The following is a 67,968-nucleotide window of genomic DNA, read 5'->3' as shown; positions in this document are numbered from 1 at the left end:
AAAGAAAAACTCCCTTTTAACAGGAAGAAACTTTCGGCAGAACCAGGCTCAGTGAGGGGCGGCCATCTGCCTCGACCGGTTGGGGGGGGCACAGCTGTTATAACCCCTGACGCAGCATAGCTTCTAATTCTGAAAGATACGTAAATACCTTAAACCTGCACTCTATGCAGGACACCAAGTGATGACACGACTTGCAGTACTATAGGAGTCTATGCAGAAACAGTTTTCTCTCTTGAATCTCTGTAATTTTTTTGCTACTGAGTGTCTGGGTGCAGTCACTCATTTTGGGCCAATTAAATCAAATGAATTGAACCTGCGTTAACCAGGTTTAATAGGGAGGGCCAAAGTCGTAGTTGTGCTAAATTTCCTCGAATTCTCCTCGGAGATTTTCGAGTAGCTTCCTTTGTTCTTGAAAGTTCTTTTCCATTTGTCTCATGGCTTCCCGTCCATTCCACATCTTTTTGGTAAGGTCACTAACCTTATTTTCTAAGGCCTTATTTTCTTGTTTGAGTATGTCAACTTGGACATCGTAGTTGTTTATCAGATTGTTATGTTCTTCCTGTGAAACTTTGGGAGTCTGAGCTTGGGTTTGCAACGCCATGTCTTCTGTTTTCAAGGCTTCCTGTACATCACACAGATTTTTCTTGACCTCTTCAAGCTCTCTTTTCAGTGCCTCAAATTCATGGCACAACAACTCCTTTTCTCTGTTGGTCACGTTAAAATCATGTTCGGAGTCTTTCTCAGTGGCTTTGAAGATCCGTGATTCTCCTTTCACACCCTCATCGTGTGGTTTCAGTTCTTTTTGAGAATCACCACTCCTTTTGGAAAGCTCCTGGAGGTCCTGTTCAAGAAGTTCGTTATGCCTCGATATGTCAATTTCACGTGCAACGCATTGGAGTTCCAGGGTCTGTCTGAGCTGTTCACTGTCCGTTGTTTTGTTGTCCTCATTCATGATCCTTTTTCTTTCTTCACTCTCTTGTAACTCTTTAAAGGCTGTGTTTGCCTGATGGAGTTTATTTTTAACAGCCTGTATTTCCTGTTGCATGTCATCTTTTTCCTTTTCAAAGTCCCTTTTCAGCTCACACATGCGTTTTATCGTCACATCATTTTCCTTTCTTAAAGACTGGTTGTCCTTTTCCATGTCTCCCACTTTTATAACCAAGCCTGTCTTGCTGCTTTGCAACTCTCTGATTTCTGCCTCCATTTCCTGCATCACCTCTTTCTGTTGCTGGATCTCTTTGGTTTTGGAGCTGTTTAAATCCTTTAGAATTTGGTTCCAATATTCCAGGTCTTGAATTTTGAAGTGAATTTTTTCATTCTCTAGTTGCAGGTCTCTTTTCCTCTTGTTTTTAGAGAACCCACTTCGTTTGAAGAGAACTTCAATGTTTTTTTGGAGAATTTTGTTCTCATTTATGAGCTCTCTTTTTTGCTCCTTAAGGTCGGCGTTCTCGACTTTAAGGTCACGTATGGTAGAGCTTTGTTGTTTGAGAGTTTTATTCTCATTTTTCAGCTCTTTGATTTGCTGGTTAAGTTTTTCGTTCTCGGCTCTCAGGTTGCACACAACAGGATTTGACAGACTCATATTTCAAATTGAAGTTGATGTTAAATCTCTGTACTAACTAAAAGATTTTTTAAAAATACGGTCAACTGTGTCAGAAACTGAAGTTTCGAGTAGTTTAACTGCCTAGTGAATTCTTCCACTATCTTTGAAAGACTGACAAGAATGAGAACCTTTCCCCTCTTTAAGGGTTTTAGTGTGCTGATGTCATAAAGAAGATCAGAGATCAAAGGGATTCTGGTGGAATGTCACTGTGTCTGGTCTGGGCAGTTCTGAATTGAATAATAACAAAATGCAGATTGATGGTAATTGTAACTGATAATGGTTACATGAATTATAAACACCCAATAAATATTATTTAGAAATCCAAACTGTGGTGGAGGTGTGGTCCCTGGCTCAGCCGCAGGGGAGGAGTGATGCAGTGAGCTCAAGGGGGCGGTGCCAGGGAGGCTGCAGGGACAGGTGGTGATGATCTTCCTAACGAGGTTTTCCTTTTTATATAGTCAAGCCGGAGACCAGAGTGAGCAGGAGCATGTGCAGAAGACCAACCGGAGAGTTGGTGAACAGGTTGGCAAACCATGAAAGCCATATGTGTGGTGCTTAAACAAACACTCGTCCAGAGTGATCAACATAACAGTGTGTCGGGTTGACTTTTATACAAACAAACCAAAAAGAACAAAAACATGTCATTGTGAAGCTTTGGCAAATACTAGATTGGTCAACTGATGTGCCGTAAGCATCTGTCAGGCTCTCTGACAGTTAGTTAGTGTTGCCTACAGTTAAAATATGTAATTGTGGTGAAGAGTTAGTATGATTTTACATAAATGGAATCCACATTTAGGAGCCCTTCAGTAAATCCAGGCCAAGCTAAGAAGATGAGCAATGGGAGAAAGACCAAGGACAGAACACATGGAGATGACTGACCAGCGAGCTTTTAATGCTTAAACCTCGTCAAAGTAACTTTTTGTTGTGACTAAATTGTAAAGAGGGATGTGTGTGTATAGAAAGATGGCTGTTAGAGTAGCAGATGTTTAATTTTGTCTAAATTCACTATTAATTCAACACGTTCTCACTCCCAACTCGTCAAACGTGTGACGCATGGTCAGGCTCCCTCTGCTTCGCTTATGGACGCGCAGGGTACCCCCCTCGCGTCGGGAATTGACGTGAAGGCTCCTCCGATTGAAGAGATTGCTGCGGAAGTGCCTGTTGTCGGTATATTTAGACATTTTCCAAATCACATTGTAGTGACGTATACGGAACACAATAAATTATATAATGTAAACAACTACCTGAAAAACAGGTAGAACGATACTTTTCTATCGTTTATTGCATTTATGGAGGGAGTGATGTATGCTGGGTAATGGCACAGCTAGCTACTGGGTGACTTTATTCACCCGCTTCGGCTGTTATCAGTCCATACAATGGGCGTTATTAGCACAAATCAGTCCCATAGATATGGGCCATCTCCTGCTAGATTGTTCAGAAGGTTGTTCTCATCCATCCAGATGGAGGATCACTAACAGGAGCGTGGGAAGACTCCAGAATCCACTCTGGCTGGAATCCGGTGGATATGCAGTGTGTACAGGTAAGACCATTTAAACGGACAGCATTTATAGAATGACTATTAAAAGTCAGCGAGTGTCAGTAATGTTAATGTGGTTATCTTAGTAATACACCGAGTGCTAATATAACAGCTTTAAGATGCATTTGTAGATATTATTACGTGTTTTACCGTCTTTGTGGTGCTAGCTTAAAGTTACGGTGTAAACGTTAGCTTATATTGGAGGAAAGCTGTTACTGGTTAAACGATGTTAGCACAGAAATATTAGCTTCTGTCATGACTGATGAAGGTACTAGTTAATAAAGTTTCCAGTAAAGTGTTTAATCGCAGCCACAGACTGACAGCAAATATCTCGATTAGCTTCAGTGCATCTGTAATAAATATGTGCAAGTTTCAGTGCTTCGTTTAAACTGTATGATACTTATACTGACCCAGGGTCAGTGTAAAATACAATCCTAGCTGTGTGAACAAAGCCTGGCTCCTTTAATCCTGCATGACAAACCTCAGGATGCAGGTTATTATTACTCTTTCCTGCTGGCACACCTGTCACACCTGAGAGTCAGCTAGAAACGTACAGTGACGTGGACATCATGCAAAGACTGCCAGACTCTGTAATACTGCAAATGATCAGTGACTCAGGTTAACACTAAAGTTTAAACGGCACCTCTGTGTCTCTGTGTGCTGAACATCTAGGATTGAGTCAGGCTGCATTGACTGTGGGACTTTAATGTGTTAAAAGCAGGTTGAAGACGGCTCAGAAACATTTGAAGATTAAAATTTAGCATTGTGGCTGCTGGTGGCTTGTAAAGCCTCTACTCAGCTGTATTTTTGTTACTAATTTATGTTTGTTGTTGTTTAACACAGATTTCAGAAGAGCAAATATGCTTAATAGTTTAACTAGATTTCATTTGTCAGTGTGGGACTGCTGAGTCACCTGAAGAACTCATTTCATTCATTCTCCACATGATGTTCATTTACAGAAATGTTTCACAGGAACTGATTCCTCCCAAAGGTTGAACTAGTGTGTTTCCATAGATTACCTCTGTATGAATGTACTTCTTAAATGAAGGCAAGTGTTTGTCCTTTTTTGTTCCTCAGGTACAGTACGTGATATCAAGGGCAGGCGGTCAACACTGGGGGTAGACAAGAAGCAGACGTACTTCCAAGAGGGAGCTGCAGTGAGGACACAGCCAGGTCACTGAGGTCAGAGGTCAGAATCTGAAACAGCTCAGGTTTATATTTTAGAGGTTATAAAAAATCAAAATGTATTTATAAAGAAACCTTTAAATAATAGTCATAATTATGATTATTATAAGAAATATCAAACATTTAAGTGGATTTTCTGTTACACATATTGTGTTAGCCCTGCAATAAACTGGCAGCCTGTCTTTGTCCTGTATCAGCTGGGATAGGCTTCATCCTCCCGCAACCCTGAATTGGATACATTGTATTCCAATTATGTAATCTGATCATTTACAAACTCAAGGTATCTAATCAAAATGTAAGTAATAATTATAAAATGGGAAAGCAGAAATAAGTGTGACATGAATGTAAATGTGTGAGCTGACATAGAGGACAGCTACATGCAGTCTGAAAAACCTTTGTTGTCAAGTTTGCAGGTATATCAGCACGAGACATTCTTACATAGAAGAGACTGTTAAAGTCTCTAACTCAGTGAAGCATTATTGGTCCCGTCTGTTTGGATAAATATAGTAAGTTGATGTATGTCCATTTATTGACACATTTTCTTAAGTGCTTATCCAGTTCAGGATCACAGTGGAGCTGCAGCTGGATATGTTCACTAAATAAACCTTACAAAAGTTAACAATAAACCTGCATCCATGTACGTTGTTGTCCACAGGATGAGAAAATCAAACTGGAAGACTGTGGAACATGTTAATAAATGTTTGTGTGTTTATGCCTGTGTCTTTCACAGGAGGCGCTGGAAGGTTTCCCTAATAGTTCCTGGTGAATCAAAGCAGAACCATAAAGGTTGCTGGACTGCATGATGGCCTTACCCCTGAGCAGTCATCCTGTTAAAGGAGGAACCACTTAGAAGCTGTTTTCAAAGTAGCTGAGCAGATTTCATCTCAAGTAAGCAATTAACTGTTTGTTCGTTTGTTCTGCCACTTAAAGAGCATTTAAGGACGTCTTTTGAGTGTCCAGTTGAATTAATTCTACTGGCTCTCATGGTCATTTGTTATTATAGACATATTTTTCATGTTCATCCAGCTATTTAGTAAATTCTATCTATTTAGTAATATCCGTCAGCTATAAAATGTAATATAAATATAAAAATATCTAAATATCTCCTGTCCTTTATGTTTTAATGATGTAAGACCAGACGTCTGTTATCGTGTTACATTAGCATTCCTCACATATCAATGAGATGCTGCACAGTACAATCCTACTGACACAGCAGAGGGATAACGACGGCTATTCAACATCGTTACACGACACATTCGAGCTGCATGACGCAGACAAAGTGACTAAATCATCTTTTTGTGGTTTATTGTCTTCAAACCAGCAGACAAAGCCGATGGCAGAAGATGTCAGAGAAGAACTTCAGGCCGTGGACTGAAAAGGTATTTTTTTCTTGTTATCAAAAGACGTTTGGAGTGGCAGCTTCTACAACTGGTTGTGCTAAAGTAAAGCTTACAGTCTAAGAAATCACAGTGTTGATATTCAGCACAAAGAGAAAAGCTCACTTGTTTGAATTCATTTACAATCATAGTTTTATAAATTCTGACTGTAAACAGCTTTTACAGCTTTGATATTGTTTGACACTCGATATCAGGTGATAGGGTTTAATTTAAAGGTTTCTGTGTCCCAATGAGCCATTTACACTGATCAGTGTCAGTTTAACTGTAACACATTCATTATTTAGATTCAACAAAGAAATAACTGAATGTAAAAAATGGCAGCCCTCAGGCCAGGTTTATAGAGATATATGCATGCATTATGAAATTTATGTATCCCAGATCATTGTTATTCATCTAGTCATGGCAGACCTACCTCTTCCTCCCAAGTTAACTGCAACCCAAAAGAACTAGTGGGGCTATTTACACACTCACAACCAGTGTGGGGTAAAAAGAGCCACCAAAAAGCTGTCAGCCACAGATGTGCTAGAAGAGTTAGAAACTCTACTTATGGAGAAACTTTCTAAGTCTAACAGAGGACAGGTACTCCTGCCCAAATAACATGATATAACCCCACATACAGCCCAGCCATAAAATGAACCAAGTCATTTAGTTAAAGACAGCATGGGACCAAATGCATGTAGCCAGCCTGCATCAACCTGACATTTCTTCCTCCTGAATTAAATGAATGAATGGATGAAAGTTAAATGACTACAAACCTAAAGCCACTAGTTCCCACACTGGAGCTCCCTGACACTGTGTGTTAACCGTATTTAGCTTGTATCAACAGTTGTAACAGGCTAAGCCACCTGAGACACTGCATTGAATGATTGTTCCTGTCTTAATGATTTCAGCTGACTGGTTTCAGCTCAGATGTTCTGCTTTTTCCTTTCAGTAGATCAAAGCAGCTCGTGCTCCTTCTGCTTCCAATTTAGAAGAAGAAGAAGAAGAAGGCGAAGGCTTCAGCGAAGTGGCGTTCATGGTCTCAGTGAACAGTCACGGTCACACACTGCATGTGGTTTTAAAAGCAACATGTCTGTTCACCACAACAATGGAGATGTGTAATATTAGTGCAGCTACGGTTTGTTTTTGAACATCAGTTCTGTTTTCTACTTTGATCACTTAGACCAAAAAAGTGTTGTTTTCAGATTCTTTCTTTTACATCTATAAACCACCTGTTCATTTTTTTATTACAATTAGTTTCACATAAATGTTAGTGTTTCCTTTATGATCTTTTAATGCTTACACTACACTGTACATGTCTACATTAGAGACATTTCTGTTACCTGTTTCTGTTGACTCAGAGTTGTGAAATGTTCTTTTATTTGATGCACAATATGAAGTTCATAATTTTCTTACAAATAAAACTCTAATGACAAACATGAACAGCTGTGCTTATTTCTGAGACATGAGTTTTGAATGTGTTCATATTTAGACAGTGTGCATCTGTATGCTGAAACTGTAATGGTGAACCTGAGGTGATGGTCAACAGAAGGCAAATATATATCAATATAAAACAATATTGAAGTAATGTCTTTACCCTCTGCAGCGTGTGGACGCTGTGCACACAGTCACCTTATTCACTGTAGTAAACATGCACCGCTAGCTCACGTGACTGACTGTCTCCATGGTTACATCGTATATTATTAGCTATGGAAACAGCTTCCAAAGATACCGCCATAGCTCTCTGCAGCTGTAACACTTAAACACTTTGCAAATCATTTCACGTGTTTGATAGTTATGAAGACAGAATATGTTTTTAAGGTCATGCTAGGCGGTTGCTATGGTGGTTGCTGTGCAGTTGGGTGGACCGCGTCCGATTCCTGTTATTAGCTGTCCGCCGTAGGAAGGCTGCGTTCCATTTACAAGTAGTGACAGTCTGCCGCAACTCGAACTCAAACCCCGCTTTGTTCTTTAATTATAGGCCTTTTATAGCCGTTCATGACACGCACACACACACATAAAGCACTTTGCCTCACCATGAGAATGCAAGTTTACCTAACCTAACCTTAAAGTATCTGATATAGGATAGAAAAATGAAGCAACCAGAGATTTAATGATGAAGACTCTGGGTTCTGTAGTTCACGTTTTACAGTCCTGAATGACTCTTTGCATATGATTTATTGAAGAGGAGTTTAGAATGCACTTTACATTTAGACTGTTGCTGTTTCATTTTTTACATTGTTGCCGTGTTATGTCATGAATAAGGTTCACCTGCTGGGGGTTTGATGGATCAGCTGGACAATACAGTCAAAGACAGACTTCATTCATCATATGCAAGAATCCTAGTTGGATTTTTGTTGTCACTCATGTTTTTGAACCAAATATTGAAAACAATTCTGACAGACTGGATACCTGGTCAGGGTGTACATTACCTTGTACTCAAGCATCCCAGGACAGAGCCCTGCCCCACCATGAGCCTGGGTGGATACGTGGTTATTAATATAAGGACCAATACTGAATATGAATATTTCATGAAAATTGAATTATAATACAAATTAGTAATAAGGGTTTCTCTGCGCCCTTATCTACCCCATACTCAAAGAGCTGCGGGCAGAGAGGGTGACAGGAGAGGATGGCACTGAAGAGAAGATGCTCGGTTTCTGGAGTCTCCTGGTCCTGTCAGTATTAGTAGGATGCATCTGCTGTGTCTTCTCGTGGATGCTTACCTACCTTGACTCGTCCCAGCCTGGTATGGATTTCCCAACACTGCGGACAGTGGCCCACGTCAGAGACGTTTAATATTGATTACATATGTCTGAATTGCTAACCCTAACCCTAGCCCTAGCTCAACAGACCACAATGCCCTGGACTGTCAGTATTATTACACGCTGTGAACATAAGTACCTTTGATCACTGTTGTAGAGACCCACCTTTTAGCACATCCCAGCACACCCACTCACTTCACCAGATGCACCTTGTTTAGTTCTCTCACCTTTGATTGGGTGTGGTGCTTGTCCTTAATTGCACTCACCTGTCACACATTATATAAGGACTGCATTCACTTTAGGCTCACTCCTTCTTCACTCCCACACGGGGCGGCAGCAGAGGTGAGGTTCTGTTCTGGTTTTTCTTATTTTATGTATTGTTTAAGGTAATGAGTAACTTCTCTGTTTTCTTTCAGCATTGGCAGTCCATGTGTGTCTTTCTTTCCTTCCTTCTTTGCTTTATTGATTTGAGAATAAAAGGAGAACCCTGTGAATGATTAGATGACTGCTTATTCTTATCCTAATCGGATGAGCCCATGATGCTGATTACTCAACCCTGAGCCTTCCTTTCCTTCATAACATGGTCCTCCGAGCCGGAGCAGTGTTAGCGTCATGGATTCAAAGCAGCCATTGACTGAAGGTTTGAGAAGATCCAGTCGTGATAGTCGACCTCCTGCCCACCTGCAGCAGTATGACGTTCAGTATCATGGAAGTAGAAGAGCTACATGTGAGACAGAGTCAAACCGAATGCCAGCATAGTGACAAAGACACACATGGGCTGCAGGATCCTGTCGGAGAGTCAGAAAGTCAACCAGAGACCCGCCCTGCTCCTTTACCTACCAACCAAGATGAGGTCATGAGGGAACTCCTGACGACGATGAGGGAGATTAGGCAATTTATGATTCAATCATCTCCTTCCCATTCTCGTAGCTCCAGATCTTCAATTCGCACTGTCTCATCTGATGGAATCAGATCTTCTGTATGCAGTTTACGAGCCAGTCCTCAAACACATCAACAACATGAGCAGCTCCCAGTGATTGATACAGCAACCTGTCAATCACCCTTCCAGCCCCCACAGATTAGCCGTCAGTCTGGCTTAGTTACAGCTGCCAGCCCTCCTTTACCTAATTCAACAATATTAGATGCTGCAGTCCCTTCAATTCAATTCAATTCAATTTTATTTATATAGCGCCAAATCACAACAAAAGTCGCCTCAAGGCGCTTCATAGATACAGAGAAAAACCCAACAATCATATGACCCCCTATGAGCAAGCACTTTGGCGACAGTGGGAAGGAAAAACTCCCTTTTAACAGGAAGAAACCTCCGGCAGAACCAGGCTCAGGGAGGGGCGGCCATCTGCTGCGACCGGTTGGGGTGAGAGAAGGAAGACAGGATAAAAGACATGCTGTGGAAGAGAGACAGAGGTTAATAACAGATATGATTCAATGCAGAGAGGTCTATTAATACATAGTGAGTGAGAAAGGTGACTGGAAAGGAAAAACTCAATGCATCATGGGAATCCCCCGGCAGCCTACGTCTATTGCAGCATAACTAAGGGAGGATTCAGGGTCACCTGGTCCAGCCCTAACTATATGCTTTAGCAAAAAGGAAAGTTTTAAGCCTAATCTTAAAAGTAGAGATAGTTTCTGTCTCCCGAATCCAAACTGGAAGCTGGTTCCACAGAAGAGGGGCCTGAAAACTGAAGGCTCTGCCTCCCATTCTACTTTTAAATACTCTAGGAACAACAAGTAGGCCTGCAGAGCGAGAGCGAAGTGCTCTAATAGGGTGATATGGTACTACAAGGTCATTAAGATAAGATGGGGCCTGATTATTTAAGACCTTGTATGTGAGGAGCAGGATTTTGAATTCAATTCTGGATTTAACAGGAAGCCAATGAAGGGAAGCCAAAACAGGAGAAATATGCTCTCTCCTTCTAGTCCCTGTCAGGACTCTTGCTGCAGCATTTTGGATTAGCTGAAGGCTTTTCAGTGAGTTTTTTGGACATCCTAATAATAATGAATTACAGTAGTCCAGCCTGGAAGTAATAAATGCATGAACTAGTTTTTCAGCGTCACTCTGAGACAGGATATTTCTAACTTTAGAGATGTTGCGCAAATGGAAGAAAGCAGTCTTACATATTTGTTTAATATGTGCGTTGAAGGACATGTCCTGGTCAAAAATGACTCCAAGGTTCCTCACAGCGTTACTGGAGGCCAAGGTAATGCCATCCAGAGTATGAATCTGGTTAGATACCATATTTCTAAGATTTTCAGGGCCGAGTACAATAACCTCAGTTTTATCTGAATTAAGAAGCAGAAAGTTAGCGGCCATCCAGGTCTTTATGTCTTTAAGACATTCCTGCAGTTTAACTAATTGGTGTGTGTTATCTGGCTTCATGGACAGATAGAGCTGGGTGTCATCTGCATAGCAGTGAAAATGTATGCTATGTCTTCTAATGATGCTGCCTAAGGGAAGCATGTATAATGTAAACAGAATTGGTCCTAGCACTGAACCCTGTGGAACTCCATAATTAACCTCAGTGGGTGAAGAGGACTCTCCATTTACATGCACAAATTGGAGTCTATTAGATAGATATGATACAAACCACTGCAGTGCAGTACCTGTAATACCTACAGCATGTTCTAATCGCTCTAATAGGATATTATGGTCGACAGTATCGAACGCTGCACTGAGGTCTAGCAGGACAAGCACAGAGATGAGTCCACTGTCAGAGGCCATAAGAAGATCATTTGTAACCTTCACTAAAGCTGTTTCTGTGCTGTGATGAGCTCTGAAACCTGACTGAAACTCTTCAAATAAACCATTCCTCTGCAGATGATCTGTTAGCTGTTTGACAACTACTCTTTCAAGGATTTTTGATATGAAAGGAAGGTTGGAGATTGGCCTATAATTAGCTAAGACTGCTGGGTCTAGAGATGGCTTTTTGAGTAAAGGTTTAACCACAGCCAGCTTGAAGGCCTGTGGTACATAGCCGACCATTAGAGATAGGTTGATCATATTTAAGATCGAAGAATTAATCAATGGCAGGACTTCTTTGAGCAGTTTTGTAGGAATGGGGTCTAAAAGACACGTTGATGGTTTGGAGGAAGTAATTATTGAAGTTAACTCAGAAAGATCAATTGGAGAAAAAGAGTCTAACTTAACATCAATGGTACTAAGAGTAGCTGTAGATAATATTACATCTGTGGGATGATTACTGGTAATTTTTTCTCTAATGATAAAAATTTTATTTGTGAAGAAGTTCATGAAGTCATTACTAGTTAACGTTAAAGGGATGGTTGGCTCAACAGAGCTCTGACTCTTTGTCAGCCTGGCTACAGTGCTGAAGAGAAACCTGGGGTTGTTCTTATTTTCTTCAATCAGTGATGAATAGTAAGATGTTCTGGCTTTGCGGAGGGCTTTCTTATAAAGCAGCAAACTATTTCTCCAGGCTAAATGATGATCCTCTAAATTTGTGACACGCCATTTCCTCTCCAGATTACGAGTCATCTGCTTTAGGGTACGTGTTTGAGAATTATACCACGGAGTCAGGTACTTCTGATTAGAGACCTTAGTTTTCACTGGAGCTACAGTATCCAGAGTCGTACGTAGTGAGGAGGTGAAATTATTAACAAGATAATCAACCTCTGTTGGGGTAGCGTTCAGATAGCTGCTCTGCTCTGTGTTGGTACAGGGCATTGAAGATGATAACAGTGGGTGGATTATATTCTTAAACTTAGTTACAGCGCTTTCAGAAAGACATCTACTTTGATAAAATCTACTCTCCACCGCTGTGTAATCAATTATTGTAAATGTAAATGTTATCAGGAAATGATCAGACAGGAGAGGGTTTTCAGGAAACACTGTTAAATGTTCAGTTTCTATGCCATATGTTAAAACAAGATCTAGAGTGTGATTAAAGTGGTGGGTGGGTTCTTTTACATTTTGAGAGAAGCCAATTGAGTCTAATAACAGACTAAATGCCATGTTGAGGCTGTCATTTTTAGCATCTACATGGATGTTAAAATCACCCACAATAATTATTTTATTTGAGCTCAGAACTAGATTAGATATAAAGTCTGAGAAATCAGACAGAAACTCTGTGTAAGGCCCAGGTGGACGATAGATGATAACAAGTAAGACTGGTTTCTGAGTTTCACAGCTGGGGTGGACAATGTTAAGCATCAGGCTTTCAAATGAATTAAAAGTCTGTCTTGGTCTTTCATTAATTAATAGGCTGGTGTGAAAAATTGCTGCCACACCGCCCCCTCGGCCTGTGCTTCGAGGTTTCTGGTAGTTAGAATGACTCGGGGGTGTTGATTCATTTAAACTAACATAATCATCCTGCTGCAACCAGGTTTCTGTAAGGCAGAGTAAATCAATTTGTTGATCAATTATTAAGTCATGTACTAACAGAGACTTGGAGGAGAGAGACCTAATATTTAATAATCCACATTTCACTGTTTTACTCTTTGGTTCAGATGTGGATACTGTATTGTTCTTTCTTTTTGATTGTTTATGTTTAAGTTGTTTGTTGCTGGTTTTTAGTTTGTTTTTTGTCTTTTTGGAAGCTGACACAGTCTCTATGGAGATGGGTTTTTGGGGGGGTAGCAGGAGGAGAGAAGCTGCAGAGAGGCGTGTAAGACTGCAACTCTGCTTCCTGGTCCCAACTCTGGATAGTCATATTTTGGGGGGTTTAATAAATTTGTCCATATTTCTAGAAATGAGAGCTGCTCCATCCAAAGTGGGATGGATGCCGTCTCTCCTAACAAGACCAGGTTTCCTCCAGAAGGTTTGCCAATTATCTATGAAGCCCACATCGTTTCTGGGACACCACTCAGACAGCCAGCAATTTAAGGAGAACATGCGGCTAAACATGTCACTCCTGGTTTACCTAGACCAGTCCTTGCTACAGAAGATGAGACTCCCTTTGATTTCCTGGCCTTATCACGGCAGGATCCCCACCAGGTCTCATGTGTTCAACCTGCTGTTCCTTTAGCTGAAGACCCTGTTCAACCTCTCATTTGCATATCTGACCACAAGTATTGCCCTCCTCTAGAGCAGCAACCAGCTACATCCAATGCCTCACATGAACAGAAACCTTTGATACCTGTTACTGCTAGCTCGGGTCACTCCTCTAGCACGAGAACACATGTATATAAGCTTGAAGGTCCTTCGTTTCCAGACCTTAGTAGAGAAGACGAAATGCAATACAGGATGTTACGGATGGCCCTTACAAACCTTCTTGATCCTCATGAGACAGAGCAGTTCAAATATCATGTCCTTCTTGATCACCTCAAAGTAGACCAAGCTAAACGATTAGCTCTTGCCTTTTCCTACGCTCCTGACCCATACACTCAAGCCATCAAAGCCCTTGATGAGCGTTATGGGCAACCAAGACAGCTGGCATTGAAAGAGCTAAAGAATATACTGGAACTGCCTCCTATCAGAGCAGGTGATGGTCAGAGTCTTGATAATTTTGCTCTTCGTGTACAGGCTTTAGTTGGGTTGCTTAGCACTATGGGAGAACAAGGACGTGCAGAACTAGATTGTGGCTCCCATGTTGATCGCTTGTTAGCGAAGTTGCCTGCAGAGCATTTCAGTCGCTTCAAACGGCACGTTTACAGGGAACAGGGAGAAATAACGTATACCTTGCCTTTGTTCTCATCCTGGTTGCAAATGGAATGCAAGTGTCAACCCAGAAAGGCCAGTCCTGTTTCATCCTTCAACCAGCCACAACCTGCCCGTAAGTACACCTCTCCACTTACAACAATATTACATGGGGCAAATACATCTGATGATCCTGTACAGGCAGCACAACCGATCATAACAACTAAGGCAACATGTGCATATTGCCGCTCACCTGAACACCACATTAGTAAGTGTCCCGAGTTCATTCAGAAGACAAAGGATGAGAAAATAAACTGGATAAAAGCAAACAAACGGTGTTGGCGTTGTGCTAGGACTCATCAGGCCGCAAAGTGTGACCTGAGGAAAGCATGTGCCACCTGTATGGGACGACATCTACAGATCCTATGTGATGTAAATAAGAGATCTACAACTGAATCTAATCCTGTAGTGAGGACACTGTACTTTGATAGACCTAGTGATTGTCCTAGTGTCCTTTTAAAGGTTGTGAAAGTGCTCCTGCGAAATGGCAAAAGAACTCTTGAAACATATGCAGTACTTGATGATGGCTCCCAGCGTACCATTCTTCTACCATCAGCGGCGCAGCATCTCAACCTAACTGGGGAAGCAGAGAGATTATCACTTAGAACTGTCTGTCAAGAAGTTGAAACTATTCAAGGTTCTTCCGTAAGTTTCAAAATCTCACCCATCGCACACCCAGAGAAAACCTACACAATTAATAATGCCTTCACTGCAAGTCACCTAGCACTTTCAGACCACACCTACCCTGTATCATCTCTCCAACGGAGATACAAGCATCTTCAAGGTATCCCATTACCCATTATTAATAAAGCAGCGCCACTCCTGCTCATAGGCTCAGATCATACTCACCTCATCACGCCTACTGCTCCATTGAGACAGGGACCATATGGGTCTCCTGCAGGAGTTAAAACCCAATTAGGATGGACACTTCAAGGTCCGATCACAGATTTTCAGCCCCAGAGCAGTACAGAGCATGTGCAGTGTTTGTTCACATCTCTCAGTTCATCTGCAGACGTACTGCGTTATCATGTTGAGAAGCTATGGCAACTAGACACTTTACCTGAATACAGTGAGAAATCTGTGATCCGATCAAAGCAAGATCAACTGGCACTGGAACTCCTTGAACAGGCCACAAAAAGGGTTGAGATCAATGGTGTTAATCGCTACGCCACTCCTCTTCTTCGGATGGCAAACTTTCCTCCTTTGAATGTCCCTCCAACTGTAGTCATGTCTAGACTCCGCAACACTGAGGCTCGGTTAGCTAAAGATCCTGACAAAGCCATGTCTTACAAGGATCAGATTTTGAAATTGGAGCAAGCAGGCTATGTAGTTAAACTTAGCCCGGAGGAGATGCACAATAGCAAAGAAGCCTGGTATATTCCTCATCATATGACAAGTCACAACAATAAAGATCGCATAGTCTTTGACTGCTCTTTCACATTTCAAGGTCAGTGTCTCAATAAGTACCTATTGCCAGGACCAATCCTTGGGCCAACACTTCTCGGTGTTTTGTTGCGTTTTAGGCAACATTCAGTGGCAATAAGTGGCGACATCAAATTTATTTTTTTATTTATTAATCCTTTATTTATCCAGGTAAAAAATCTCATTGAGATTAAAAATCTCATTTCCAAGAGAGACCTGGCATCATGGCAACAAAAGTCACATACCACATAGGTATATAACAGTTAAAACAAATACAATATCCCATACAAACATGTGTAAAATATACAATAACAGATCAAATTAAGAGTACATTAAAAACAATCACACTGAGTAAAAGAGCTGTTCTCTCGTTCCTTTAAGACAGACTTAAACTCTCCCAAGGTAACCAATTCTGATAATTTCAGTTCCTTCTGCAGATTATTCCAGGAAGCAGGGGCAGCGTATTTAAAAGCCCTTTTCCCCAATTCTGTTCTGATTTTTGGGACAATCAATTGTATGATTTTGTTCAAACGAAGGTTGTATTGGTTGTGGTTTTTACACATATAAACACATAAATAAGATGGAACCAGCCCAAGGAGAGATTTATAGATAAAGATCAACCAATGGGAGAGTCTGCAAATATGCAAAGATGGACATTTAGCAGCAGCATACAAAGAACAATGATGTACATAATTTCCATAGCCAGTAATAAAACGTAAAGCACAATGGTACACAGTATCCAACCTCTTTAGGCAGTGGGCAGGTGCATTCATAAAAAGCAGGTCACCATAATCCAATAAAGGTAAAAAGGTTGCACGAATCAAATGTTTTCTCACTTGGAGGGAGAAACAGGATTGGTTTCTAAAAAAGTAACCTAGTTTTAGTTTTAACTTCGACACAAGCCTTTGAATGTGAGTCTTAAATGACAAATTCTGATCTATAATGATCCCTAGATACTTGTAAGATGTGACCATTTCAATTTCAGATCCTTGAATTGTTTTAATCTTAGGAGATGTAGCTAACAACTCTTTGCCATTTGAGAATAACATGAGCTTGGATTTCTCTGGATTTAACACCAACTTAAGTTGAGTTAAATGGGACTGAACGACATCAAAGGCAGACTGCAGAAATTGCAGGGTTTGTGCTATTGAAGGGGATGAACAATAAATAATTGTATCATCTGCATAAAGATGAAATGCTGCATTTGACAAATTATCACAAAGGTTGTTTATGTAAAGAGAAAATAGCAATGGCCCTAATATGGAGCCCTGCGGAACTCCTTTGGATACTGGGAGAAAAGAGGAAGAAGACCCAGCAGCATGGACACACTGTTTTCTTGCTGACAAGTAATTTGAAAACCAACTTACAGCATTTACAGATAGACCAATATTGTTTAGTCTATTTAATAAAATAGCATGGTCAACTGTATCAAAAGCCTTTGACAAGTCAAGAAAAAGAGCAGCACAGTATTTTTTGCAGTCCATCGAATCAACAATGTCATTAACCACTTTAATAGCAGCAGTTATTGTGCTGTGTTGTTTTCTGAATCCTGACTGATGTTGGGAAAGAACTGAATTTTTGTCCAAAAAGTCTTTCAGTTGTTCACTAATGAACTTTTCTAGAACTTTTGCTAGAACACACAATTTAGATATGGGCCTGTAATTATTAACATCTGAAGGATCACCTCCTTTCAGCAAAGGGAGAACATAGGCAGATTTCCATATTACAGGGATCTCACTGTTCGAGAGGCTAAGATTAAAAATGTAAGTTATTGGTTCTGCTATAAAATCTGCAGCCAACTTAAGAAAATAGGGATCAAGTTGATCTGGTCCTGCAGATTTATTTAGATCCAACAGATTTAAAGCCCTGTGGACCTCAAAAACATTTAGCGGAGAAAAACTGAAGGGTTGGACCACAGATTCAGTTTGAGCGGTTGCAGAGAGAGCCTCTTGTTGATTAAGCTGTTTTAAATCTGGATATAAAGATTCAAATAGAGATCCTGAAGAAACAAAATGCTCATTAAAGCAGTTTAGAATGTCGCATTTCTCTGTTAAAGTGCAGGAGTCTTTTACAACAAAAGTTGGCATCTCATTTGTAGTTATGTCCCCATAAGAAGATTTTATTATTTTCCAGAATTTTTTAGGATCGTTCAAATGTTTAGTAGTATTTGAAAGATAGAATTCTGATTTGGCCTTTTTAATTAAGGAAGTTGAACAGTTTCTGAGCTGTCTAAAAATCAGCCAATCCGCTTCGGATTTAGTTTTTCTGGCCTTAGCCCAGGCAGCATCCCTTTTTTTGAGTAGACTGGAGAGCTGAGGAGAAAACCAAGGGTTGTTTCTGCATTTTACTCTAAATTTGCGGAAAGGGGCATGTTTATTTATAATTTTGATAAAAGTATCATAAAAATAATTCCATGCCAGCTCAAGATCAGTTATCAGGTAGATTCTACTCCAGTTATAGTCCCATAAATCATGAAAGAAAGCTTGCTCACAGAAATGCTTAAAATCTCGTTTAAAAGCTATCTGTGGCCTTGATTTTGGGAGCTTCGATTGTCTGACTACAGCTACCACACAGTGGTCACTGATATCATTTGCGAAAACCCCAGTGTGAGAATATTTATACGGCATATTAGTTAAAAATAAATCAATAAGTGATGACTTTTCTGGGCATTTAAGATTTGGACGAGTTGTGCTGTAAATTAGTTGTGTGAGATTATATGAATCACACATGGATTTAAAACTGTCTGAGGCAGAGGACAACCAGTCCCAGTTGAAATCTCCGGCCAGCACAATTTCATTAAAATCTAAAGTAGATAGTTTTTCACTAAGTGAAACTAAAGCCTCACTACTAGCTGAGGGGGGTCTATAACAGCCCACAATGGTAATAAAATAGCCCTTGAAAAGTTGGAGCTTGAGGGCAAGAAGTTCAAACTGTTTACAAACAGATACCGATGAATCGACAGTAACATGGAATTTGCTTTTTACATAAATTGCAACACCGCCACCCTTTCTGGGGCGGTCGCAACGGAAAAGATTATAGCCCGTTATTGCAACGTCTTTGTCAGTAATTGATTTAGTAAGCCAGGTTTCTGATAATATAAGAATATCAGTATCTAACTCTTTCATCCAAATTTTCACAAAATCAAGTTTGGGAAGAAGACTTCTGACATTTAAATGAGTGATACCAAGACCTGTTCGAGTTTTGAAATCACAAGGAGTACTTAAGCATTTGCAATCTGGACCGGGATTAGGTTGCACATTTCCAGATAAAAGAAGCAGAAGAACAATAAAACATTTTCTTTTCACAGATTTTTTCTGTAGGATTACAGACTGATTTCTCTTAGTGCCCGATCTCTTTGGGGGGTGAGAGGATTGGGAAATAAACCAGTAATATGGAATGAATAAATCAGTTAAATCAGTTGAAATGAGATCTCTGCTGATGATCACATTTGAGAAACTTCTAAAAGATGTAAAATCCCACCTTGTTCCCTTTGAGAGGAGTAAGAAGTATGGTGTCTCTTGCTCCACAGACTGTTCCTGCACCTCATGTAGACAAAAAGCGGTCTTCATTACAGGGTGGTTCTGGGAATGTACCAGGGCCAGGTGGCGAAGCAGACCATCGTCCGCCGACGGGCTGTCGTGACCTTCTTGCTCGTGGGAGGCTGAGTCATCAAAAGGGTAACTGGCGACCACAGTGCCACCATGCAGGCCCCCTGACAGCACAAATCCCCTCTCCTGGATCCATCTCATCACCTCCATCACCTCGGGGATATCAGCTGGATCCACGGTGGCCAGATTATAGCCAAGGGCTAATTTCCATCTGTTGTCCGGAGACTGTAGTTTGGGTACAGCAGGTGGAGGCCCAGGCAGCCGAGGTGGAGGCCCAGGCAGCCGCGTTGGTGGCCAAGGCCGCCGAGGTGGAGGCCCAGGCAGCCGAGGTGGAGGTCCGAGCAGCTGGGGTGGAAGCCCAGGCAGCTGAGGTGTAGGCCCAGGTAGCCAAGATTGAAAACCAGGCAGCAGAGGTGGAGACCCAGGCAGCCGAGGTGGAGGACTGAGCAGTTGAGGTGGAAGCCCAGCTAGCTGAAATGAAGGCCCAGGCAGCCAAGATTGAAACCCAGGCAGCCGAGGTGGAGGCCCAGGCAGCTGAGGTGGAGGCCCAGGCAGCTGAGGTGGAGGCCCAGGCAGCTGAGGTGGAAGCCCAGGCAGCTGAAATGGAGGCCCAGGCAGCTGAGGCAGAAACCCAGGCAACTGAGGTGGTAACCCAAACAGCAGAAGTGGAGGCCCGGACAACAGGGGCGTAAACACTATTAGCTGAAGATGTAGCCTTACTAACTGGGACGGTGGTTGTAGCACAGTTAGTTGAGGTGGAAAGCAATGCAGAGATAGCTGTGCCCATAGGCTAACTAGGTTAATTAGTTCTAGCCAGTCCAAATCACTGATGTTTAAATTAGGTCCAGGATTTAGTTCTATATCACCTGGGGGTGGTCTAGCATGACCAAAATCCAAGAATCTTGTGAACAAAAGATGTTGACTCCATTTGGCTGGGAAAGTGGTATAATTATCCAGCTTTCTTGGACATGTCGAACTCCACAGAATATAAAAATGTATAAAACAAAAAGACAAGTTGATGTCAAGATCCAGGGGTTTTTAGATGGTTTTTTAGGTGGGTTTTTTGGCAAAAGCACAGGACCTGCCAAGCTGTGTGTCTGCACCCTAGCAGCCATCTTGAAAAAGTGTCCTCCTAGAAAGAAACTTTTCCTCTGAGCCCCACACCCTTTTTTTTTTTTTTTTTTTTCTACCACAGTTCGAGACATTCATATCTTCTGTGACGCTTCGGAGCGAGCATATGGTGCTGTCGCATATTTGAGATCAGATGATCTTGAAGGTCATGTGGAACTGAGTTTCTTGTTAGCTCGCTCACGTGTTGCTCCTAAACGGAATTTAACAATACCCAGACTGGAGCTATGCGCAGCCCTACTAGGCGCACGCCTCTGTGAGCTCATACAAACAGAACTCACCTTACCAGTCAGAACTACCACCCTTTGGACTGACTCAACAACTGTACTTCACTGGCTTCAGTCAGATTCCTGCCATTTCAAGGTATTCGTAGGAGCCAGAGTCTCAGAAATTCAAAACCTCACAAACAGTCAAGACTGGAGATACATCAATTCAGCCACAAATCCTGCTGATGATGTTACGAGAGGTAAATCCCTGAAAGAGTTCCTTAGCCCAAACAGGTGGACCGAGGGTCCCTCGTTTCTGCATGAACCTCCGAATAACTGGCCCACAGTTACAGATCTCCATCCTGATGATGATCAGACTGAGTTAAAGAAATCCTACTTTTTTGGTATTGTCAGTATACCCTCCCATACATACACACCCAGCTTCAGAATCTATCAAGAGCTATTGGATTTCACGGCTCGTTCACTCTCCAACCAAAAGGGTAACATTCCTTCTGCAGCTGATTATCTAACAGCAGAACAAGAAATCCTTCGTCAGGCACAACTGGACAGTTTCGGTGAAGATTTAGCCCGTTTACAGTCAGACAAACCCCTCTCATCCGACAGCCGTCTATTGTGTTTGTCACCAGTGTTGTGCAGGAATTCTGGACTTATCCATGTAGGAGGCCGACTACGGCAAAGCCCAGACTTGGAATTGAATGTCATTCACCCAATAGTACTTGATCCTGCTCATCCAGTGACCAAACTGATCATACAAGATTATGATGACAAACTGCATCATGCTGGTTCAGAAAGACTTTTTGCTGAACTACGTCGGAAATTTTGGATTCTCAGAGGAAGGGAAGCCGTACGCAGGCATCAGTATAGCTGCGTTGCATGTCAGAAATGGAGAGCACAGCCCATCATTCCAAAAATGTCAGACTTGCCTGCTGCTCGTCTTAGGTTATTCAAACCACCTTTCTACTCCACAGGAATAGACTGCTTTGGACCATACATGGTCAAGACCGGCCGCAGATCGGAGAAAAGGTGGGGAATAATATTCAAATGTCTCACGACTCAGTGTATACATCTTGACCTCCTAAACAGCATGGATACCGACTCCTTCCTCATGGCCCTCCAACGATTCATTTCTCGACGAGGAACACCCCTGGAAATTATATGTGATCAAGGAACTAATTTCAAAGGAGGAGATAAGGAACTACGGGCTGCTTTTGACAACCTTGCTCCGACTACAGCCGGTCCTGATGACTAAAAGAATCCATTTCAAATTCAATCCCCCGCATGCACCCCATTTCGGTGGAGCCTGGGAGAGGGAGATACGTTCTGTGAAGAATGCTCTGAAGAGAACCATTGGTGCACAAATGGTCACTGAAGAGGTCTTAAGAACGGTCCTAATTGAGATTGAAGGCATTCTTAACTCAAAACCCCTAGGCTATGTATCCTCAGACATTGCGGATATTGATCCCATAACCCCAAACCTTCTCATTATGAGCCGACATGATTCGTCACTTCCCTTAGTATCCTATTCTGATTCTGACCTCCTAGGTCGACGACGATGGCGACATGCACAAATATTGGCAGATCACTTCTGGCGGCACTTCATAAAGGACTATCTACCATCCCTCCAAAGAAGACACAAATGGCAGAAGGAGAACCCAGATCTCACACTGAACTCTGTCGTAATGATCATGGATTCACGCCTTCCACGTGCCCTCTGGCCCATAGGCAGAGTGACACGCCTCCTGAAAAGCCCAAATGAACGCATCAGAACCGTGGAAGTCTTAGCACAGGATAAAACCTACATCCGCCCTGTCTCCTGTCTTATCCCCCTGCCCCCGCTTCCTGATGAAGACTGATCCTGATCATATCAACATATTTCTCACTAGAAATATGGGGGCGGCTGTTGTAGAGACCCACCTTTTAGCACATCCCAGCACACCCACTCACTTCACCAGATGCACCTTGTTTAGTTCTCTCACCTTTGATTGGGTGTGGTGCTTGTCCTTAATTGCACTCACCTGTCACACATTATATAAGGACTGCATTCACTTTAGGCTCACTCCTTCTTCACTCCCACACGGGGCGGCAGCAGAGGTGAGGTTCTGTTCTGGTTTTTCTTATTTTATGTATTGTTTAAGGTAATGAGTAACTTCTCTGTTTTCTTTCAGCATTGGCAGTCCATGTGTGTCTTTCTTTCCTTCCTTCTTTGCTTTATTGATTTGAGAATAAAAGGAGAACCCTGTGAATGATTAGATGACTGCTTATTCTTATCCTAATCGGATGAGCCCATGATGCTGATTACTCAACCCTGAGCCTTCTTTTCCTTCATAACAATCAGTTTATGTTGTAAAAGAGAAGGAATATTGGAAAGAAAGATCAACATTGTGATATTATTTCTTCCAAACTGACCAGAAACATGCTTGTCAGACTCTCACAGCAAAGGATCAGACTCACTGTGCATGACGGCTCAGGCCAATGATGTCTGTTAGATTGTCAGTTGTTTAGTGCTTCTGTACAGTTAGGGTCACCGACTCTATTTCAGAATAATTAATATGCGGAAAACACTAAAAGTTGATTGTCTTCCAATATTCTAGCATAATTAAAAAACTTTGACTTTGTAAGTACATATTATTAGTCCTAATGCCAATATGATTCTTCATAACTCCTGCTTTGAAATACTGAACTTTAAAATTTACCTGATGAAAGATGATTTACAGTGGCACTCTGTCAGGATCATTCTGACTGTAAGATCACTGTATTAATCTGAATCCTTCTGAAATGTGCTGTGAATGAATGCTGATGCAACTCACTGTGGGAAAGCTGTTAATAAAATGAATCTGTGACACATGCAACACATTCACAGAGGAAGAGGACACAAAGGGAGGACACGCAGAGGCTGTGTTGAAGTCACAAATCCAAATCTTTATTAAAAAACAGGCGGCGGTAACAAACAGGAAGACAAGCAGTCCATCAAACAGTCTACAGGGTCAAACATACAGAGAATTCAAACAGCAGTAAAAAATAACTGGACACTGAAAAGCTTAAAGCAATGTGTGACGCAATAAAAGGAAGCAGCGCAGTATATTCACTGAATTATCATCAATTATTTCTAAGGATTATTTTCTTAAATGCAGTTAGAGTGTGGCTGGTAAAGATGGAAACATACAGAATGTAAACTGTGTGAGTTTGGTGAACTTTGTTAGTAACAAATGAGGTAAAAAACAACAACCCCAAAACAGACAAAACACAGAAAGAGGCTCTCAGTATTCATTAATAATTAGAAAGAAAAATTCTGGTCGTGGATTTTTACAGTCTTAGTTCCGCTCGCTGTCATCATTATAATCATCACGATCAATGGCGAGGTCCTGAGGTGGGTGGGGCTGTCTCTGGTGATGTCACCATGAAGGAACAGCATCTGGCACGTGTTGGTGAAACATCTCAGTACACTGGTGTAGTTTCCTCTCCAGCTGTTTGACATGTGACACTTGAACATTAAGGGGAAGAAGAAGAAACAGTGTTAGGTCAGGTGACCACATGGTTTCTAAAGTAACTGACAGGAAGTAACCAGGCCGTTAGAAATGGATGGCATGTGTTTAGAGTTACTGGAGTTGGGTAACTCTACTTACCAAAAGCAGAAGCACACAGATGAAGGATCAGATGCTGAATGTTGCAGGAACATGCTCATGTGTGGTGGTCAGTCAGTGCTGCTCCGGCAGGTTAGACAGTCCAAGACTGATATGCTGCCCATCTGAGAGTTTGAAAACACACATGCAAAGATTTATTTTGTATTACAGTCAAAGTTGGATGTTCATTTTTGTCCTTTAAAAATGTTTGTGTATTTGAAAGCACTAACATTTAAGGATGACTTGGATTGTCTCCTTTAAAGGGGAGACAAGTGTATCCACTGTTACGGATTCAAATATTGGGGATGGATACAAGAGGAAAAGTCACAATAACAACACTGGTCCGGCCGGGTTGAGTCAAACGATGATTTTAATGATCACACGCGTGGGAGATGGACACCGTACGCAGACAGCATCAGATCTCACCCCAAAAATCACATCACAATAGTTTTATGAAATCGGGGTATTAGAACGCCCCTTCATGCGTATGACAGGTGCAATACAATCAATGTTGACCATTTTATTTAACACAGCAAAAAGAACATTCTCTCCTTCCCGAGGACAGGCACTGACTCCCGCCTATCTCCTGGAGCCAACTGTCCCCTGCGGAGACACAATATTGCAGCTACAAGGATTTCCAGATTGGTTAAGGTGATCAGTGTGTAATGCTCTAAATCAAGTATGTAATATTAAATGAATATTGTTTAATCAATTGCCACTACTAAAACATAACAAAAGATATAACTGAATACAGAATGGCAAAGAATAACATGATATCAGTGTTGTGTAAGCGCGTGCGGCCTTCTATGCTCAAAGCCTTTCCCTTCCATAGATCAGCCAGACATTCGCGCTGACTGTAGCTTTTAACCCTTATTAATTTGAGCACAACTCTATAATGAGCAACAAACAGCAATATGTATGAGATGATCATGGTAACACCTGCAATGAAAGAGCATATGATTATTCTGGCACTTGTAAATGGAAAATCAACCTGAGGTTATAACCATCACTGTAATACAAATGTCAATGTAATGTCAAAAGCTTTAATCAAAGGTTAATTAAAGGCTGCTTATATGATTCTTATATGATTATGATTATATGATTCTGAGGTTTCAATAATGCCGATGATAAAATAACAAAATAATAAAAGAAAAGAAAAAGAACACCCCTTTTATCCCACAATTCCCTCTGTTGACCTCTGGAGAATCCAGAGGTCACAACACTGACAGTTGTGTCATGTCACTCCTTGGCCTACACAGCAGGTCCTACGTACATCATTGGCATCATGGACATTGGGGTGATAACTCTAGGCTCCACTGCCCTCCTAAACATCATCACTAACACTCTTCTGGCACAAGGAATGAGACGACAACAACAGGTAACCATAATACATACCAAAACAGATAAAGCCAGCATGACCGACACAATAAGCCCCTTCCATCGTCCGAACACTGAGGTCAGCCAGCCCTCCAGCGGATTGTCAATACCTGAGTGATCATGCATAGTTTCAGAAAGGCTCTTTAGGCCCTCCAGAGCCCGAGTCACTGAGCCATCTGGAGCAGTGTTGTTGGGAATGAAGGTGCAGCACTGATCGCCAAAGATGGAACAGACGCCCCCTTTTTCTGCCAATACCATATCAAGGGCCATCCTATTCTGCACGCCCATTAACGAGGTCGGACCCACCTGCTCCGCCAACCCCTCCATGCCATCTTTGGTGAGGTTAGAGAGTCTCAGCACATTATAATGAACATAATTTATCCTATCTACGTTCTTGTTTGGGGTCACTGGAAAGAAAGCAGAGATTATTGGAATATTCTCAAAACCGGCTGCTATTTGATCAGCGAGTTTAAATTCATTTGGAACTCCCCTGGGCACTCCAATGGAGTCAATCCAGGTGGGGGAATTCAACCTAGGGTCGTATGCATGTGTGCCATCAAAGCCTGTCTTCATTAAAATGTGTCTTTTGCGTTTAGCTGCCAATGTGCGCGTGTTGTGTTGTGGAATCGCTTTTACCTGGTTTCCAATTAGCATAAGTGGCGCCCCTAGTCTCACCATTGCGCATGTACCCACGCTCCCCACAGGAACACGAACCACAAGAGTCCTATGCCCGCAATAGTAATACAGCCCGCTTCTAGCCCATGTTCCAATTACGGTGGCTGCATCACTCACATTGTTGGTGGTCCTACCCGTCCGGGTGACCGAACACCAATTTGGATCGATTTCCCCTAGTCGATATTTAACTTTATCTGTGGAAAAAGTAAAACACGTATAGTTATCTTTTCTGGGCATAAACGGTCCTGCTCGCGTGAGTTTGTCAATAGGGGGAAATAGACTGGACAACACAGTGCAGTTCCCCGTATTAACAACTTCTCTAGTCATTCGCAACATACAGTTATAGCCCCACTGATCCTCTGGATGCAGCGGTGCTGGCTCAGTAAATAAACGCGGCCTTGCGGAAGCACAAGCTACACAGTTAGACACTTTCTGTTCTTTAGCGTTTTGGGCCATCCAGTCCAGCCAGATGTTGCTGTCACTGAACCCGGTGGCGCGTTCAATCAGATCTTGAGGTTTTAACGTGCTGTAGTCCACCGAAACGACTTGTCTAACTTTTGGTTCCTGTTCCTCTGGTCCAGCCTCCGACGACCCGCTCCCCTCTTGCCCTGTAAAAGATGCAACAGAGTTCATTGGATTGGGAATCACGTGTGTTGTCATTTCTTCTCTACCTGGCGACCTGGGATTAGTCTTTTCTAGAAAATTAACTTTAATTAACACTTTTGGATCAACCCCAGCTGTTTCCACCCCCAAGATTAGATATACAGGTTTTTCCCGATGCCAATTACCTAATGATAAGGTTAACAGATTTTTAGATGGGCTGTAGTCCCTTTGAAGTTTAAGCTCATTTTCTGGTCCTAATTCTGGCGGTTCCCAATTTTCCCCAGTGTAACCCCTTACCTGATCCCAATTACGGCACCAGCTGTCATAAGGCCGATTTCCCCTTTCGCAGTGTGTACTCACTGAATAGTCCCAACAGACCCACACATTATATCCCCTCCAGCTACTGCTTACATCCTGACAATTAAAAACATCACACAGATCAAACGTGAAAGAAGTTGTGGAACCCTTAACATAATCTAATTCTACTCCACCGTATGTGCTGAGACACTCATCCTTTTTACCAGAGACCTCGCGCTTCGTTCTCGCCCACGGCCTGAAGTCACTAAGGATCACGAGTGGTGTAAGTGGCGTATCAAACAGCGCCGGGCCGGCCTGACCTCCGTGCTCAGACAGTTTTCCCTTGTCGGCCTGCAAAAAATAAACCAAAAAACATATAGCTGTGATTAAAAACATCATCGACATTAAACCTATGGTATTATTGAACATTGTGATAGCCTTTTGAACTCTTTTCTCGTCACGAGTATCTGATTGTTGTGATGGCATGGTGTTGTGTGTAAGTTATGTTGTAGCAAAAAGTTCAAAGCCCTTTTTAGATGCTCAGTTTGGTGCCGCTCCCTTTCGCTGGCGCGGCGACTTCCTCCTAGGCTGCTCTTCTTTCTTCGACCTCCCGGGTAGACCACCGGTTGGCCCGTTGCACAGGTGTGAGGGTTTATTCTGCCTCTGAGTTTCACCTGTGTTGGGTGGAGATTGATTTCTCCCCACCAAGTCCTCGTGCGCCGCTGCGCACTGCGTCCAGTGATACCAGGCGTCGCCTTTCCCTCTCAGTTGAACCGCTGTAGCTGTCCGAGCCGACACCTCGTATGGACCAGTCCAACGGGGTTCCTTCCACTTGCGTTTGATGACCTTCAGCCACACTGCCTTTGCGTCCGGGACCTCTCCTCCTCCTGTGGGCTTTTCACAAGCCACCTGTTTGGTGAAACTGGACACCAGCGCCTTTAACTCGTTCCAATAGTCTGCGTGAGACCTGTTCCCTCTGGTGTCCTGTCCCACCGAGCCCACCGTCCAAGGGGCCGGAAACTGTCTCCCAGTTTGCAGCTCGTACGGTGTGAAGCCCACTTCCGGTTTGACCGCTGGCTTGGGATTGTGTGCGCCACAGATTAAACACATCCTGGCCTTTTCCCTTATCATTTCTTTCAACTCAGGATGCCACCAATGACACAAGTTTCTCTCCATCTGTGCTACCCCCACGTGGGCAAGTCCGTGGGCCTCCTCCACCTTCTGTTTTGCCATTTTGGCTGTCAACACGGGGCGCCCGTCTGGCCCCCTCCACAAGTGTCCATCCTGCCAGGCTCCTTTGTTTTTCCACACCCCCTTTTCCTCTGGGGATGCCTCCTCCTGAGCCTGTTTGACTTCCTCCGTCATGTTAGTGGATACTTCCTCTTCTGCAGTTACCTGTATCATTTGTTTCCGTCCTTTGTAGTCTGCCGCCTCTTTTGCGGCTTCATCTGCTTTCTGGTTTCCTTTTGCCACCATGCTGGTTCCTTGTGAGTGCGCTTTGCATTTTATGATACTCACTTCATCTGGGTCAGCCAAGGCCTTTTGCAGTTCCTCCATTTCACTTTTGTGGCAGATAGGTGCATTGGTTGCTGTTCTGAATCCTGCTCTTTTCCATTGAGCCAGCTCCACATGAGCTGCTCCGAATGCATACGCTGAGTCAGTGTAGATGTTCACTCTCCTATTCTTAGCTAATCTCAAGGCTCGAGCTAGGGCTATCACTTCAGCTCTCTGTGCCGACTGCTGTCCCCCAATTCTTCCTGCTTCTTTGACCTGATACTCCTCTCCTACTCTGCAGACTACCGCATATCCTGCTTTCAGTCCTTCTTCGTCTCTGTGGCAACATCCATCAGTGAACCAGTCCTCAGCTCCAGGTATAGGTTCTGCCTTCAGGTCCTCTCTAATTTTTTCTTCAACCTGTGCTCTTCTGACGCAGTCATGGGGTTCCCCTGCTCCCATTAAATCTGCCATGTTTGCTCCTTCATGTGTGAATGTTAGATTTGGGGCCTCTAAGACTTTGCTCAATCTCTGTTGTGCCCGTGGTGACATACTAAATGCTTGTGAGTTCACGTATGCCACTATGCTGTGTGTAGCTCTACGTCACTTTACCTGGATGATGACTCCTCTCCCCCTCACTCAGAAACACTCCTAATATAACCAAGCAAATAAATAATATTGAAGATTTACTTACATCATTACAAAAACAGCAAAAACATCTCCCTTTGATTCTATTTCTCCATTCCTGCTGAACATCAGGCAACAAATATCTCAATAAATCACAGTAAAATGTAAAGCACATGTTTTCTCTGCTTTGTCTAACCTCTGCAGAGCCTCTGTCAAGAAAAACATAACTGTAAGCATAAAACAAATATACATTTCATAACACGTCACTGGACAAACCTCGGTCAGTTGATTTCCTCTGTGCAGTGCAGACGAACATCAGTCAGCAAGTGACTCTGCTGGTTCTTCTGAGGAAACACCACCGTCTCTCCACACCGTCACCATCTGTGAGCACAAACTGCCGCTCTGCTCTGCCAGCATGTAGGAAATCACATATCACACACAGGGGTGAAGAAACATCAGAGCTCAACTTTGGATACTTTAGATCTTAACAGATCAAAGTAGCTCTTAGTTTCAGCAATCAGTGAGCAGACAAACAATGATACCATACTGATTCTGTATGAATACAATATGGTATTTTCAATACAGGTGTCAAATTAATTTATTAAAACTAATACAGATATATGTATATTTTTTTTGATAAATTAGTTTGCTAAATTATAAGAATATATTTTTATTTTTTTTCATTTAACAATTGCAACTGAAAGAAATTAAATATTGAACAAAAATATATTGTCACATTCTGAGCATGCTCAGCACGCTGACAGACTTGAAGTTGCTACAGATTTTAAGAAGTGATAATTATAGGGAAGAAACTTCTCTTTTTCATCCGTTTAATCAAACATTTGATGCCTCAGCTGTCTCAGTCCTATAGCGTTCTGCAACTACAACTAACCTGAAGCTTGGATTTGGCTGCAGGTGCCCCTGTACATCCTTCTCAGCAGCACACATGTGGGTACCATTTAATCACACTTCTTCCTGAGCTTTGCTTCATCACAAGACCAAAGGTGGCATCCCGTGTCACAGTCTTATCATCATCCAGAAGAAACATTTGAAGAAACATCATGGAGAAGAAACATTTACGCGCCTCCTGGTTTTGTTTTCTGATCCTGCGAAAAGACTGAGGACAACAAAGCCCAGAGAACACGAGATACACAACATCCAACATTCAGACTCAACAGCCTCCATAAATGAAGAGCACCAGGTTGGTTCAGTTATAGTAGATATAAGCATACTTCACATTACTGGGTATGAATAATAATGAGGAGGCAAACTTTGAAGATGCAGAGCATGATGTCCCATCATCAGACTGTAAACAAACATCCACCAGGCTTCTTTGTTGGCAAAATTGATGATTCTCCTATCAGGGATCAGTAGCGTGTATTAACCTGTGGTATAAGCAGCAGTCACTGAAATATTACTCTTTCAGATAAGAAATCTAGGACATAAAAGCCAGGGTGGGAGGGATCTCTGCAAACTGACTTACCTCTGCAAGTGTGAAGCTCAACAAAAATCTGACTCTCCAGTCACAGACAAACAAAAACCTCCAGCTGGGAGATAGAAAACGCTGTCTGGGTCTTGCTGGATGTTGCTGGTCAGAGTCCACACATTAGCAGAGTGCTTCTTGGTCCCACTGACCCATGCGGACAGCGACTGTGGAGAACTGTTCTGGAAAACAGAGAAGAGAATTAAAATAACAAAAAGCCAAACAGGATTTCCACAAAGACTCTCTTGGAATCAGCAATCAAAAAAACCACTGGTTCATATTTCAATTAAATATGAACAGGTTCCTCAAATGTAAGCAGTTCAGATCTGATTTAATTTAATTTCCTTCACACAGCACATTCGTCCAGGCTGACAGGTAAACATAGAATTAATCTCAGGTAACATGACTCAGAGTAGAGATTCAGTAAGAAAGATTGCAGGCTCAAATATTATTACCACACAATCCAAGGACACACCAACAGCTCAGATTTGTAGAACTATTTAAACAAATGTCTTCTGAATATTCAATTCAGGTTCACAGTGGGAGGGTGGGAGGTGTCGTGGAATTTTTTAAATAAAGTCTGCAACACAGAAAGAGCTGTGATCAAGCTATTTATTACTGCGCCAACACACATCAAACATCACAGTTCAGTCATGTCAGCGCTGCCGCAGAAGTGGTGCTCCTACTCCTTTATGCATTCCAAGGAAGAGGGAGGAAGTTACAAACTGATCCTACCACACTTCACGTGCCTCGCTATGAAACCTAACGGATCAATGGTTAAGCTGTTTTGTGCCCTTGGCCTTATCAGCACCTGTAAAGGGAGTTGTTTTCTCAAACTGCTGACGCTGAAGTAAGTTCATCTAGTTTTAGAAACTTTCACTGAACAGTCTATAACAGTGTCACAACTAAGCATATGCATAAGCACTTAAATACTTTAAATGAGAATAACAGAAAATTTCTATTAAAAAGGCTAGAGCCTGTCCCAGTAGTCATAGGTAGAGCACACCTGGACAGGTCACCAGTCTGTCAGAGGACTAACACAGAGACAGACATCAGAGTAACAAATCTATTTAAAATTAATGTAAGTTTGCTGCAGCTGTATGTATGAACATGTGTTTCTGTGCTCACAGTCCACCTCTCAGGAAGCTGCAGTTCACTTTTAGTCTACTTTAAACAGACCTCACAAAAGGCTGATGTGGCTGGATCAGTAGTCTGATTTAAGTACGATAGCTTTGGCCAGGGATTAATCTGGTGCATCGCTTCACTGCAGTCTTACGTATTTTCCCCACACCTGAATAAAAAATACTGATATATACAAATAACAGCTTCAGCTGATGCAGCCTGACTCAATCCTAGATGTTCAGCACACAGAGACACAGAGGTGCCGTTTAAAGTTTAGTGTTAACCTGAGTCACTGATCATTTGCAGTATTACAGAGTCTGGCAGTCTTTGCATGATGTCCACGTCACTGTACGTTTCTAGCTGACTCTCAGGTGTGACAGGTGTGCCAGCAGGAAAGAGTAATAATAACCTGCATCCTGAGGTTTGTCATGCAGGATTAAAGGAGCCAGGCTTTGTTCACACAGCTAGGATTGTATTTTACACTGACCCTGGGTCAGTATAAGTATCATACAGTTTAAACGAAGCACTGAAACTTGCACATATTTATTACAGATGCACTGAAGCTAATCGAGATATTTGCTGTCAGTCTGTGGCTGCGATTAAACACTTTACTGGAAACTTTATTAACTAGTACCTTCATCAGTCATGACAGAAGCTAATATTTCTGTGCTAACATCGTTTAACCAGTAACAGCTTTCCTCCAATATAAGCTAACGTTTACACCGTAACTTTAAGCTAGCACCACAAAGACGGTAAAACACGTAAAAATATCTACAAATGCATCTTAAAGCTGTTATATTAGCACTCTGTGTATTACTAAGATAACCACATTAACATTACTGACACTCGCTGACTTTTAATAGTCATTCTATAAATGCTGTCCGTTTAAATGGTCTTACCTGTACACACTGCATATCCACCGGATTCCAGCCAGAGTGGATTCTGGAGTCTTCCCACGCTCCTGTTAGTGATCCTCCATCTGGATGGATGAGAACAACCTTCTGAACAATCTAGCAGGAGATGGCCCATATCTATGGGACTGATTTGTGCTAATAACGCCCATTGTATGGACTGATAACAGCCGAAGCGGGTGAATAAAGTCACCCAGTAGCTAGCTGTGCCATTACCCAGCATACATCACTCCCTCCATAAATGCAATAAACGATAGAAAAGTATCGTTCTACCTGTTTTTCAGGTAGTTGTTTACATTATATAATTTATTGTGTTCCGTATACGTCACTACAATGTGATTTGGAAAATGTCTAAATATACCGACAACAGGCACTTCCGCAGCAATCTCTTCAATCGGAGGAGCCTTCACGTCAATTCCCGACGCGAGGGGGGTACCCTGCGCGTCCATAAGCGAAGCAGAGGGAGCCTGACCATGCGTCACACGTTTGACGAGTTGGGAGTGAGAACGTGTTGGACGATGACGTACACCTAAAAGAGCTCAAAATCAGAAAACGTTGCTCTAAAACATGTTGACATGGTAAATGAAAATGAACAATAATCAAAATTGATCATGCAAACTGAAAGACTACTTACTATGTTTCTCTTGTTACTTCATTAGCCTCAGTGTTCTCAGATCATTCTTTACATAAAAGCACCCAGTTGTCTTGCAAAGAATGTGTAGGATTAGTGAAATCACACACATTCAAAGATACTGGTAGTTATTGTTTCAAATGCCTATTTCATGACAACCAGGCTAAATTCATCGAAAGAGATGATGAAAGAGATTATCTGGATGCTGAAATGATTGTTAAAATACATTAGGCCAATAATAGTAGACCTGTGCTACATTTGTCCAGCTAGGCAACACATATTTCTGCATAAGAGATACATGAGACACCCTTTAAATAAGCAAATTTCATGTTTAAAACATGGAAATGCAGCCAAAATGGACCATACAATGGCCTCAGTGAACACATCAGCACATAAGTAGAGATGAGGAAACTCAATCACATTAGATATTAATATTACTATGAGTAAATTATATATATTATATATTCTGTTACATGGTTTAAAGAATACAATGTGATAATCAGACATGAGAACGCTGTTTCCAGTTATACAAATTTATTTTATTTCACTATTAAAGAAACCAATTATGTGAATAAAAGCTCACCACAAGAACATCTCCCAACCCAGTCTTACAAAGTTGCAGTTACAATAAAAACTGGGTATGGAACATGAACTGTTGGTGAGCTAAAAAACAATCCTGGTGCTGATGCTTGTCATTGAACGTTTTGGACAGAGCTCTTGATTGAAATGCCTACCGTTGTGTGTAGGCATTTCAGTCCAGATGTTATGGAGTTCAGTTCAGCTAAGATGTATTTCTAAAGCACCGGATCGCAAAAATAGCCGCTTCTCGGCTGTTTATATTGTAAGGTAAAGACCATACAATATAAGAGAGAAAACCCCCCAACAATCAGATGATCCCCTGTGAGCAAACCCTTGATGACAGTGTCTGTGAAGGTTATCAGTCATCAAGGCCATAGTAGTCTAAGGAGCTTGGAAAGAAAAGCGCCTGGACTTCTTTAAGTTAAAGAAGTCCAGGCGCTTTTCTCCAAGCTCCTTAGACTTGGTGACGGTGGGAAAGAAAAACTCCCTTTTAACAGGAAGAAACTTTCGGCAGAACCAGGCTCAGTGAGGGGCGGCCATCTGCCTCGACCGGTTGGGGGGGGCACAGCTGTTATAACCCCTGACGCAGCATAGCTTCTAATTCTGAAAGATACGTAAATACCTTAAACCTGCACTCTATGCAGGACACCAAGTGATGACACGACTTGCAGTACTATAGGAGTCTATGCAGAAACAGTTTTCTCTCTTGAATCTCTGTAATTTTTTTGCTACTGAGTGTCTGGGTGCAGTCACTCATTTTGGGCCAATTAAATCAAATGAATTGAACCTGCGTTAACCAGGTTTAATAGGGAGGGCCAAAGTCGTAGTTGTGCTAAATTTCCTCGAATTCTCCTCGGAGATTTTCGAGTAGCTTCCTTTGTTCTTGAAAGTTCTTTTCCATTTGTCTCATCGCTTCCCGTCCATTCCACATCTTTTTGGTAAGGTCACTAACCTTATTTTCTAAGGCCTTATTTTCTTGTTTGAGTATGTCAACTTGGACATCGTAGTTGTTTATCAGATTGTTATGTTCTTCCTGTGAAACTTTGGGAGTCTGAGCTTGGGTTTGCAACGCCATGTCTTCTGTTTTCAAGGCTTCCTGTACATCACACAGATTTTTCTTGACCTCTTCAAGCTCTCTTTTCAGTGCCTCAAATTCATGGCACAACAACTCCTTTTCTCTGTTGGTCACGTTAAAATCATGTTCGGAGTCTTTCTCAGTGGCTTTGAAGATCCGTGATTCTCCTTTCACACCCTCATCGTGTGGTTTCAGTTCTTTTTGAGAATCACCACTCCTTTTGGAAAGCTCCTGGAGGTCCTGTTCAAGAAGTTCGTTATGCCTCGATATGTCAATTTCACGTGCAACGCATTGGAGTTCCAGGGTCTGTCTGAGCTGTTCACTGTCCGTTGTTTTGTTGTCCTCATTCATGATCCTTTTTCTTTCTTCACTCTCTTGTAACTCTTTAAAGGCTGTGTTTGCCTGATGGAGTTTATTTTTAACAGCCCGTATTTCCTGTTGCATGTCATCTTTTTCCTTTTCAAAGTCCCTTTTCAGCTCACACATGCGTTTTATCGTCACATCATTTTCCTTTCTTAAAGACTGGTTGTCCTTTTCCATGTCTCCCACTTTTATAACCAAGCCTGTCTTGCTGCTTTGCAACTCTCTGATTTCTGCCTCCATTTCCTGCATCACCTCTTTCTGTTGCTGGATCTCTTTGGTTTTGGAGCTGTTTAAATCCTTTAGAATTTGGTTCCAATATTCCAGGTCTTGAATTTTGAAGTGAATTTTTTCATTCTCTAGTTGCAGGTCTCTTTTCCTCTTGTTTTTAGAGAACCCACTTCGTTTGAAGAGAACTTCAATGTTTTTTTGGAGAATTTTGTTCTCATTTATGAGCTCTCTTTTTTGCTCCTTAAGGTCGGCGTTCTCGACTTTAAGGTCACGTATGGTAGAGCTTTGTTCTTTGAGAGTTTTATTCTCATTTTTCAGCTCTTTGATTTGCTGGTTAAGTTTTTCGTTCTCGGCTCTCAGGTTGCACACAACAGGATTTGACAGACTCATATTTCAAATTGAAGTTGATGTTAAATCTCTGTACTAACTAAAAGATTTTTTAAAAATACGGTCAACTGTGTCAGAAACTGAAGTTTCGAGTAGTTTAACTGCCTAGTGAATTCTTCCACTATCTTTGAAAGACTGACAAGAATGAGAACCTTTCCCCTCTTTAAGGGTTTTAGTGTGCTGATGTCATAAAGAAGATCAGAGATCAAAGGGATTCTGGTGGAATGTCACTGTGTCTGGTCTGGGCAGTTCTGAATTGAATAATAACAAAATGCAGATTGATGGTAATTGTAACTGATAATGGTTACATGAATTATAAACACCCAATAAATATTATTTAGAAATCCAAACTGTGGTGGAGGTGTGGTCCCTGGCTCAGCCGCAGGGGAGGAGTGATGCAGTGAGCTCAAGGGGGCGGTGCCAGGGAGGCTGCAGGGACAGGTGGTGATGATCTTCCTAACGAGGTTTTCCTTTTTATATAGTCAAGCCGGAGACCAGAGTGAGCAGGAGCATGTGCAGAAGACCAACCGGAGAGTTGGTGAACAGGTTGGCAAACCATGAAAGCCATATGTGTGGTGCTTAAACAAACACTCGTCCAGAGTGATCAACATAACAGTGTGTCGGGTTGACTTTTATACAAACAAACCAAAAAGAACAAAAACATGTCATTGTGAAGCTTTGGCAAATACTAGATTGGTCAACTGATGTGCCGTAAGCATCTGTCAGGCTCTCTGACAGTTAGTTAGTGTTGCCTACAGTTAAAATATGTAATTGTGGTGAAGAGTTAGTATGATTTTACATAAATGGAATCCACATTTAGGAGCCCTTCAGTAAATCCAGGCCAAGCTAAGAAGATGAGCAATGGGAGAAAGACCAAGGACAGAACACATGGAGATGACTGACCAGCGAGCTTTTAATGCTTAAACCTCGTCAAAGTAACTTTTTGTTGTGACTAAATTGTAAAGAGGGATGTGTGTGTATAGAAAGATGGCTGTTAGAGTAGCAGATGTTTAATTTTGTCTAAATTCACTATTAATTCAACACGTTCTCACTCCCAACTCGTCAAACGTGTGACGCATGGTCAGGCTCCCTCTGCTTCGCTTATGGACGCGCAGGGTACCCCCCTCGCGTCGGGAATTGACGTGAAGGCTCCTCCGATTGAAGAGATTGCTGCGGAAGTGCCTGTTGTCGGTATATTTAGACATTTTCCAAATCACATTGTAGTGACGTATACGGAACACAATAAATTATATAATGTAAACAACTACCTGAAAAACAGGTAGAACGATACTTTTCTATCGTTTATTGCATTTATGGAGGGAGTGATGTATGCTGGGTAATGGCACAGCTAGCTACTGGGTGACTTTATTCACCCGCTTCGGCTGTTATCAGTCCATACAATGGGCGTTATTAGCACAAATCAGCTTGTAAAGCCTCTACTCAGCTGTATTTTTGTTACTAATTTATGTTTGTTGTTGTTTAACACAGATTTCAGAAGAGCAAATATGCTTAATAGTTTAACTAGATTTCATTTGTCAGTGTGGGACTGCTGAGTCACCTGAAGAACTCATTTCATTCATTCTCCACATGATGTTCATTTACAGAAATGTTTCACAGGAACTGATTCCTCCCAAAGGTTGAACTAGTGTGTTTCCATAGATTACCTCTGTATGAATGTACTTCTTAAATGAAGGCAAGTGTTTGTCCTTTTTTGTTCCTCAGGTACAGTACGTGATATCAAGGGCAGGCGGTCAACACTGGGGGTAGACAAGAAGCAGACGTACTTCCAAGAGGGAGCTGCAGTGAGGACACAGCCAGGTCACTGAGGTCAGAGGTCAGAATCTGAAACAGCTCAGGTTTATATTTTAGAGGTTATAAAAAATCAAAATGTATTTATAAAGAAACCTTTAAATAATAGTCATAATTATGATTATTATAAGAAATATCAAACATTTAAGTGGATTTTCTGTTACACATATTGTGTTAGCCCTGCAATAAACTGGCAGCCTGTCTTTGTCCTGTATCAGCTGGGATAGGCTTCATCCTCCCGCAACCCTGAATTGGATACATTGTATTCCAATTATGTAATCTGATCATTTACAAACTCAAGGTATCTAATCAAAATGTAAGTAAGAATTATAAAATGGGAAAGCAGAAATAAGTGTGACATGAATGTAAATGTGTGAGCTGACATAGAGGACAGCTACATGCAGTCAGAAAAACCTTTGTTGTCAAGTTTGCAGGTATATCAGCACGAGACATTCTTACATAGAAGAGACTGTTAAAGTCTCTAACTCAGTGAAGCATTATTGGTCCCGTCTGTTTGGATAAATATAGTAAGTTGATGTATGTCCATTTATTGACACATTTTCTTAAGTGCTTATCCAGTTCAGGATCACAGTGGAGCTGCAGCTGGATATGTTCACTAAATAAACCTTACAAAAGTTAACAATAAACCTGCATCCATGTACGTTGTTGTCCACAGGATGAGAAAATCAAACTGGAAGACTGTGGAACATGTTAATAAATGTTTGTGTGTTTATGCCTGTGTCTTTCACAGGAGGCGCTGGAAGGTTTCCCTAATAGTTCCTGGTGAATCAAAGCAGAACCATAAAGGTTGCTGGACTGCATGATGGCCTTACCCCTGAGCAGTCATCCTGTTAAAGGAGGAACCACTTAGAAGCTGTTTTCAAAGTAGCTGAGCAGATTTCATCTCAAGTAAGCAATTAACTGTTTGTTCGTTTGTTCTGCCACTTAAAGAGCATTTAAGGACGTCTTTTGAGTGTCCAGTTGAATTAATTCTACTGGCTCTCATGGTCATTTGTTATTATAGACATATTTTTCATGTTCATCCAGCTATTTAGTAAATTCTATCTATTTAGTAATATCCGTCAGCTATAAAATGTAATATAAATATAAAAATATCTAAATATCTCCTGTCCTTTATGTTTTAATGATGTAAGACCAGACGTCTGTTATCGTGTTACATTAGCATTCCTCACATATCAATGAGATGCTGCACAGTACAATCCTACTGACACAGCAGAGGGATAACGACGGCTATTCAACATCGTTACACGACACATTCGAGCTGCATGACGCAGACAAAGTGACTAAATCATCTTTTTGTGGTTTATTGTCTTCAAACCAGCAGACAAAGCCGATGGCAGAAGATGTCAGAGAAGAACTTCAGGCCGTGGACTGAAAAGGTATTTTTTTCTTGTTATCAAAAGACATTTGGAGTGGCAGCTTCTACAACTGGTTGTGCTAAAGTAAAGCTTACAGTCTAAGAAATCACAGTGTTGATATTCAGCACAAAGAGAAAAGCTCACTTGTTTGAATTCATTTACAATCATAGTTTTATAAATTCTGACTGTAAACAGCTTTTACAGCTTTGATATTGTTTGACACTCGATATCAGGTGATAGGGTTTAATTTAAAGGTTTCTGTGTCCCAATGAGCCATTTACACTGATCAGTGTCAGTTTAACTGTAACACATTCATTATTTAGATTCAACAAAGAAATAACTGAATGTAAAAAAATGGCAGCCCTCAGGCCAGGTTTATAGAGATATATGCATGCATTATGAAATTTATGTATCCCAGATCATTGTTATTCATCTAGTCATGGCAGACCTACCTCTTCCTCCCAAGTTAACTGCAACCCAAAAGAACTAGTGGGGCTATTTACACACTCACAACCAGTGTGGGGTAAAAAGAGCCACCAAAAAGCTGTCAGCCACAGATGTGCTAGAAGAGTTAGAAACTCTACTTATGGAGAAACTTTCTAAGTCTAACAGAGGACAGGTACTCCTGCCCAAATAACATGATATAACCCCACATACAGCCCAGCCATAAAATGAACCAAGTCATTTAGTTAAAGACAGCATGGGACCAAATGCATGTAGCCAGCCTGCATCAACCTGACATTTCTTCCTCCTGAATTAAATGAATGAATGGATGAAAGTTAAATGACTACAAACCTAAAGCCACTAGTTCCCACACTGGAGCTCCCTGACACTGTGTGTTAACCGTATTTAGCTTGTATCAACAGTTGTAACAGGCTAAGCCACCTGAGACACTGCATTGAATGATTGTTCCTGTCTTAATGATTTCAGCTGACTGGTTTCAGCTCAGATGTTCTGCTTTTTCCTTTCAGTAGATCAAAGCAGCTCGTGCTCCTTCTGCTTCCAATTTAGAAGAAGAAGAAGAAGAAGGCGAAGGCTTCAGCGAAGTGGCGTTCATGGTCTCAGTGAACAGTCACGGTCACACACTGCATGTGGTTTTAAAAGCAACATGTCTGTTCACCACAACAATGGAGATGTGTAATATTAGTGCAGCTACGGTTTGTTTTTGAACATCAGTTCTGTTTTCTACTTTGATCACTTAGACCAAAAAAGTGTTGTTTTCAGATTCTTTCTTTTACATCTATAAACCACCTGTTCATTTTTTTATTACAATTAGTTTCACATAAATGTTAGTGTTTCCTTTATGATCTTTTAATGCTTACACTACACTGTACATGTCTACATTAGAGACATTTCTGTTACCTGTTTCTGTTGACTCAGAGTTGTGAAATGTTCTTTTATTTGATACACAATATGAAGTTCATAATTTTCTTGCAAATAAAACTCTAATGACAAACATGAACAGCTGTGCTTATTTCTGAGACATGAGTTTTGAATGTGTTCATATTTAGACAGTGTGCATCTGTATGCTGAAACTGTAATGGTGAACCTGAGGTGATGGTCAACAGAAGGCAAATATATATCAATATAAAACAATATTGAAGTAATGTCTTTACCCTCTGCAGCGTGTGGACGCTGTGCACGCAGTCACCTTATTCACTGTAGTAAACATGCACCGCTAGCTCACGTGACTGACTGTCTCCATGGTTACATCGTATATTATTAGCTATGTAAACAGCTTCCATAGATACCGCCATAGCTCTCTGCAGCTGTAACACTTAAACACTTTGCAAATCATTTCACGTTTTTGATAGTTATGAAGACAGAATATGTTTTTAAGGTCATGCTAGGCGGTTGCTATGGTGGTTGCTGTGCACTTGGGTGGACCGCGTCCGATTCCTGTTATTAGCTGTCCGCCGTAGGAAGGCTGCGTTCCATTTACAAGTAGTGACAGTCTGCCGCAACTCGAACTCAAACCCCGCTTTGTTCTTTAATTATAGGCCTTTTATAGCCGTTCATGACACGCACACACACACACATAAAGCACTTTGCCTCACCATGAGAATGCAAGTTTACCTAACCTAACCTTAAAGTATCTGATATAGGATAGAAAAATGAAGCAACCAGAGATTTAATGATGAAGACTCTGGGTTCTGTAGTTCACGTTTTACAGTCCTGAATGACTCTTTGCATATGATTTATTGAAGAGGAGTTTAGAATGCACTTTACATTTAGACTGTTGCTGTTTCATTTTTTACATTGTTGCCGTGTTATGTCATGAATAAGGTTCACCTGCTGGGGGTTTGATGGATCAGCTGGACAATACAGTCAAAGACAGACTTCATTCATCATATGCAAGAATCCTAGTTGGATTTTTGTTGTCACTCATGTTTTTGAACCAAATATTGAAAACAATTCTGACAGACTGGATACCTGGTCAGGGTGTACATTACCTTGTACTCAAGCATCCCAGGACAGAGCCCTGCCCCACCATGAGCCTGGGTGGATACGTGGTTATTAATATAAGGACCAATACTGAATATGAATATTTCATGAAAATTGAATTATAATACAAATTAGTAATAAGGGTTTCTCTGCGCCCTTATCTACCCCATACTCAAAGAGCTGCGGGCAGAGAGGGTGACAGGAGAGGATGGCACTGAAGAGAAGATGCTCGGTTTCTGGAGTCTCCTGGTCCTGTCAGTATTAGTAGGATGCATCTGCTGTGTCTTCTCGTGGATGCTCACCTACCTTGACTCGTCCCAGCCTGGTATGGATTTCCCAACACTGCGGACAGTGGCCCACGTCAGAGACGTTTAATATTGATTACATATGTCTGACTTGCTAACCCTAACCCTAGCCCTAGCTCAACAGACCACAATGCCCTGGACTGTCAGTATTATTACACGCTGTGAACATAAGTACCTTTGATCACTGTTGTAGAGACCCACCTTTTAGCACATCCCAGCACACCCACTCACTTCACCAGATGCACCTTGTTTAGTTCTCTCACCTTTGATTGGGTGTGGTGCTTGTCCTTAATTGCACTCACCTGTCACACATTATATAAGGACTGCATTCACTTTAGGCTCACTCCTTCTTCACTCCCACACGGGGCGGCAGCAGAGGTGAGGTTCTGTTCTGGTTTTTCTTATTTTATGTATTGTTTAAGGTAATGAGTAACTTCTCTGTTTTCTTTCAGCATTGGCAGTCCATGTGTGTCTTTCTTTCCTTCCTTCTTTGCTTTATTGATTTGAGAATAAAAGGAGAACCCTGTGAATGATTAGATGATTGCTTATTCTTATCCTAATCGGATGAGCCCATGATGCTGATTACTCAACCCTGAGCCTTCTTTTCCTTCATAACATGGTCCTCCGAGCCGGAGCAGTGTTAGCGTCATGGATTCAAAGCAGCCATTGACTGAAGGTTTGAGAAGATCCAGTCGTGATAGTCGACCTCCTGCCCACCTGCAGCAGTATGACGTTCAGTATCATGGAAGTAGAAGAGCTACATGTGAGACAGAGAGTCAAACCGAATGCCAGCATAGTGACAAAGACACACATGGGCTGCAGGATCCTGTCGGAGAGTCAGAAAGTCAACCAGAGACCCGCCCTGCTCCTTTACCTACCAACCAAGATGAGGTCATGAGGGAACTCCTGACGACGATGAGGGAGATCAGGCAATTTATGATTCAATCATGTCCTTCCCATTCTCGTAGCTCCAGATCTTCAATTCGCACTGTCTCATCTGATGGAATCAGATCTTCTGTATGCAGTTTACGAGCCAGTCCTCAAACACATCAACAACATGAGCAGCTCCCAGTGATTGATACAGCAACCTGTCAATCACCCTTCCAGCCCCCACAGATTAGCCGTCAGTCTGGCTTAGTTACAGCTGCCAGCCCTCCTTTACCTAATTCAACAATATTAGATGCTGCAATCCCTTCAACTGGTTTACCTAGACCAGTCCTTGCTACAGAAGATGAGACTCCCTTTGATTTCCTGGCCTTATCACAGCAGGATCCCCACCAGGTCTCATGTGTTCAACCTGCTGTTCCTTTAGCTGAAGACCCTGTTCAACCTCTCATTTGCATATCTGACCACAAGTATTGCCCTCCTCTAGAGCAGCAACCAGCTACATCCAATGCCTCACATGAACAGAAACCTTTGATACCTGTTACTGCTAGCTCGGGTCACTCCTCTAGCACGAGAACACATGTATATAAGCTTGAAGGTCCTTCGTTTCCAGACCTTAGTAGAGAAGACGAAATGCAATACAGGATGTTACGGATGGCCCTTACAAACCTTCTTGATCCTCATGAGACAGAGCAGTTCAAATATCATGTCCTTCTTGATCACCTCAAAGTAGACCAAGCTAAACGATTAGCTCTTGCCTTTTCCTACGCTCCTGACCCATACACTCAAGCCATCAAAGCCCTTGATGAGCGTTATGGGCAACCAAGACAGCTGGCATTGAAAGAGCTAAAGAATATACTGGAACTGCCTCCTATCAGAGCAGGTGATGGTCAGAGTCTTGATAATTTTGCTCTTCGTGTACAGGCTTTAGTTGGGTTGCTTAGCACTATGGGAGAACAAGGACGTGCAGAACTAGATTGTGGCTCCCATGTTGATCGCTTGTTAGCGAAGTTGCCTGCAGAGCATTTCAGTCGCTTCAAACGGCACGTTTACAGGGAACAGGGAGAAATAACGTATACCTTGCCTTTGTTCTCATCCTGGTTGCAAATGGAATGCAAGTGTCAACCCAGAAAGGCCAGTCCTGTTTCATCCTTCAACCAGCCACAACCTGCCCGTAAGTACACCTCTCCACTTACAACAATATTACATGGGGCAAATACATCTGATGATCCTGTACAGGCAGCACAACCGATCATAACAACTAAGGCAACATGTGCATATTGCCGCTAACCTGAACACCACATTAGTAAGTGTCCCGAGTTCATTCAGAAGACAAAGGATGAGAAAATAAACTGGATAAAAGCAAACAAACAGTGTTGGCGTTGTGCTAGGACTCATCAGGCCGCAAAGTGTGACCTGAGGAAAGCATGTGCCACCTGTATGGGACGACATCTACAGATCCTATGTGATGTAAATAAGAGATCTACAACTGAATCTAATCCTGTAGTGAGGACACTGTACTTTGATAGACCTAGTGATTGTCCTAGTGTCCTTTTAAAGGTTGTGAAAGTGCTCCTGCGAAATGGCAAAAGAACTCTTGAAACATATGCAGTACTTGATGATGGCTCCCAGCGTACCATTCTTCTACCATCAGCGGCGCAGCATCTCAACCTAACTGGGGAAGCAGAGAGATTATCACTTAGAACTGTCCGTCAAGAAGTTGAAACTATTCAAGGTTCTTCCGTAAGTTTCAAAATCTCACCCATCGCACACCCAGAGAAAACCTACACAATTAATAATGCCTTCACTGCAAGTCACCTAGCACTTTCAGACCACACCTACCCTGTATCATCTCTCCAACGGAGATACAAGCATTTTCAAGGTATCCCATTACCCATTATTAATAAAGCAGCGCCACTCCTGCTCATAGGCTCAGATCATACTCACCTCATCACGCCTACTGCTCCATTGAGACAGGGACCATATGGGTCTCCTGCAGGAGTTAAAACCCAATTAGGATGGACACTTCAAGGTCCGATCACAGATTTTCAGCCCCAGAGCAGTACAGAGCATGTGCAGTGTTTGTTCACATCTCTCAGTTCATCTGCAGACGTACTGCGTTATCATGTTGAGAAGCTATGGCAACTAGACACTTTACCTGAATACAGTGAGAAATCTGTGATGCGATCAAAGCAAGATCAACTGGCACTGGAACTCCTTGAACAGGCCACAAAAAGGGTTGAGATCAATGGTGTTAATCGCTACGCCACTCCTCTTCTTCGGATGGCAAACTTTCCTCCTTTGAATGTCCCTCCAACTGTAGTCATGTCTAGACTCCGCAACACTGAGGCTCGGTTAGCTAAAGATCCTGACAAAGCCATGTCTTACAAGGATCAGATTTTGAAATTGGAGCAAGCAGGCTATGTAGTTAAACTTAGCCCGGAGGAGATGCACAATAGCAAAGAAGCCTGGTATATTCCTCATCATATGACAAGTCACAACAATAAAGATCGCATAGTCTTTGACTGCTCTTTCACATTTCAAGGTCAGTGTCTCAATAAGTACCTATTGCCAGGACCAATCCTTGGGCCAACACTTCTCGGTGTTTTGTTGCGTTTTAGGCAACATTCAGTGGCAATAAGTGGCGACATCAAAGGCATGTTTCACCAAGTCCGTCTTCTGCCTCCTGATAAACCACTCCTCCGATTCCTGTGGCGTGACATGAACAAAGCAGCTCCCCCTTCAGTGTATGAGTGGCAGGTACTCCCCTTCGGTACGACCTGCAGCCCTTGTTGTGCAATCTATGCACTGCAGAAACATGTGAAGGAATATCAATCTGACAAAGATGTGCAGTCTTCAGTAATGCAGTGTTTCTATGTTGATAACTGCTTGCAGAGTTTTCCATCAGCAGAGTTAGCTCGAACACTCCTAGACAAATTAAGAAACCATCTATCAGAAGGAGGCTTCGATCTTCGTCAGTGGGCCAGCAATAATCCTGTTGTGATTAGCCATCTACCATCTGAGGTAAGAATGGCAAGTAATGAACTTTGCCTGACTGAAGACAAGCCATCTGGCCCACATGAACGCACATTAGGATTATTGTGGAATTGTGAGACTGACTTGTTTGCCTATAAATACAGAACTCTAGCCTCACACCCCACCACAATGCGTCGTATCTATGCAGTACTTGCTCGTCTGTATGACCCATTAGGCTACTTACTCCCATTCACAACACGCGCCAAAACCTTGGTGCAAGAGCTATGGAGAAAGGAGAGAGATTGGGATGACCCTTCCCTTCCATACAACCTCTTAGAGGCATGGAAGTCCTGGGAAGAAGAACTTTGTTATCTTCCACAAATTGCCATCCCACGTTGCTATACTTCTAAGGAAATGAATGTTTCTACCACAGTTCGAGACATTCATATCTTCTGTGACGCTTCGGAGCGAGCATATGGTGCTGTCGCATATTTGAGATCAGATGATCTTGAAGGTCATGTGGAACTGAGTTTCTTGTTAGCTCGCTCACGTGTTGCTCCTAAACGGAATTTAACAATACCCAGACTGGAGCTATGCGCAGCCCTACTAGGCGCACGCCTCTGTGAGCTCATACAAACAGAACTCACCTTACCAGTCAGGACTACCACCCTTTGGACTGACTCAACAACTGTACTTCACTGGCTTCAGTCAGATTCCTGCCGTTTCAAGGTATTCGTAGGAGCCAGAGTCTCAGAAATTCAAAACCTCACAAACAGTCAAGACTGGAGATACATCAATTCAGCCACAAATCCTGCTGATGATGTTACGAGAGGTAAATCCCTGAAAGAGTTCCTTAGCCCAAACAGGTGGACCGAGGGTCCCTCGTTTCTGCATGAACCTCCGAATAACTGGCCCACAGTTACAGATCTCCATCCTGATGATGATCAGACTGAGTTAAAGAAATCCTACTTTTTTGGTATTGTCAGTATACCCTCCCATACATACACACCCAGCTTCAGAATCTATCAAGAGCTATTGGATTTCACGGCTCGTTCACTCTCCAACCAAAAGGGTAACATTCCTTCTGCAGCTGATTATCTAACAGCAGAACAAGAAATCCTTCGTCAGGCACAACTGGACAGTTTCGGTGAAGATTTAGCCCGTTTACAGTCAGACAAACCCCTCTCATCCGACAGCCGTCTATTGTGTTTGTCACCAGTGTTGTGCAGGAATTCTGGACTTATCCATGTAGGAGGCCGACTACGGCAAAGCCCAGACTTGGAATTGAATGTCATTCACCCAATAGTACTTGATCCTGCTCATCCAGTGACCAAACTGATCATACAAGATTATGATGACAAACTGCATCATGCTGGTTCAGAAAGACTTTTTGCTGAACTACGTCGGAAATTTTGGATTCTCAGAGGAAGGGAAGCCGTACGCAGGCATCAGTATAGCTGCGTTGCGTGTCAGAAATGGAGAGCACAGCCCATCATTCCAAAAATGTCAGACTTGCCTGCTGCTCGTCTTAGGTTATTCAAACCACCTTTCTACTCCACAGGAATAGACTGCTTTGGACCATACATGGTCAAGACCGGCCGCAGATCGGAGAAAAGGTGGGGAATAATATTCAAATGTCTCACGACTCAGTGTATACATCTTGACCTCCTAAACAGCATGGATACCGACTCCTTCCTCATGGCCCTCCAACGATTCATTTCTCGACGAGGAACACCCCTGGAAATTATATGTGATCAAGGAACTAACTTCAAAGGAGGAGATAAGGAACTACGGGCTGCTTTTGACAACCTTGCTCCGACTCTACAGCCGGTCCTGATGACTAAAAGAATCCATTTCAAATTCAATCCCCCGCATGCACCCCATTTCGGTGGAGCCTGGGAGAGGGAGATACGTTCTGTGAAGAATGCTCTGAAGAGAACCATTGGTGCACAAATGGTCACTGAAGAGGTCTTATGAACGGTCCTAATTGAGATTGAAGGCATTCTTAACTCAAAACCCCTAGGCTATGTATCCTCAGACATTGCGGATATTGATCCCATAACCCCAAACCTTCTCATTATGGGCCGACATGATTCGTCACTTCCCTTAGTATCCTATTCTGATTCTGACCTCCTAGGTCGACGACGATGGCGACATGCACAAATATTGGCAGATCACTTCTGGCGGCACTTCATAAAGGACTATCTACCATCCCTCCAAAGAAGACACAAATGGCAGAAGGAGAACCCAGATCTCACACTGAACTCTGTCGTAATGATCATGGATTCACGCCTTCCACGTGCCCTCTGGCCCATAGGCAGAGTGACACGCCTCCTGAAAAGCCCAGATGAACGCATCAGAACCGTGGAAGTCTTAGCACAGGATAAAACCTATATCCGCCCTGTCTCCTGTCTTATCCCCCTGCCCCCGCTTCCTGACGAAGACTGATCCTGATCATATCAACATATTTCTCACTAGAAATATGGGGGCGGCTGTTGTAGAGACCCACCTTTTAGCACATCCCAGCACACCCACTCACTTCACCAGATGCACCTTGTTTAGTTCTCTCACCTTTGATTGGGTGTGGTGCTTGTCCTTAATTGCACTCACCTGTCACACATTAAATAAGGACTGCATTCACTTTAGGCTCACTCTTTCTTCACTCCCACACGGGGCAGCAGCAGAGGTGAGGTTCTGTTCTGGTTTTTCTTATTTTATGTATTGTTTAAGGTAATGAGTAACTTCTCTGTTTTCTTTCAGCATTGGCAGTCCATGTGTGTCTTTCTTTCCTTCCTTCTTTGCTTTATTGATTTGAGAATAAAAGGAGAACCCTGTGAATGATTAGATGACTGCTTATTCTTATCCTAATCGGATGAGCCCATGATGCTGATTACTCAACCCTGAGCCTTCCTTTCCTTCATAACAATCACAGTTTATGTTGTAAAAGAGAAGGAATATTGGAAAGAAAGATCAACATTGTGATATTATTTCTTCCAAACTGACCAGAAACATGCTTGTCAGACTCTCACAGCAAAGGATCAGACTCACTGTGCATGACGGCTCAGGCCAATGATGTCTGTTAGATTGTCAGTTGTTTAGTGCTTCTGTACAGTTAGGGTCACCGACTCTATTTCAGAATAATTAATATGCGGAAAACACTAAAAGTTGATTGTCTTCCAATATTCTAGCATAATTAAAAAACTTTGACTTTGTAAGTACATATTATTAGTCCTAATGCCAATATGATTCTTCATAACTCCTGCTTTGAAATACTGAACTTTAAAATTTACCTGATGAAAGATCATTTACAGTGGCACTCTGTCAGGATCATTCTGACTGTAAGATCACTGTATTAATCTGAATCCTTCTGAAATGTGCTGTGAATGAATGCTGATGCAACTCACTGTGGGAAAGCTGTTAATAAAATGAATCTGTGACACATGCAACACATTCACAGAGGAAGAGGACACAAAGGGAGGACACGCAGAGGCTGTGTTGAAGTCACAAATCCAAATCTTTATTAAAAAACAGGCGGCGGTAACAAACAGGAAGACAAGCAGTCCATCAAACAGTCTACAGGGTCAAACATACAGAGAATTCAAACAGCAGTAAAAAATAACTGGACACTGAAAAACTTAAAGCAATGTGTGACGCAATAAAAGGAAGCAGCGCAGTATATTCACTGAATTATCATCAATTATTTCTAAGGATTATTTTCTTAAATGCAGTTAGAGTGTGGCTGGTAAAGATGGAAACATACAGAATGTAAACTGTGTGAGTTTGGTGAACTTTGTTAGTAACAAATGAGGTAAAAAACAACAACCCCAAAACAGACAAAACACAGAAAGAGGCTCTCAGTATTCATTAATAATTAGAAAGAAAAATTCTGGTCGTGGATTTTTACAGTCTTAGTTCCGCTCGCTGTCATCATTATAATCATCATGATCAATGGCGAGGTCCTGAGGTGGGTGGGGCTGTCTCTGGTGATGTCACCATGAAGGAACAGCATCTGGCACGTGTTGGTGAAACATCTCAGTACACTGGTGTAGTTTCCCCTCCAGCTGTTTGACATGTGACACTTGAACATTAAGGGGAAGAAGAAGAAACAGTGTTAGGTCAGGTGACCACATGGTTTCTAAAGTAACTGACAGGAAGTAACCAGGCCGTTAGAAATGGATGGCATGTGTTTAGAGTTACTGGAGTTGGGTAACTCTACTTACCAAAAGCAGAAGCACACAGATGAAGGATCAGATGCTGAATGTTGCAGGAACATGCTCATGTGTGGTGGTCATTCAGTGCTGCTCCGGCAGGTTAGACAGTCCAAGACTGATATGCTGCCCATCTGAGAGTTTGAAAACACACATGCAAAGATTTATTTTGTATTACAGTCAAAGTTGGATGTTCATTTTTGTCCTTTAAAAATGTTTGTGTATTTGAAAGCACTAACATTTAAGGATGACTTGGATTGTCTCCTTTAAAGGGGAGACAAGTGTATCCACTGTTACGGATTCAAATATTGGGGATGGATACAAGAGGAAAAGTCACAATAACAACACTGGTCCGGCCGGGTTGAGTCAAACGATGATTTTAATGATCACACGCGTGGGAGATGGACACCGTACGCAGACAGCATCAGATCTCACCCCAAAAATCACATCACAATAGTTTTATGAAATCGGGGTATTAGAACGCCCCTTCATGCGTATGACAGGTGCAATACAATCAATGTTGACCATTTTATTTAACACAGCAAAAAGAACATTCTCTCCTTCCCGAGGACAGGCACTGACTCCCGCCTATCTCCTGGAGCCAACTGTCCCCTGCGGAGACACAATATTGCAGCTACAAGGATTTCCAGATTGGTTAAGGTGATCAGTGTGTAATGCTCTAAATCAAGTATGTAATATTAAATGAATATTGTTTAATCAATTGCCACTACTAAAACATAACAAAAGATATAACTGAATACAGAATCGCAAAGAATAACATGATATCAGTGTTGTGTAAGCGCGTGCGGCCTTCTATGCTCAAAGCCTTTCCCTTCCATAGATCAGCCAGACATTCGCGCTGACTGTAGCTTTTAACCCTTATTAATTTGAGCACAACTCTATAATGAGCAACAAACAGCAATATGTATGAGATGATCATGGTAACACCTGCAATGAAAGAGCATATGATTATTCTGGCACTTGTAAATGGAAAATCAACCTGAGGTTATAACCATCACTGTAATACAAATGTCAATGTAATGTCAAAAGCTTTAATCAAAGGTTAATTAAAGGCTGCTTATATGATTCTTATATGATTATGATTATATGATTCTGAGGTTTCAATAATGCCGATGATAAAATAACAAAATAATAAAAGAAAAGAAAAAGAACACCCCTTTTATCCCACAATTCCCTCTGTTGACCTCTGGAGAATCCAGAGGTCACAACACTGACAGTTGTGTCATGTCACTCCTTGGCCTACACAGCAGGTCCTACGTACATCATTGGCATCATGGACATTGGAGTGATAACTCTAGGCTCCACTGCCCTCCTAAACATCATCACTAACACTCTTCTGGCACAAGGAATGAGACAACAACAACAGGTAACCATAATACATACCAAAACAGATAAAGCCAGCATGACCGACACAATAAGCCCCTTCCATCGTCCGAACACTGAGGTCAGCCAGCCCTCCAGCGGATTGTCAATACCTGAGTGATCATGCATAGTTTCAGAAAGGCTCTTTAGGCCCTCCAGAGCCCGAGTCACTGAGCCATCTGGAGCAGTGTTGTTGGGAATGAAGGTGCAGCACTGATCGCCAAAGATGGAACAGACGCCCCCTTTTTCTGCCAATACCATATCAAGGGCCATCCTATTCTGCACGCCCATTAACGAGGTCGGACCCACCTGCTCCGCCAACCCCTCCATGCCATCTTTGGTGAGGTTAGAGAGTCTCAGCACATTATAATGAACATAATTTATCCTATCTACGTTCTTGTTTGGGGTCACTGGAAAGAAAGCAGAGATTATTGGAATATTCTCAAAACCGGCTGCTATTTGATCAGCGAGTTTAAATTCATTTGGAACTCCCCTGGGCACTCCAATGGAGTCAATCCAGGTGGGGGAATTCAACCTAGGGTCGTATGCATGTGTGCCATCAAAGCCTGTCTTCATTAAAATGTGTCTTTTGCGTTTAGCTGCCAATGTGCGCGTGTTGTGTTGTGGAATCGCTTTTACCTGGTTTCCAATTAGCATAAGTGGCGCCCCTAGTCTCACCATTGCGCATGTACCCACGCTCCCCACAGGAACACGAACCACAAGAGTCCTATGCCCGCAATAGTAATACAGCCCGCTTCTAGCCCATGTTCCAATTACGGTGGCTGCATCACTCACATTGTTGGTGGTCCTACCCGTCCGGGTGACCGAACACCAATTTGGATCGATTTCCCCTAGTCGATATTTAACTTTATCTGTGGAAAAAGTAAAACACGTATAGTTATCTTTTCTGGGCATAAACGGTCCTGCTCGCGTGAGTTTGTCAATAGGGGGAAATAGACTGGACAACACAGTGCAGTTCCCCGTATTAACAACTTCTCTAGTCATTCGCAACATACAGTTATAGCCCCACTGATCCTCTGGATGCAGCGGTGCTGGCTCAGTAAATAAACGCGGCCTTGCGGAAGCACAAGCTACACAGTTAGACACTTTCTGTTCTTTAGCGTTTTGGGCCATCCAGTCCAGCCAGATGTTGCTGTCACTGAACCCGGTGGCGCGTTCAATCAGATCTTGAGGTTTTAACGTGCTGTAGTCCACCGAAACGACTTGTCTAACTTTTGGTTCCTGTTCCTCTGGTCCAGCCTCCGACGACCCGCTCCCCTCTTGCCCTGTAAAAGATGCAACAGAGTTCATTGGATTGGGAATCACGTGTGTTGTCATTTCTTCTCTACCTGGCGACCTGGGATTAGTCTTTTCTAGAAAATTAACTTTAATTAACACTTTTGGATCAACCCCAGCTGTTTCCACCCCCAAGATTAGATATACAGGTTTTTCCCGACGCCAATTACCTAATGATAAGGTTAACAGATTTTTAGATGGGCTGTAGTCCCTTTGAAGTTTAAGCTCATTTTCTGGTCCTAATTCTGGCGGTTCCCAATTTTCCCCAGTGTAACCCCTTACCTGATCCCAATTACGGCACCAGCTGTCATAAGGCCGATTTCCCCTTTCGCAGTGTGTACTCACTGAATAGTCCCAACAGACCCACACATTATATCCCCTCCAGCTACTGCTTACATCCTGACAATTAAAAACATCACACAGATCAAACGTGAAAGAAGTTGTGGAACCCTTAACATAATCTAATTCTACTCCACCGTATGTGCTGAGACACTCATCCTTTTTACCAGAGACCTCGCGCTTCGTTCTCGCCCACGGCCTGAAGTCACTAAGGATCACGAGTGGTGTAAGTGGCGTATCAAACAGCGCCGGGCCGGCCTGACCTCCGTGCTCAGACAGTTTTCCCTTGTCGGCCTGCAAAAAATAAACCAAAAAACATATAGCTGTGATTAAAAACATCATCGACATTAAACCTATGGTATTATTGAACATTGTGATAGCCTTTTGAACTCTTTTCTCGTCACGAGTATCTGATTGTTGTGATGGCATGGTGTTGTGTGTAAGTTATGTTGTAGCAAAAAGTTCAAAGCCCTTTTTAGATGCTCAGTTTGGTGCCGCTCCCTTTCGCTGGCGCGGCGACTTCCTCCTAGGCTGCTCTTCTTTCTTCGACCTCCCGGGTAGACCACCGGTTGGCCCGTTGCACAGGTGTGAGTGTTCATTCTGCCTCTGAGTTTCACCTGTGTTGGGTGGAGATTGATTTCTCCCCACCAAGTCCTCGTGCGTCCAGTGATACCAGGCGTCGCCTTTCCCTCTCAGTTGAACCGCTGTAGCTGTCCGAGCCGACACCTCGTATGGACCAGTCCAACGGGGTTCCTTCCACTTGCGTTTGATGACCTTCAGCCACACTGCCTTTGCGTCCGGGACCTCTCCTCCTCCTGTGGGCTTTTCACAAGCCACCTGTTTGGTGAAACTGGACACCAGCGCCTTTAACTCGTTCCAATAGTCTGCGTGAGACCTGTTCCCTCTGGTGTCCTGTCCCACCGAGCCCACCGTCCAAGGGGCCGGAAACTGTCTCCCAGTTTGCAGCTCGTACGGTGTGAAGCCCACTTCCGGTTTGACTGCTGGCTTGGGATTGTGTGCGCCACAGATTAAACACATCCTGGCCTTTTCCCTTATCATTTCTTTCAACTCAGGATGCCACCAATGACACAAGTTTCTCTCCATCTGTGCTACCCCCACGTGGGCAAGTCCGTGGGCCTCCTCCACCTTCTGTTTTGCCATTTTGGCTGTCAACACGGGGCGCCCGTCTGGCCCCCTCCACAAGTGTCCATCCTGCCAGGCTCCTTTGTTTTTCCACACCCCCTTTTCCTCTGGGGATGCCTCCTCCTGAGCCTGTTTGACTTCCTCCGTCATGTTAGTGGATACTTCCTCTTCTGCAGTTACCTGTATCATTTGTTTCCGTCCTTTGTAGTCTGCCGCCTCTTTTGCGGCTTCATCTGCTTTCTGGTTTCCTTTTGCCACCATGCTGGTTCCTTGTGAGTGCGCTTTGCATTTTATGATACTCACTTCATCTGGGTCAGCCAAGGCCTTTTCCAGTTCCTCCATTTCACTTTTGTGGCAGATAGGTGCATTGGTTGCTGTTCTGAATCCTGCTCTTTTCCATTGAGCCAGCTCCACATGAGCTGCTCCGAATGCATACGCTGAGTCAGTGTAGATGTTCACTCTCCTATTCTTAGCTAATCTCAAGGCTCGAGCTAGGGCTATCACTTCAGCTCTCTGTGCCGACTGCTGTCCCCCAATTCTTCCTGCTTCTTTGACCTGATACTCCTCTCCTACTCTGCAGACTACCGCATATCCTGCTTTCAGTCCTTCTTCGTCTCTGTGGCAACATCCATCAGTGAACCAGTCCTCAGCTCCAGGTATAGGTTCTGCCTTCAGGTCCTCTCTAATTTTTTCTTCAACCTGTGCTCTTCTGACGCAGTCATGGGGTTCCCCTGCTCCCATTAAATCTGCCATGTTTGCTCCTTCATGTGTGAATGTTAGATTTGGGGCCTCTAAGACTTTGCTCAATCTCTGTTGTGCCCGTGGTGACATACTAAATGCTTGTGAGTTCACGTATGCCACTATGCTGTGTGTAGCTCTACGTCACTTTACCTGGATGATGACTCCTCTCCCCCTCACTCAGAAACACTCCTAATATAACCAAGCAAATAAATAATATTGAAGATTTACTTACATCATTACAAAAACAGCAAAAACATCTCCCTTTGATTCTATTTCTCCATTCCTGCTCAACATCAGGCAACAAATATCTCAATAAATCACAGTAAAATGTAAAGCACATGTTTTCTCTGCTTTGTCTAACCTCTGCAGAGCCTCTGTCAAGAAAAACATAACTGTAAGCATAAAACAAATATACATTTCATAACACGTCACTGGACAAACCTTGGTCAGTTGATTTCCTCTGTGCAGTGCAGACGAACATCAGTCAGCAAGTGACTCTGCTGGTTCTTCTGAGGAAACGCCACCGTCTCTCCACACCGTCACCATCTGTGAGCACAAACTGCCGCTCTGCTCTGCCAGCATGTAGGAAATCACATATCACACACAGGGGTGAAGAAACATCAGAGCTCAACTTTGGATACTTTAGATCTTAACAGATCAAAGTAGCTCTTAGTTTCAGCAATCAGTGAGCAGACAAACAATGATACCATACTGATTCTGTATGAATACAATATGGTATTTTCAATACAGGTGTCAAATTAATTTATTAAAACTAATACAGATATATGTATATTTTTTTTTGATAAATTAGTTTGCTAAATTATAAGAATATATTTTTATTTATTTTTGTCATTTAACAATTGCAACTGAAAGAAATTAAATATTGAACAAAAATATATTGTCACATTCTGAGCATGCTCAGCATGCTGACAGACTTGAAGTTGCTACAGATTTTAAGAAGTGATAATTATAGGGAAGAAACTTCTCTTTTTCATCCGTTTAATCAAACATTTGATGCCTCAGCTGTCTCAGTCCTATAGCGTTCTGCAACTACAACTAACCCGAAGCTTGGATTTGGCTGCAGGTGCCCCTGTACATCCTTCTCAGCAGCACACATGTGGGTACCATTTAATCACACTTCTTCCTGAGCTTTGCTTCATCACAAGACCAAAGGTGGCATCCCGTGTCACAGTCTTATCATCATCCAGAAGAAACATTTGAAGAAACATCATGGAGAAGAAACATTTACGCGCCTCCTGGTTTTGTTTTCTGATCCTGCGAAAAGACTGAGGACAACAAAGCCCAGAGAACACGAGATACACAACATCCAACATTCAGACTCAACAGCCTCCATAAATGAAGAGCACCAGGTTGGTTCAGTTATAGTAGATATAAGCATACTTCACATTACTGGGTATGAATAATAATGAGGAGGCAAACTTTGAAGATGCAGAGCATGATGTCCCATCATCAGACTGTAAACAAACATCCACCAGGCTTCTTTGTTGGCAAAATTGATGATTCTCCTATCAGGGATCAGTAGCGTGTATTAACCTGTGGTATAAGCAGCAGTCACTGAAATATTACTCTTTCAGATAAGAAATCTAGGACATAAAAGCCAGGGTGGGAGGGATCTCTGCAAACTGACTTACCTCTGCAAGTGTGAAGCTCAACAAAAATCTGACTCTCCAGTCACAGACAAACAAAAACCTCCAGCTGGGAGATAGAAAACGCTGTCTGGGTCTTGCTGGATGTTGCTGGTCAGAGTCCACACATTAGCACAGTGCTTCTTGGTCCCACTGACCCATGCGGACAGTGACTGTGGAGAACTGTTCTGGAAAACAGAGAAGAGAATTAAAATAACAAAAAGCCAAACAGGATTTCCACAAAGACTCTCTTGGAATCAGCAATCAAAAAAACCACTGGTTCATATTTCAATTAAATATGAACAGGTTCCTCAAATGTAAGCAGTTCAGATCTGATTTAATTTAATTTCCTTCACACAGCACATTCGTCCAGGCTGACAGGTAAACATAGAATTAATCTCAGGTAACATGACTCATAGTAGAGATTCAGTAAGAAAGATTGCAGGCTCAAATATTATTACCACACAATCCAAGGACACACCAACAGCTCAGATTTGTAGAACTATTTAAACAAATGTCTTCTGAATATTCAATTCAGGTTCACAGTGGGAGGGTGGGAGGTGTCGTGGAATTTTTTAAATAAAGTCTGCAACACAGAAAGAGCTGTGATCAAGCTATTTATTACTGCGCCAACACACATCAAACATCACAGTTCAGTCATGTCAGCGCTGCCGCAGAAGTGGTGCTCCTACTCCTTTATGCATTCCAAGGAAGAGGGAGGAAGTTACAAACTGATCCTACCACACTTCACGTGCCTCGCTATGAAACCTAACCGATCAATGGTTAAGCTGTTTTGTGCCCTTGGCCTTATCAGCACCTGTAAAGGGAGTTGTTTTCTCAAACTGCTGACGCTGAAGTAAGTTCATCTAGTTTTAGAAACTTTCACTGAACAGTCTATAACAGTGTCACAACTAAGCATATGCATAAGCACTTAAATACTTTAAATGAGAATAACAGAAAATTTCTATTAAAAAGGCTAGAGCCTGTCCCAGTAGTCATAGGTAGAGCACACCTGGACAGGTCACCAGTCTGTCAGAGGACTAACACAGAGACAGACATCAGAGTAACAAATCTATTTAAAATTAATGTAAGTTTGCTGCAGCTGTATGTATGAACATGTGTTTCTGTGCTCACAGTCCACCTCTCAGGAACCTGCAGTTCACTTTTAGTCTACTTTAAACAGACCTCACAAAAGGCTGATGTGGCTGGATCAGTAGTCTGATTTAAGTACGATAGCTTTGGCCAGGGATTAATCTGGTGCATCGCTTCACTGCAGTCTTACGTATTTTCCCCACACCTGAATAAAAAATACTGATATATACAAATAACAGCTTCAGCTGATGCAGCCTGACTCAATCCTAGATGTTCAGCACACAGAGACACAGAGGTACCGTTTAAACTTTAGTGTTAACCTGAGTCACTGATCATTTGCAGTATTACAGAGTCTGGCAGTCTTTGCATGATGTCCACGTCACTGTACGTTTCTAGCTGACTCTCAGGTGTGACAGGTGTGCCAGCAGGAAAGAGTAATAATAACCTGCATCCTGAGGTTTGTCATGCAGGATTAAAGGAGCCAGGCTTTGTTCACACAGCTAGGATTGTATTTTACACTGACCCTGGGTCAGTATAAGTATCATACAGTTTAAACGAAGCACTGAAACTTGCACATATTTATTACAGATGCACTGAAGCTAATCGAGATATTTGCTGTCAGTCTGTGGCTGCGATTAAACACTTTACTGGAAACTTTATTAACTAGTAACTTCATCAGTCATGACAGAAGCTAATATTTCTGTGCTAACATCGTTTAACCAGTAACAGCTTTCCTCCAATATAAGCTAACGTTTACACCGTAACTTTAAGCTAGCACCACAAAGACGGTAAAACACGTAATAATATCTACAAATGCATCTTAAAGCTGTTATATTAGCACTCGGTGTATTACTAAGATAACCACATTAACATTACTGACACTCGCTGACTTTTAATAGTCATTCTATAAATGCTGTCCGTTTAAATGGTCTTACCTGTACACACTGCATATCCACCGGATTCCAGCCAGAGTGGATTCTGGAGTCTTCCCACGCTCCTGTTAGTGATCCTCCATCTGGATGGATGAGAACAACCTTCTGAACAATCTAGCAGGAGATGGCCCATATCTATGGGACTGATTTGTGCTAATAACGCCCATTGTATGGACTGATAACAGCCGAAGCGGGTGAATAAAGTCACCCAGTAGCTAGCTGTGCCATTACCCAGCATACATCACTCCCTCCATAAATGCAATAAACGATAGAAAAGTATCGTTCTACCTGTTTTTCAGGTAGTTGTTTACATTATATAATTTATTGTGTTCCGTATACGTCACTACAATGTGATTTGGAAAATGTCTAAATATACCGACAACAGGCACTTCCGCAGCAATCTCTTCAATCGGAGGAGCCTTCACGTCAATTCCCGACGCGAGGGGGGTACCCTGCGCGTCCATAAGCGAAGCAGAGGGAGCCTGACCATGCGTCACACGTTTGACGAGTTGGGAGTGAGAACGTGTTGGACGATGACGTACACCTAAAAGAGCTCAAAATCAGAAAACGTTGCTCTAAAACATGTTGACATGGTAAATGAAAATGAACAATAATCAAAATTGATCATGCAAACTGAAAGACTACTTACTATGTTTCTCTTGTTACTTCATTAGCCTCAGTGTTCTCAGATCATTCTTTACATAAAAGCACCCAGTTGTCTTGCAAACAATGTGTAGGATTAGTGAAATCACACACATTCAAAGATACTGGTAGTTATTGTTTCAAATGCCTATTTCATGACAACCAGGCTAAATTCATCGAAAGAGATGATGAAAGAGATTATCTGGATACTGAAATGATTGTTAAAATACATTAGGCCAATAATAGTAGACCTGTGCTACATTCGTCCAGCTAGGCAACACATATTTCTGCATAAGAGATACATGAGACACCCTTTAAATAAGCAAATTTCATGTTTAAAACATGGAAATGCAGCCAAAATGGACCATACAATGGCCTCAGTGAACACATCAGCACATAAGTAGAGATGAGGAAACTCAATCACATTAGATATTAATATTACTATGAGTAAATTATATATATTATATATTCTGTTACATGGTTTAAAGAATACAATGTGATAATCAGACATGAGAACGTTGTTTCCAGTTATACAAATTTATTTTATTTCACTATTAAAGAAACCAATTATGTGAATAAAAGCTCACCACAAGAACATCTCCCAACCCAGTCTTACAAAGTTGCAGTTACAATAAAATCTGGGTATGGAACATGAACTGTTGGTGAGCTAAAAAACAATCCTGGTGCTGATGCTTGTCATTGAACGTTTTGGACAGAGCTCTTGATTGAAATGCCTACCGTTGTGTGTAGGCATTTCAGTCCAGATGTTATGGAGTTCAGTTCAGCTAAGATGTATTTCTAAAGCACCGGATCGCAAAAATAGCCGCTTCTCGGCTGTTTATATTGTAAGGTAAAGACCATACAATATAAGAGAGAAAACCCCCCAACAATCAGATGATCCCCTGTGAGCAAACCCTTGATGACAGTGTCTGTGAAGGTTATCAGTCATCAAGGCCATAGTAGTCTAAGGAGCTTGGAAAGAAAAGCGCCTGGACTTCTTTAAGTTAAAGAAGTCCAGGCGCTTTTCTCCAAGCTCCTTAGACTTGGTGACGGTGGGAAAGAAAAACTCCCTTTTAACAGGAAGAAACTTTCGGCAGAACCAGGCTCAGTGAGGGGCGGCCATCTGCCTCGACCGGTTGGGGGGGGGCACAGCTGTTATAACCCCTGACGCAGCATAGCTTCTAATTCTGAAAGATAGGTAAATACCTTAAACCTGCACTCTATGCAGGACACCAAGTGATGACACGACTTGCAGTACTATAGGAGTCTATGCAGAAACAGTTTTCTCTCTTGAATCTCTGTAATTTTTTTGCTACTGAGTGTCTGGGTGCAGTCACTCATTTTGGGCCAATTAAATCAAATGAATTGAACCTGTGTTAACCAGGTTTAATAGGGAGGGCCAAAGTCGTAGTTGTGCTAAATTTCCTCGAATTCTCCTCGGAGATTTTCGAGTAGCTTCCTTTGTTCTTGAAAGTTCTTTTCCATTTGTCTCATCGCTTCCCGTCCATTCCACATCTTTTTGGTAAGGTCACTAACCTTATTTTCTAAGGCCTTATTTTCTTGTTTGAGTATGTCAACTTGGACATCGTAGTTGTTTATCAGATTGTTATGTTCTTCCTGTGAAACTTTGGGAGTCTGAGCTTGGGTTTGCAACGCCATGTCTTCTGTTTTCAAGGCTTCCTGTACATCACACAGATTTTTCTTGACCTCTTCAAGCTCTCTTTTCAGTGCCTCAAATTCATGGCACAACAACTCCTTTTCTCTGTTGGTCACGTTAAAATCATGTTCGGAGTCTTTCTCAGTGGCTTTGAAGATCCGTGATTCTCCTTTCACACCCTCATCGTGTGGTTTCAGTTCTTTTTGAGAATCACCACTCCTTTTGGAAAGCTCCTGGAGGTCCTGTTCAAGAAGTTCGTTATGCCTCGATATGTCAATTTCACGTGCAAAGCATTGGAGTTCCAGGGTCTGTCTGAGCTGTTCACTGTCCGTTGTTTTGTTGTCCTCATTCATGATCCTTTTTCTTTCTCCACTCTCTTGTAACTCTTTAAAGGCTGTGTTTGCCTGATGGAGTTTATCTTTAACAGCCCGTATTTCCTGATGCATGTCATCTTTTTCCTTTTCAAAGTCCCTTTTAAGCTCTCTGATTTCTGCCTCCATTTCCTGCATCACCTCTTTCTGTTGCTGGATCTCTTTGGTTTTGGAGCTGTTTAAATCCGTTAGAATTTGGTTCCAATATTCCAGGTCTTGAATTTTGAAGTTAATTTTTTCATTCTCTAGTTGCAGGTCTCTTTTCCTCTTGTTTTTAGAGAACCCACTTCGTTTGAAGAGAACTTCAATGTTTTTTTGGAGAATTTTGTTCTCATTTATGAGCTCTCTTTTTTGCTCCTTAAGGTCGGCGTTCTCGACTTTAAGGTCACGTATGGTAGAGCTTTGTTGTTTGAGAGTTTTATTCTCATTTTTCAGCTCTTTGATTTGCTGGTTAAGTTTTTCGTTCTCGGCTCTCAGGTTGCACACAACAGGATTTGACAGACTCATATTTCAAATTGAAGTTGATGTTAAATCTCTGTACTAACTAAAAGATTTTTTAAAAATACGGTCAACTGTGTCAGAAACTGAAGTTTCGAGTAGTTTAACTGCCTAGTGAATTCTTCCACTATCTTTGAAAGACTGACAAGAATGAGAACCTTTCCCCTCTTTAAGGGTTTTAGTGTGCTGATGTCATAAAGAAGATCAGAGATCAAAGGGATTCTGGTGGAATGTCACTGTGTCTGGTCTGGGCAGTTCTGAATTGAATAATAACAAAATGCAGATTGATGGTAATTGTAACTGATAATGGTTACATGAATTATAAACACCCAATAAATATTATTTAGAAATCCAAACTGTGGTGGAGGTGTGGTCCCTGGCTCAGCCGCAGGGGAGGAGTGATGCAGTGAGCTCAAGGGGGCGGTGCCAGGGAGGCTGCAGGGACAGGTGGTGATGATCTTCCTAACGAGGTTTTCCTTTTTATATAGTCAAGCCGGAGACCAGAGTGAGCAGGAGCATGTGCAGAAGACCAACCGGAGAGTTGGGGAACAGGTTGGCAAACCATGAAAGCCATATGTGTGGTGCTTAAACAAACACTCGTCCAGAGTGATCAACATAACAGTGTGTCGGGTTGACTTTTATGCAAACAAACCAAAAAAAACAAAAACATGTCATTGTGAAGCTTTGGCAAATACTAGATTGGTCAACTGATGTGCCGTAAGCATCTGTCAGGCTCTCTGACAGTTAGTTAGTGTTGCCTACAGTTAAAATATGTAATTGTGGTGAAGAGTTAGTATGATTTTACATAAATGGAATCCACATTTAGGAGCCCTTCAGTAAATCCAGGCCAAGCTAAGAAGATGAGCAATGGGAGAAAGACCAAGGACAGAACACATGGAGATGACTGACCAGCGAGCTTTTAATGCTTAAACCTCGTCAAAGTAACTTTTTGTTGTGACTAAATTGTAAAGAGGGATGTGTGTGTATAGAAAGATGGCTGTTAGAGTAGCAGATGTTTAATTTTGTCTAAATTCACTATTAATTCAACACGTTCTCACTCCCAACTCGTCAAACGTGTGACGCATGGTCAGGCTCCCTCTGCTTCGCTTATGGACGCGCAGGGTACCCCCCTCGCGTCGGGAATTGACGTGAAGGCTCCTCCGATTGAAGAGATTGCCGCGGAAGTGCCTGTTGTCGGTATATTTAGACATTTTCCAAATCACATTGTAGTGACGTATACGGAACACAATAAATTATATAATGTAAACAACTACCTGAAAAACAGGTAGAACGATACTTTTCTATCGTTTATTGCATTTATGGAGGGAGTGATGTATGCTGGGTAATGGCACAGCTAGCTACTGGGTGACTTTATTCACCCGCTTCGGCTGTTATCAGTCCATACAATGGGCGTTATTAGCACAAATCAGTCCCATAGATATGGGCCATCTCCTGCTAGATTGTTCAGAAGGTTGTTCTCATCCATCCAGATGGAGGATCACTAACAGGAGCGTGGGAAGACTCCAGAATCCACTCTGGCTGGAATCCGGTGGATATGCAGTGTGTACAGGTAAGACCATTTAAACGGACAGCATTTATAGAATGACTATTAAAAGTCAGCGAGTGTCAGTAATGTTAATGTGGTTATCTTAGTAATACACCGAGTGCTAATATAACAGCTTTAAGATGCATTTGTAGATATTTTTACGTGTTTTACCGTCTTTGTGGTGCTAGCTTAAAGTTACGGTGTAAACGTTAGCTTATATTGGAGGAAAGCTGTTACTGGTTAAACGATGTTAGCACAGAAATATTAGCTTCTGTCATGACTGATGAAGGTACTAGTTAATAAAGTTTCCAGTAAAGTGTTTAATCGCAGCCACAGACTGACAGCAAATATCTCGATTAGCTTCAGTGCATCTGTAATAAATATGTGCAAGTTTCAGTGCTTCGTTTAAACTGTATGATACTTATACTGACCCAGGGTCAGTGTAAAATACAATCCTAGCTGTGTGAACAAAGCCTGGCTCCTTTAATCCTGCATGACAAACCTCAGGATGCAGGTTATTATTACTCTTTCCTGCTGGCACACCTGTCACACCTGAGAGTCAGCTAGAAACTTACAGTGACGTGGACATCATGCAAAGACTGCCAGACTCTGTAATACTGCAAATGATCAGTGACTCAGGTTAACACTAAAGTTTAAACGGTACCTCTGTGTCTCTGTGTGCTGAACATCTAGGATTGAGTCAGGCTGCATTGACTGTGGGACTTTAATGTGTTAAAAGCAGGTTGAAGACGGCTCAGAAACATTTGAAGATTAAAATTTAGCATTGCGGCTGCTGGTGGCTTGTAAAGCCTCTACTCAGCTGTATTTTTGTTACTAATTTATGTTTGTTGTTGTTTAACACAGATTTCAGAAGAGCAAATATGCTTAATAGTTTAACTAGATTTCATTTGTCAGTGTGGGACTGCTGAGTCACCTGAAGAACTCATTTCATTCATTCTCCACATGATGTTCATTTACAGAAATGTTTCACAGGAACTGATTTCTCCCAAAGGTTGAACTAGTGTGTTTCCATAGATTACCTCTGTATGAATGTACTTCTTAAATGAAGGCAAGTGTTTGTCCTTTTTTGTTCCTCAGGTACAGTACGTGATATCAAGGGCAGGCGGTCAACACTGGGGGTAGACAAGAAGCAGACGTACTTCCAAGAGGGAGCTGCAGTGAGGTCAGAGGTCAGAATCTGAAACAGCTCAGGTTTATATTTTAGAGGTTATAAAAAATCAAAATGTATTTATAAAGAAACCTTTAAATAATAGTCATAATTATGATTATTATAAGAAATATCAAACATTTAAGTGGATTTTCTGTTACACATATTGTGTTAGCCCTGCAATAAACTGGCAGCCTGTCTTTGTCCTGTATCAGCTGGGATAGGCTTCATCCTCCCGCAACCCTGAATTGGATACATTGTATTCCAATTATGTAATCTGATCATTTACAAACTCAAGGTATCTAATCAAAATGTAAGTAATAATTATAAAATGGGAAAGCAGAAATAAGTGTGACATGAATGTAAATGTGTGAGCTGACATAGAGGACAGCTACATGCAGTCTGAAAAACCTTTGTTGTCAAGTTTGCAGGTATATCAGCACGAGACATTCTTACATAGAAGAGACTGTTAAAGTCTCTAACTCAGTGAAGCATTATTGGTCCCGTCTGTTTGGATAAATATAGTAAGTTGATGTATGTCCATTTATTGACACATTTTCTTAAGTGCTTATCCAGTTCAGGATCACAGTGGAGCTGCAGCTGGATATGTTCACTAAATAAACCTTACAAAAGTTAACAATAAACCTGCATCCATGTACGTTGTTGTCCACAGGATGAGAAAATCAAACTGGAAGACTGTGGAACATGTTAATAAATGTTTGTGTGTTTATGCCTGTGTCTTTCACAGGAGGCGCTGGAAGGTTTCCCTAATAGTTCCTGGTGAATCAAAGCAGAACCATAAAGGTTGCTGGACTGCATGATGGCCTTACCCCTGAGCAGTCATCCTGTTAAAGGAGGAACCACTTAGAAGCTGTTTTCAAAGTAGCTGAGCAGATTTCATCTCAAGTAAGCAATTAACTGTTTGTTCGTTTGTTCTGCCACTTAAAGAGCATTTAAGGACGTCTTTTGAGTGTCCAGTTGAATTAATTCTACTGGCTCTCATGGTCATTTGTTATTATAGACATATTTTTCATGTTCATCCAGCTATTTAGTAAATTCTATCTATTTAGTAATATCCGTCAGCTATAAAATGTAATATAAATATAAAAATATCTAAATATCTCCTGTCCTTTATGTTTTAATGATGTAAGACCAGACGTCTGTTATCGTGTTACATTAGCATTCCTCACATATCAATGAGATGCTGCACAGTACAATCCTACTGACACAGCAGAGGGATAACGACGGCTATTCAACATCGTTACACGACACATTCGAGCTGCATGACGCAGACAAAGTGACTAAATCATCTTTTTGTGGTTTATTGTCTTCAAACCAGCAGACAAAGCTGATGGCAGAAGATGTCAGAGAAGAACTTCAGGCCGTGGACTGAAAAGGTATTTTTTTCTTGTTATCAAAAGACATTTGGAGTGGCAGCTTCTACAACTGGTTGTGCTAAAGTAAAGCTTACAGTCTAAGAAATCACAGTGTTGATATTCAGCACAAAGAGAAAAGCTCACTTGTTTGAATTCATTTACAATCATAGTTTTATAAATTCTGACTGTAAACAGCTTTTACAGCTTTGATATTGTTTGACACTCGATATCAGGTGATAGGGTTTAATTTAAAGGTTTCTGTGTCTCAATGAGCCATTTACACTGATCAGTGTCAGTTTAACTGTAACACATTCATTATTTAGATTCAACAAAGAAATAACTGAATGTAAAAAATGGCAGCCCTCAGGCCAGGTTTATAGAGATATATGCATGCATTATGAAATTTATGTATCCCAGATCATTGTTATTCATCTAGTCATGGCAGACCTACCTCTTCCTCCCAAGTTAACTGCAACCCAAAAGAACTAGTGAGGCTATTTACACACTCACAACCAGTGTGGGGTAAAAAGAGCCACCAAAAAGCTGTCAGCCACAGATGTGCTATAAGAGTTAGAAACTCTACTTATGGAGAAACTTTCTAAGTCTAACAGAGGACAGGTACTCCTGCCCAAATAACATGATATAACCCCACATACAGCCCAGCCATAAAATGAACCAAGTCATTTAGTTAAAGACAGCATGGGACCAAATGCATGTAGCCAGCCTGCATCAACCTGACATTTCTTCCTCCTGAATTAAATGAATGAATGGATGAAAGTTAAATGACTACAAACCTAAAGCCACTAGTTCCCACACTGGAGCTCCCTGACACTGTGTGTTAACCGTATTTAGCTTGTATCAACAGTTGTAACAGGCTAAGCCACCTGAGACACTGCATTGAATGATTGTTCCTGTCTTAATGATTTCAGCTGACTGGTTTCAGCTCAGATGTTCTGCTTTTTCCTTTCAGTAGATCAAAGCAGCTCGTGCTCCTTCTGCTTCCAATTTAGAAGAAGAAGAAGAAGAAGGCGAAGGCTTCAGCGAAGTGGCGTTCATGGTCTCAGTGAACAGTCACGGTCACACACTGCATGTGGTTTTAAAAGCAACATGTCTGTTCACCACAACAATGGAGATGTGTAATATTAGTGCAGCTACGGTTTGTTTTTGAACATCAGTTCTGTTTTCTACTTTGATCACTTAGACCAAAAAAGTGTTGTTTTCAGATTCTTTCTTTTACATCTATAAACCACCTGTTCATTTTTTTATTACAATTAGTTTCACATAAATGTTAGTGTTTCCTTTATGATCTTTTAATGCTTACACTACACTGTACATGTCTACATTAGAGACATTTCTGTTACCTGTTTCTGTTGACTCAGAGTTGTGAAATGTTCTTTTATTTGATGCACAATATGAAGTTCATAATTTTCTTACAAATAAAACTCTAATGACAAACATGAACAGCTGTGCTTATTTCTGAGACATGAGTTTTGAATGTGTTCATATTTAGACAGTGTGCATCTGTATGCTGAAACTGTAATGGTGAACCTGAGGTGATGGTCAACAGAAGGCAAATATATATCAATATAAAACAATATTGAAGTAATGTCTTTACCCTCTGCAGCGTGTGGTCGCTGTGCACGCAGTCACCTTATTCACTGTAGTAAACATGCACCGCTAGCTCACGTGACTGACTGTCTCCATGGTTACATCGTATATTATTAGCTATGGAAACAGCTTCCAAAGATACCGCCATAGCTCTCTGCAGCTGTAACACTTAAACACTTTGCAAATCATTTCACGTGTTTGATAGTTATGAAGACAGAATATGTTTTTAAGGTCATGCTAGGCGGTTGCTATGGTGGTTGCTGTGGACTTGGGTGGACCGCGTCCGATTCCTGTTATTAGCTGTCCGCCGTAGGAAGGCTGCGTTCCATTTACAAGTAGTGACAGTCTGCCGCAACTCGAACTCAAACCCCGCTTTGTTCTTTAATTATAGGCCTTTTATAGCCGTTCATGACACGCACACACACACACATAAAGCACTTTGCCTCACCATGAGAATGCAAGTTTACCTAACCTAACCTTAAAGTATCTGATATAGGATAGAAAAATGAAGCAACCAGAGATTTAATGA

General features: G+C 42.0%; 2 protein-coding genes and 3 long non-coding RNA genes across 19 annotated transcripts; 3 read left to right on the top strand and 2 right to left on the bottom strand.

Moving 5' to 3' along the window:
* The first annotated feature begins 3,641 nt into the window (after positions 1–3,641).
* LOC146375450 (uncharacterized) lies at positions 3,642–7,144 on the top strand. Its single transcript, XR_014802065.1, has 4 exons — positions 3,642–4,329; positions 5,056–5,213; positions 5,647–5,704; positions 6,654–7,144. It is a non-coding gene; the product is annotated as an uncharacterized LOC146375450 (long non-coding RNA).
* A 16,276-nt stretch (positions 7,145–23,420) lies between these two features.
* Positions 23,421–33,255, bottom strand: LOC146375449 (uncharacterized). Of its 6 annotated transcripts, none has more exons than XM_084948841.1 (7): positions 33,093–33,255; positions 32,720–32,799; positions 30,699–30,880; positions 30,487–30,600; positions 30,108–30,332; positions 24,146–29,622; positions 23,421–24,003 (listed from the first exon to the last, which is right to left on the bottom strand). In XM_084948841.1, the coding sequence occupies exon 6, from the start codon at positions 29,138–29,140 to the stop codon at positions 27,635–27,637; it is 1,506 nt and encodes a 501-aa protein (XP_084804967.1). In that variant the 5' UTR covers positions 29,141–29,622; positions 30,108–30,332; positions 30,487–30,600; positions 30,699–30,880; positions 32,720–32,799; positions 33,093–33,255; the 3' UTR covers positions 23,421–24,003; positions 24,146–27,634. The 6 variants fall into 6 exon arrangements, with proteins under 6 accessions (XP_084804967.1, XP_084804966.1, XP_084804965.1 ...); XM_084948840.1 differs by having other exon boundaries at positions 30,448–30,600; positions 33,093–33,253; XM_084948839.1 differs by having other exon boundaries at positions 30,108–30,572; positions 33,093–33,246.
* A 4,172-nt stretch (positions 33,256–37,427) lies between these two features.
* Positions 37,428–40,600, top strand: LOC146375448 (uncharacterized). 3 transcript variants are annotated; one of them, XR_014802088.1, is made up of 4 exons: positions 37,428–37,828; positions 38,555–38,712; positions 39,146–39,203; positions 40,154–40,600. It is a non-coding gene; the product is annotated as an uncharacterized LOC146375448 (long non-coding RNA). The 3 variants fall into 3 exon arrangements; XR_014802089.1 differs by having other exon boundaries at positions 37,428–37,821; positions 39,146–40,600; XR_014802087.1 differs by having other exon boundaries at positions 39,146–40,600.
* Positions 40,601–49,288: 8,688 nt separating this feature from the next.
* On the bottom strand, positions 49,289–59,109 carry LOC146375447 (uncharacterized). Of its 8 annotated transcripts, none has more exons than XM_084948784.1 (6): positions 58,950–59,109; positions 58,577–58,656; positions 56,556–56,737; positions 55,965–56,457; positions 50,014–55,475; positions 49,289–49,871 (listed from the first exon to the last, which is right to left on the bottom strand). In XM_084948784.1, exon 5 carries the CDS (start codon positions 54,991–54,993, stop codon positions 53,503–53,505), a length of 1,491 nt encoding a protein of 496 aa, XP_084804910.1. In that variant the 5' UTR covers positions 54,994–55,475; positions 55,965–56,457; positions 56,556–56,737; positions 58,577–58,656; positions 58,950–59,109; the 3' UTR covers positions 49,289–49,871; positions 50,014–53,502. The 8 variants fall into 8 exon arrangements, with proteins under 8 accessions (XP_084804910.1, XP_084804911.1, XP_084804916.1 ...); XM_084948785.1 differs by having other exon boundaries at positions 56,556–56,732; XM_084948790.1 differs by lacking the exon at positions 58,950–59,109 and having other exon boundaries at positions 55,965–56,189; positions 56,305–56,457; positions 58,577–58,936.
* A 4,979-nt stretch (positions 59,110–64,088) lies between these two features.
* Positions 64,089–67,292, top strand: LOC146375446 (uncharacterized). Its single transcript, XR_014802093.1, has 4 exons — positions 64,089–64,477; positions 65,204–65,361; positions 65,795–65,852; positions 66,802–67,292. It is a non-coding gene; the product is annotated as an uncharacterized LOC146375446 (long non-coding RNA).
* Positions 67,293–67,968: the final 676 nt, after the last annotated feature.

Source organism: Perissodus microlepis, chromosome 13 (assembly GCF_051167445.1).
Source record: "Perissodus microlepis isolate ML-2025 ecotype Zambia chromosome 13, ASM5116744v1, whole genome shotgun sequence".
Lineage (NCBI taxonomy): Eukaryota > Metazoa > Chordata > Actinopteri > Cichliformes > Cichlidae > Perissodus > Perissodus microlepis.
The sequence above is the reverse complement of the archived record's forward strand: the minus strand, read 5'-3'. Positions and strand labels throughout refer to the sequence as shown.

Excerpts from the sequence above, each read along its gene's own strand:
- LOC146375449 (XM_084948841.1), bottom strand. The coding sequence starts at position 29,140 with ATGTCACCACGGGCACAACAGAGATTGAGCAAAGTCTTAGAGGCCCCA.
- LOC146375447 (XM_084948784.1), bottom strand. The coding sequence starts at position 54,993 with ATGTCACCACGGGCACAACAGAGATTGAGCAAAGTCTTAGAGGCCCCA.